This window comes from Cupressus sempervirens, chromosome 3 (assembly GCF_028749045.1).
Source record: "Cupressus sempervirens isolate cs-2001-9-10 chromosome 3, ASM2874904v1, whole genome shotgun sequence".
NCBI lineage: Eukaryota > Viridiplantae > Streptophyta > Pinopsida > Cupressales > Cupressaceae > Cupressus > Cupressus sempervirens.
Window position 1 is genome coordinate 79,140,136 of NC_143120.1, and position 72,089 is coordinate 79,212,224.

The window sequence follows — 72,089 nt, forward strand, 5'->3', positions numbered from 1 at the left end:
TATCACCATGCTTGTGGCTGATTTGGAGTTTCTTATTTCTGCTATCATCCTTTGCATCATTCTTCTGATATTTCAATGATTTGCTCTAGTTGATGCAGGACAACTTCTTTGTTGCTTTAAACTGTAGGGGCATTACCCCCAGCTTGCCTCTTAGATATTCATAAGCATCTTTGGGCAATGGTTTGGTGAAGATATCTGCAATTTGTTTCTTTGTGTGAATGTACTCCATCTTCACTTATTTGTCTTCTACCAGTTCTCTGACATAGTGATACTTGACTGCAATGTGCTTGGTTTTTGCATGCATTACTGGATTATTGGATATGTTTATAGCACTTTTATTATCACAATACAATATCATAGGTTGTGTTACCTCTTCTTTCATTCCTTTCAATAGATGTGTGAGCCACATAATGTTTGTGCAATTGACTACTACTACCACATATTCTGATTTTGCAATGGACTGAGATGTGCATGTTTGCTTCTTGCTAGTCCAAGTAACTAGTATTTTTCCTAAAAATGTTGCTCCTCCACTTGTGCTCTTTCTATCATCAATTTTACCTCCCCAATCTGCATCTGTGTATGCATTGAGCTCAAACTTTTCATTCTTTTTATAATATAGGCCAAAGTCATCAGTTCTTTTAAGATATCTTGTTATTCTTTTTACTGCTATGAGATGGTTCTCTTTAGGATTAGCAAAGAATATAGTCACTATTCCAACTACTAATGCTATGTTTGGTCTACTATGTACAACATATTGTAGCTTTTCAATCATAGATCTATACATTTTTTGATTAACTTCAGCTAATACATCATTTTTGGATAGCTTATGTCATGTTACCATTGGTGTGCTAACTGGTTTGGAGTCTTCTAATCCAAACATTTTAAGTATCTCTTTGATATACTTAGATTGTGTCATAAATATACCATGTTTTAGTTGATGTACTTGTAAGCCAACAAAAAATTTGATTTCTCCAAACATAGACATCTCAAATTCATGTTTCATTTTGTCAGCAAAACTTTACTATGTCATCCACAAAGATTTTAGATACAATAATATCCTTACCTTCTTCTAATTTGATGTACATGTTGCTGTTATCATCAGTTCTTTCAAATCCTATTTGCACTAGATACTTGTGAAGTCTCTCATACCATGCTCTAGGTTCTTTTTTCAGACCATAGAGTGCTTTATGTAGTTTACAAACCATATCCTTGTTGTCTTCATCAAAAAATCCATTTGGTTGTTCAATATAGACTTCCTCTTCCAATATTCCATTCAGAAAAGTAGACTTTGCATCCATCTGATAGACTTTAAAACCTTTATATGCAACATATACAAGTAAAGTTCTTACCCCTTCCATTCTTGCAACAGGGGTAAATGTTTCCTGATAGTCTAAACCTTCTTCTTGAGAATAACCCTTACATACAAGTATGGCTTTATTTCTAGTAATATCACCATTCTCATCAAGCTTGTTTCTGAATACCCATTTGGTGCCAATAACATTTTTGTCAACTGGTCTGGGAACTAAACTCCAAGTTTTGTTCTTCTTTATTTGATCAATCTCTTCTTCCATAGCTTTATACTAGTCACCATCTTGTAATGCATCATACACTATCTTAGGTTCAAATTTTCTTAATAGACATGATTCATTTCTTAGTCTATTCCTTGTCATTGTTCTTGCATCTTTGTCACCAATTATCTTTTCAACAGGGTGTTGCCTCTTCACATATTTGGACAATCTTGGTTCTGTCCTTGTTTCCATATTTGATCTTTCGAATTCAGAATCACTATGTATTTCATTGTCTGGTAGTTCTACATCTCTATCATGTGTACTAAATTTAGAGTTGGAATGAGCATTTCCTTCATTCTATAACTTAGCTTCTGAATGTAGCTCGACATTCACTAGTTGTGAGTTGGCTGAAATTGAAACTTATTGTTGAATCCTAGTTTGATTAATAGTATCTTCACCAATAGACATTCCTTCATAAGAGTACAAAAAGGTTCTATAGTCATCCATTTTCTTTGGTTTTTCAATTTGGATATCTGCATGCTCATCAAAATTTACATTTTCACTTTCTACAATTTTGTCAATGTTAGTATTTAAACACTTGTACACTTTACTTCTAGTGGAGTAACCAAGGAATATTCCTTCATCACTTTTTGCATCAAATTTTCCATTTCTAGCATCTTTAAGGATAAAGAATTTGCAACCAAATACTTTGAAATGCTTTACATTGGGTGAGTGACCATACCATAATTCAAAAGGTGTTGCATTTGTACCTTTCTTGACATGTACTCAGATTAGTGTATGAATAGCCAAGCTTACAGCTTCTCTCCAATATTTTAGAGCAATAGTCTTTTCCATCATTAATGTTCTAGCACATTCAATCACAGATCTATTTCTTCTCTCAATAATTTCATTTTGTGGAGGAGTTCTAGGGGTTGACATTTGTCTTTTGATTCCTTTGTCATTGCAAAATATCTCAAATTCATTTGATGTGAATTCACCACCTCTATCTGATCTCAGGCATTTCAAACTTTTTCCTATTTCCTTTTCAACTCTAGCCACATACCACTTAAACATTTGAAAAGCATCAAATTTTTGTTTTAAGAACATAACAGTCATCATCTTGGAATAATAATCAACAAAAAACATTATAAATTTATCTCCTTTGTGGCTTTACACTTCTATTGGACCACATAAGTCAGTATGGACTAACTCAAGTACTTCCTTAGATGTATAGTTTTTATTCTTGAAACTTGACTTGGTCATCTTTCCTAGCTAACATTGTTTGCACATGATATTGACAGGTTTCTTTAGTTCAGGTAAACCTCTAACTTTCTTCATTTTATTGATATTGACTAGATTATCAAAGTTGAAATGACATAGCCTTCTATGCCATAACCACACATCATCAAATTTTGCAACAAGATAAGAGGTATTTCCCAGATAAAGATAAAACATATTACTTCTTGTTTGATCTCCTTTTCCTATCAATCTACCATCAGTATCATAGATTTTTGCAGTTTTATTTCCAAATTCTACTTTGCAACCTATATTGCCTAACTATGAGACACTTAGCAAATTGCAGTTTAGTCCTTCAACATAGTATGCATTATCACATCAGATTTGCTCTGTAAGTTTAATGTAATCTTTTCCTTTGACTTGAATTGGAGCATCATTACCAAATCTAACACTATTTCCATCATACTGAGTAAAGTTAACAAACTTACTTTTGTCTCATGTCATGTGATGTGAGCATCCACTATCTATGATTCATCTATCATTCTTTTTCATGCATGCTATCAGTGTTGTAGGATCTTCTTCATTAGATTGGTCCTTCATGGCCACATAAACAACTTCATCATCATTATCATTAGAATCCTCTTTAGCAATATAGCACTTCTTGCCTTTGTTTTTGTAATCTCTTTTATCATCTTCTCTTCTATTTTTGTACTTGTTTCCTTCCTTGTATTTCTTTTTCTATGTACTCCTTACATCAATATGTCCTACTTCATTTCAATTAAAACAAATGATAGGCAACTTACCTTTGAACTTTCCTTTGCCTCTGTGAAATCTTCGAGCTAGTAATGCTTCCAATTGTTCCACATCTTCCTCATCAGTGCTACTGTCACTAGATACATATTTCATCTTTCTTCCCTTCTTTGATTTCACCTTATCAACATCTTTTCATGATATCTTTTATTTGAAAGAAAATTCAACATTCTCAAGTCTGTAGTTGTCAAAGTTAGATAACTCAAATGTAGTGAGTCTACCCACTATACCTTCAAAACTTAGATTGTTTCCTGGCACACATCTTAGCTCTTGTATAGTTGATAGTCTAATAGCATAGATAGGGAGAAAGGTTCTTAAAAACTTACTATTAACAGTATCATCATCTAATTGACCATTCAAGTATCTTATTGCACTTACCACTTTCTTTATTCTAGCAACATATTGAACAACATTCTCACCTTCTTCCATTTTCATATCATTGAACTTTCCTCTGAGACTTTCTATTTTTGCTTTTTGGACATTCTGATCTCATCCATAAATGTCTAATAGGGATTTCCACATTTTAAATGTTGTGTCACATCCTTTGATATCATCAAATTCAACATAGTTGAGTGCAGAAGTAATTTCTAGCATTGTCTGATTGTGTTCCTGTTTGCTTTTCAAATTTTTGCAGTAAGAGTACCTATTGGATCAACATGTTTAGTAATGATTGAATTTTAGGCATAATCTCCTATGGATCCAAGATGTAGCTTCATCAAGCTTTTCCATGCAACAAAGTTGTCTTTATTGAGCTTGGGAACTTCTCTCTTAGGCATTTTGACCTTTTCTACTTCTAGTCCCTTTAAACTAAATCCACAACTATGCTCTGATACCAATTGTTAGAATTCTTTAGAATAACTGAGAGGGGTGTGAATCAGTTACCCAAGGTCCAAATGCCATAATAATACTTTTTCTACAAATCCTTAATGGTGCATATCTGAACTTATCATGAATGCAATTTTAATATTGAAACAACTATGGAAAGTAAACATGCATCACACCATAACACTAAGAATTTGATAACCTAGAAACCCTCCAAGAATAAGAAGGTAAAACTAGAGTGGGGATGATACCCACAAAATAACTGTGCAATTTATTTTAACCACTTTTGATTGTCTACCCTATGAAAAGCCTACCTTGTTAAAGGCTGCAACACATTGTTAAATGTGACCTTGTTAGAGGATTTCACCAAACTGTTAGGAATGGGCCTGATTAAAGGACTTTAGAACATTCACTTGGAATGTCATCCTGTTAAAGTATTTAGAACATGGCTATTAAACCAACCTAAGTCCATAGGGTTTATCTTAACTGTTACAATTGCTAGAGAGCAATAATAATGGCTTTTGATCTGATACAACTTACAACATATTTTGCAGATTACAGATCACACTTCAATTCAATCCTTTGCTTGGCTTTCAATCACTTTAGTTCCGATATCTTGTCTTCTTCTCAAGTTTCATCTTCTTGAGTCTTCTTACTCATCATATCATTGCAATCATATATGTGGTCACCTAGTGAAAAAAAGTATCTGTGCTCTCTTTCTCCTGAGCACCTTCTTCATCATTTCATGCTTTCATGCTTTTTCACCACCACACTTCTACTCTGTGACCTTATGACTTCTTAAATAGAAATCTAAAATATCTTTCCTACTCAATTCACCCTCTCAAACTTTAGGGTTTCAATAGATTAGGTAGGATACAATGTATCTACCCCATATCTCTTCTTCATCTAGAAACTTTGTCTGGAGTCCAATTGTATTTGCTAAAAATGTTTTACATGGTGTTCTGTGCCACCAGCTCATCAATCATATCTTCTATCTGGTTTACAAAATTCTAGGTAACAACCTTGTTGATTAAAATATGGTGGATCTTTGATTTTCAAAATAATGTAGCAACTTGGCATTATTGGTTTACTATACAAAAAGTGGGCTAGTCCCTTTAGTACGTCTTTCACTATCATCAAATCAACATGGATCAATGGTCCTTGTTAACTCGCTATGGGAAGATGCACATTGTTTAGGTATAGCGAGTTAATGACCTAGCGACACATGGATTGTGGGTCCTATTTCACTTGGCAGGATACAAAAGAAAGAACTTACTAAAAAAGTTGGAAAAAGGCTAGGTTTCTATTGGTCAGCGCACTGACAGATTGGGTGTATCTTATGGTTGTCAGATGGTGGTAGATCAATGGTCCTCATTAAATCACCATGGGAAGATTTTCATTTTTTAGGTATAGCAAGTTAACGACCTGGCGACACATGGATTGTGAACCCTATTTTCTTATGAGCTGAAAAGCATAAGGCTACTGATAGATTGGGTGTATCTTCTGGCCATCAGATGGTGGAAGATCGATGTTTCTCGCTATGTCATTATGAAAAAATTCTTGACCTTTAGCTTTAGCTACATAGCAAGGATATGCCATGTATCCTTAGAGTTTTGTGGGTCTAGTTGAGGTAGTAATAGTTAGATGCAGCTAGCAGTTATTGTGATCATCACGATCAAGGTTTTCAAGGTTGGCACAGTTAGTGAAGGAAGAATTGGTCAACCGCATGGAAACTCTACCGAGTGGCAAAATGAAATGAATTGATTGGCCCACATGGCTCACCCCAGTGCCAAGGTAGATTGACTAAGTTAACTTGTTGACTCACGAACTAGGAACAAAGAAAATCAAGGTTTTTTGTGAATTCGATCTTCATGATCAATCCCAACCACTAGGAAATGAATGTGAAATATAGGAGAACAGTCCACTGCCTCTAGTAATCCATCTACCTAGTCAGAGCACATTTATGGCACCACTTCTATCTTCTTGAGACATTATTTAACATAGAATATCAAATATCTTTGCCCTAGATCTATATCCATGATCAGATTTTCCCCATGATTGTTCTCTATAGGACCTCAATGCAGTGGTTGAGGAGTAACTTCGGTTGGAGGACATCCCAGTTATTTTTGAACTATAAAGGCAATTTTTGTGAATTTTGAAAGGGTCAAAACATTCTCTGTTGTTCTCTACTATTGCTCTGCAGCTCCAGTGTAAAATTCCCCTTGCCTCTGAACTGCATGAATTCTACCTTATCTCTTTTAGCCATTGGTGTGAAAGTGTGAGAATCCTTGTCTCTCATTGATGCTTTGTGGAAATCTATAATCTACATGACTGTATCTCCTTGGATCCATGAATGATAATATAAGTGAATATCCCTTTCCTTGTTTTATTCATCTTGGTCTTCTAATGTACATGTGATTATTTGATTAAAGCAAGTATGAATGTGTATATCCTTAGTTTCATTCTGGTTCAATAGTGCATATATGGGCAGAGTTTGGTCTAAACACTCTATTTTGGTGCATCACCTCTTTAGATTAGATTAGGTAGATTTTCTTTTGTGTTCTCTTTCTCCCTTTTCCTCTCCAAGAGTAGTTAGGTGCATCCTGATAGTAAGAGGAAGCTGGCCTTCTCTTGAGACTCAACCTCACAATCCAAATCCCATATCTTGGAGGTTGTTTCCATGTTTCACTAGGTTTTCCTCACGCATATGCTTTGGAAAAGGGTGCAAACCTAAGTGACAACAGCTTGATGTGATAATAACTAACAAATCCATTTATAGATTATGGATCTTTGTTTTAGTCCTCCATTTTGATTGGCTTTCACACACTTTAGCTCTGATAGCTTGTTCACCCTTCAAGAATTCATACCCTTAAGCCTTCTTGCTTAACTCTCCAATGCAAACTCTTCACTTAGGCCATTGAAAGTAGAAATACCCTAGACTTCTTGTCTTCCTTATGTTCTCGCACATGACAACTTTTTCTTCTGACCAACCATCTCTATTAATAGAGAATTAAGATATTTTGTCATTCATTCTCCATCATCCAATTTAGGGTTAGGAAATATTAGGTAGGATTCAATGAATCTACCCCTTATTTCATTCATTCCCTTCAATCATCTTTTAATTTGCCTCAAAATAGTTTACCATGAATTTTGTGCCACCGGCTCATCAATATTATCTTCCACATGGTTTGTACATTCCAAGAAAACAAACTTCTCAACTTAGATCCATCAAATCCAAAATCTTTCTAATAATTTTGACACTTGACATTAACTAACTTAGGATGCTTGAAACATAGTACATTGCTTGACATCCACTATAAAATCACTTGGCATGAACTAAAGTTTACATGTGCCCAACATCAACTAAACTTTACTTGACATCAATTGTTTTACTTGGCTTACAATAAACTAGACTTTTCTTAGTTCCAACTAATTTTTTTCTTGGCTTGCACTAATTTTTTTTGACACCTACTGTCCACTAGGTCAAGCTTGGTAGACAAAATTTATTTAACTTGTTCTTCTAAATGTACTCAGTATAATCAACCTTTGCAACCTTAAGTAGATTATAAATGCACTATGATATCACTATGTTAGCTGATTCTTATACTCCTTTTTCATATCATAACTCAACCTTTCTTCTAGGTGTTATTCTTGCATCATTTAATCAAATCCTCTTCATCAATCTAACAAGTGATAGTACTTGAATCATATAAGTAGTTATCTTACCAACAAATAGCAGGTTTGACATTAGTGAAAAAATAATGATTGAAACACATGTATCATACTTGTATCAATCTATTTTCAATAATCTCCCTCTTTGACATTGATGGAAAACCAAACTAACTAGGTTTAAATAGTAAGACCAAAAAAATACCAAAAGGAAAATAATTCCTTGTATTGAAATCCCTCCCATTATCAACAATTTTCATCTTCTAAATAGGTTACAAAATTATGTTTTGTTCTGGTCAATAGACAATCAACTCATCCCTATGACTCCCTTTGAATTACTTCTTATATCTCCCTCTACATTATCTTCCTCTTACTAGGTAGATGTAATAAGAAAATATGCTTTCTTTCTTAGCATTCTAATTTTCTCCTTTATACTATGTGTTAGGATTTCTCCCTCTTTGTTCAATATCTCTTCTGATCTATTTCATTACTATCTCCCTTTTGGACAATAATGCCAAAGACTTATCATCTTAAATATGTAAATATGAACTATTTCAATTTCTCCCTCTATCACCTTGTTTATGAATGATTTGTAAATCAAACTCTTTTATTACCTTAGGTAGCTCCTCTAGTAAGATCCACTACATCAATGTGTAACATATGTCAATTAACTTGTTTGATGTAGGATACTCCTCTTGATCCTTAGATAACCTTTGATAGGGGTGTCACCCCTAGTTTACCTCTTAGATATTCATGAGCATCCTTGAGTAATAATATTGTGAATATATCAAAAAATTTCTCTTTTTTAATAACATATTTCATATTCACCTCTTTATCTTGAACTAATTCTCTCAAGTAATGATACTTGATTGCAATGTGCTTAGTCTTTATAGGCACCACAAGATTCTTTGGCATATTTATAGCACTTGTATTATCACAATAAAGTATCATTGGTTTAGTTATCTCTTCCTTAATATCTTTGAGTAGCTAGTTGATCTATACGATTTTTTTACAATTTACTCTAGGGTATGTGCAAGATCATGGTGTGCCAAAAAGTGGCGATCTTAAAAATTTGTAGTTCTAAAATATCTCAAACCATTTCAGAATCTATTCCAACATTTTTTCCACCCACCCTTAAACTAAATGAAAACAATTAATATCTTTATAATGTCTACTATATTTTTTGATACCAAACCTATATGGTCAACTTTTAAAACATCCAAAAAAATGTGCTTTTGGCCTATTTTTATGTGATTTTTACTTCAAACATGTAGCTGATGACTTTTTTTTCAACAAAATTTGATGAAAAGAAAATGTTTTCTTAAGAATGTTCTCATCTTTCCATAAATATAAGGCTTGTCAAATTATGAGTTTAGTAAGTAATTAGTACTTATTTTCTAATGGAGTTATATATAAAGTGATGACTGACACACTACTTTAAAAACAACTATAACTTTCAAATGGTACAACATTTTTTAAATCCAAAAGATGCATCACATTCTATGCTTCTTCTACTATAATGGAAAAAAATGAAAAGTTGAATTTTACAGAGTTTTGAATCAGTTAAGGTGGTCAGACACAAGATTTTTTTTATTCCAAAAATACTAAAGTAAAAAATTAACTAATTATTATTTATTTAGAATAAAAATACCCAAAAATATGTGTCACATCCAGGCATGAGTCTACTACTTATATCTAGAATATTATTAAAAAATATTATCATTTGATTTTGATTAAGGTGGTCAGACATACATCTACTTCTTACTTTTGTTCTAATTTTTTTTATAATATTACATTAAAATTCAAAATTTTGACCAATCATTTTTTTATATTTTTGAGATAAGTCGTAGTAGTTTAGAAACTAGATTCAAATTGCTAGAGATTATTTTCTCTCAACTTTTTGATATGAAGTTAATAACAAGTAGAAAATTGCACGTCAAGTTGACATAACCCTATTTTTTTGATTTTTTATAGCCACTTAAGGGTATAGTTTGGCTAACTGTGATTTTGCACATACCCTATAGCAAAAATATATTCAACTTCAATAGTAGATTGAGAAGTACAATTTTATTTCTTGCTAGTCCATGTAACCAACCTCTTTCCTAAGAATACGCTCCTCCATTGGTTAGTTTTCTATCATTAATATTTCCAACCCACTTAGCATCAGTATAGGCTCTTAATTCAAATTTCTCATTTTTCTTGTTGTATAGACCATATTTTTCTATTCCTTTCAGATATCTCATTATTCTCTTTACAACCATAAAATGATTCTACCCAGGATTAGCAGAGAATTTTGCAAACTATCCTTTCAGATAATGTAATATCAGGTCTTCCATGTACTACATATTGTAATTTCCCAATCATACACATGTATAATGTTTGATTCACCTTAGCTAAATCATCATTCTTTGACAATGTATATCTTATCACCATAGTGTACTTATTGGCTTCGAATCTTTAAATCCAAAAGTTTTCAATATCTCCTTAACATACTTTGATTGAGTGATGTATATACCATATTTGATCTGGTGTACTTACAAACCCATGAAGAACACAATCTCTGCATACATAGACATCTCAAATTCTTGCTTCATTTCATTTGCAAAAGTCTTATATAAAGTATCTTGACCTACTAATATGGTATCATCAACAAAAAATTTAGATAACAAAAGATCTTTTCCTTTCTCTATCTTCAAGTATAGATTGTTGTTATCATTAGTCCTTTCAAATCCAATCTTTATAAGATAATTATTAAGTCTATCATACCATGCTCTTGGTGCTTGCTTCAAACCATATAAAGCTTTTTTTAATCTACATACCATTTTTTTATTGTTAACATCAAAAAATTCTTTTGGTTGTTTTATATAAAATTCTTCCTCTAATATAACATTTAGAAATGTAGTCTTAACATCCATTTGATAAACTTTAAAACCTTTTTATGCAAAATAAGCAAGTAGAGTTATTACTCCTTCCAATCTAGCAATAGAGGAAAATATTTCTCCATAGTTAGTTCCTTCTTCTTGTGCATATCCTTTATAAACTAGTCGTGCCTTATTCCTTGTGAATTCACCATTTTAATCTAACTTCTTTCTATATGCCCACTTGGTACCTATCACATTTTTGTCTTCTAGTTGAGGAACTAGAGTGTATGTTTTATTTTTCTCAATTTGTTCAATCTCTTCAACCATGGCTTTAGTCTATTCCACATCTTCTAAGGCATCATTCATTGTTTTTTGTTATTTCATCCTTAACAAGCATCTATTATTTCTCAACTTGTTCCTTGTCATTGGTTTAGCATCTTTATCTCCAATTATTTGTGTAGTAGGTGTTGGAAATGATTGAAAAGATAATGAATGAAGGATAATGGAACTGGTAAAAAATGTTTTCAATCATTGTTTTTTCATTAATGTCAAACTTGCTACTTGTAGGAATGACAATTTCTTTAGTGATCCAAATACTATTAATTGGTTGATTGATAAGGAGGTGGCATAGAACACTATGTAATGAAGTACAAGGATCAAGCTAATCTATTGATGAAATACAAGGATAACCTAAGAGAAAGGTTGAAGTTATGATGATGTAATGAAGTACAAGGATCAGCTAAGCCATTGATCAAATAGTGTATTGATGACATACTCTAAGACAGAGAAGATGGACACACTGAGACACATGATGGAAGGACTAACTAAGTGCCAAATAGATTCTCAGTTGAAACCAATCAAGTTCAACTTAGTATATCCTGAGTGATCTTTAGGTGCCGAGTGAATATCAAGTGTCGAGTAGTCTTCAAGTGTCGAGTGATCTTTAGGTGCCAAGTAGCCTTCAGGTGCAAAGTGAAGATCAGGTGCTAAGCAAGATACAAGTGCTGAGCACTAGTAAAATAACTTTAAGAAGCTGAGTAACACACAAGGTGCCAAGCATCAATAAATCAATGATGCCAAGTTGTTGCATTATTTTGAAAATTTGAAGATTCACCAAATCTAAGCCGACATGGTAGTTATCTAAAATTTTTTGAACTAGATAAAAGATGAGAATGATGAGCTGGTGACACAGAACACTATGTAAAACTTTTCTGGCGAATACTAATGGATTTATCATGAAGTTTCTAGATAGAAATAAGATATGGGACATATACACTATATCCTACCTAATCCATTGAAATCCTAAAGTTGGAGAGGGAGATTTGAGTGAGAAATGAAGAACAAAACTTCTTTATAAGGAGTTATGGGTTAGAGATCAAGTGCACGTGAAAGAGAGGGAATTGGTCATAAGTGTAATCATGCAAAAAAGTCAAGAAGAGTAAGAATAGAGCATCAAGAATCTAAGTTGATCAAGTGACCAAAGATTGCATTGGCATAATGAATGGAAGAACTCAAGGAGATAGATCTTGAAGCATGAATAACCTATCAGCACTACAAGGAAGAGAAGCCAAGCAAAGAAAGGAATTGAAGAGTGATCTAAAATCTGCATAGTTAGGGTTGCAATCTGTATCAAGTCAAAACCTTTCTAATACTTTCTTACCATTGTATTAGATATTGAAAACCCTACATTGCTAAGTTAGCTTAATAGCTAGGTGGATAAAGCCTCGAGAAAAGAATAGAATATCCCCAAGAGAAGGATAAAGAGATTCTTAAGAGGAGGATAGGAGATCCTTAGAGAGGGATGAAATATTCTTTTGAGAAGGTGACTGAAAATCCCATGGACTTGGGTGAGCCTAATAGCTCTATGTAAATCCTTTAATAGGGTGACATTCCAAGTTGAATGTTCTTAAATCCTTTAACAAGGTCACATTTAACAATGTGATGTAGCCTTTAATAGGGTAGACCATCAGAAGTGGTTGAAATCAATTGCGCGATTATTTTGTGGGTAACATCCCCACTCCAATTTTAACTTCTTATTCTTGGAGGGTTTCTGGGTTATCAAATATTTAGTGTTATGGTGTGATGCATGTTCACTTTTCATGGTTGTTTAATGTTTAATTGCATGCATGATAATTTTAGTTATGTGCCATTAAGGATTGGTAGAAATAGTTTTATTGGACATCATTGGACCTTGGATAACTAATTCACACCCCCTCTCAGTTATTCTAAATAATTCTAACAATTGGTATTAGAGCTCACTGCTGATTTGTTTCAGGGTACTAGTAGTAGGAAGACCAAGGTGTCCAAGAGAGAAGTTCCCAAGCTAAGCAAAGACAACTTTGTTACATGGAAAAGTCTGATGAAGCTAAATCTCAGATCAATAGGAAACTATGCATAGACCTCAATCATATTTGATCATGTAGACCTTGCAGGACCCCTCACTGTAGATGATATGAGCAAGAAAAAGGATCACAATCAAGCAATGTTGGATATTGCTTCAGCACTAAGCTATGCTGAGTATGATGACATCAAAGGATGTGATATATCACATCAGATGTGGAATACATTATCAAGAATCTATGGAGGAGATGACAATTTCAAGAGAGTCAAAAGAGAAAGCCTAAGAGGAAAATATGATGATATGAAAATGGAAGAAAGAGATATTGTTTCTCAATATAGTGCAAGGATGAAGGAAGTAGTCAATTCCATAAGAAGCCTAGGAGGATAGTTAGCAAAAGAAACAATATGTAGCAAATACTTGAGAACTTTACTTCCCATCTATGCTATAAAAGTGTTAGCCATCCAAGAGCTAATGTGTGTACTAGGAAACAAAGTGACATTTGAAGGAATAACTAGAAGACTCATTGCCTTTGAGTTATCCAACTTTGACAACTACAAGCCAGAAAACTTTGAATCTGCATTCAAAGCTAAGATGATGATTAAAGACAATGATGAGGTGCAAAAAAAGAAAAAGAATGGAAAAGAAAAGTATCTATCTAGTGACAACAACACTAATGAAGATGATGTAGACCAATTGGAGGCATTACTAGCAAGAAGATTTCACAGAGGAAGAGGCAAATTCAAAGGTAAGCTACCAATCATTTGTTTTAATTGTAATGAAGTTGGTCACATTGAAGCCAAATGCACACAAAAGAAAAATTACAAGGATGGAGGCAACTTCAAGAACAAGAAAGAGGAAAACAAGGAGTACAAAGGTAAAGGAAAAAGATGCTATATTTTTAAGAAAATTTGATAAAAATGATGATGAAGTAGTCTATGTAGCTATGAAGGATGAATCAGATGAAGAAGAAGCAATTTCCCTAGTAACTTGCATGAACAAGAATGATAGATGGATCATAGAAAGTGGATGCTCTCATCACATGACTAGAGACAAAAGTAAGTTCATTTCCTTTACTCAATATGAAGGAAATAGTGTTAGATTTGGTAACAATGCACCATGTTAGATCAAAGGGAAAGGTAGCATCAAGCTTATTGAAAAGATATCATGTGATAATGCATACTATGTTGAAGGACTAAATTATAACTTGTTAAGTGTCTCACAGTTAGGCAACATAGGATGTAAGGTTGAATTTGAAAAGGGAATTGCTAAGATTCATGATTCTCAAGGAAGTCTAATAGGAAAAGGTGATTAGACTAAGAGTAATTTGTTTTACCTTGACATGGAAGATGCTTCCTATCTTTTTATTCAAACTAATGATGTATGGTTATGGCATAAGAGGCTATGTCATGTAAATTTTGACAATCTGATAATCATTAGCAAAATGAATAAGGTTGGAAAACTACCAAAGTTGAAGAAACCTGATAACATCGTGTGCAAACAATGCCAACTAGGGAAGATGCCCAACTCAAATTTCAAAAGAAAGACTTATACTTCTAATGAAGTATTAGAGCTAGTTCATACTAACTTGTGTGGTCCTATAGAAGTGAAAAACTACAAAGGTGACATATACATAATGCTATTTGTAGATGACTATTCAAGGATGATGACAGTCATGTTCTTAAAACAAAAATTAGATGCATTCCAAATGTTCAAATGGTACTTGGCTAGAGTTGAGAAAGAAAATGGAAAGAGCCTAAAATGTCTTAGATCTGATAGAGGAGGTGAATTCACATCAAGAGAATTTGAAGAGTTTTGCAATAAAAGAGGAATCAAAAGGAAAACATCAGCACCTAGGACTCCACCTCAGAATTGTATAGCAGAGAGAAGGAATAGATTAGTTATTGATTGTGCCTGGACCTTAATGGTGGAGAAAAATGTTGCACTCAAGTACTAGAGAGAAGCTATAAGTACTATAGTCTACACACTTAATAGAGTTCAAGTCAAGAAAGGTACAAATGCAACACCTTTTGAATTATGGTATGGGTATTCTCCTAATGTAAAACATTTCAAAATATTTGGATGTAAATGCTATATATATAAAGAGTCTAGAAATGGAAATTTTGATGCAAAGAGTGAGGAAGGCACATTTCTTGGTTATTCTACTAGAATCAAAGCTTATAAGTGCTTGAATGTTAACACTAACAAAGTAGTAGAAAGCACACATGTGAAATTTGATGAGCTTGCAGAAGTTTAAAGTATTGAAAATACCAAGAAAGTAGAGGAATACAAGACCTTTGTATACTTTTATGAAGGTATACCTAATAATGGTGAAGTTGCAACCCAAAATGATAATCAGCAACAAAATCTAGTATCTACCGAGTCACAAAGAGTGAATGCTGAACAACAGACACATTCAGTAGCCGAGCTACAGAATACAAAAAATGTCCATTTAGACTTTGAGAATAGCCAACATGAAGAAAATGAACAAAGATTTGATGAAAATATGCATGAAGATTCAAATTCTAAAAGAGACAATATGCAAACAAGGAAAGAACTAGTATTGGAAAAGTATGTAAGAAGAAATCATCTTGCAAATCAAATTATTGGAAATAAAGAGGCAAGACCAATGACAAGGAATAGACTCAGAAATGAAACATGTTTGCTCAGAAAAATGGAACCAAAAACAGTAAGTGAAGCAATAATAGATCATGACTGGTGTGATGCTATGAAAGAAGAAATAGAACAAATTGAGAAGAATAAGACATGGATCTTAGTCTCAAGACTAGCTGACAAGAATGTAATTAGAACCAAGTGAATGTTCAGAAACAAGTTAGATGAGAATGGTGAAATCACAAGAAACAAGGAAAGATTAGTTTGCAAAGGATATGCACAAGAAGAAGGACTGGATTATGGAGAAACTTTTTCTCCAGTTGCCAGAATGGAAGGAGTAAGGACTTTACTAGCATATGAAGCCTTCAAAGGATTTAAGGTCTATTAGATGGATGTAAAGTCTACATTTCTGAATGGTATACTTGAAGAGGAAGTCTACATAGAGCAACTAGAAGGTTTTGTTGATGAAAAGAAAAAAAATAAGGTATGTGAACTACATAAGGCTCTATATGGATTGAAGCAATCCCCTAGAGCTTGGTATGAGAGACTTTATAAGTATTTGGTGCAAATAGGATTTGAAAAAACTGATGATAACAGCAACATGTACATCAAATTAAAAGAAGGTAAGGATATTCTTGTATCTAAAATATTTGTGGATGATATAGTTTTTGGAGGAAAGGAAGTACTATGCAAAAGTTTTGCTGACAAAATAAAACATGAGTTTGAAATGTCTATGTTTGGAGAAATCAAATTCTTTATAGGATTGCAAGTTCATCAACTAAAATATGGTATATTTGTGAAACAATCAAAATAAATCAAGGAGATACTCAAGAAGTTTGGATTTGAAGACTCCAAACCTATTAGCACACCAATGGAAATAGGACATAGGCTATCTAAAAATGGTGAATCAGCTAAAGTCAATTAGACAGTGTACAGATCCATGATTGGAAAACTACAATATATTGTACATAGCAGACCAAACATAGCACTAGCAGATGGAATAGTGGTTAGATTCTTTGCCAATCCTAGAGAAAATCATCTCATCGTAGTAAAGAGGATAATGAGGTATCTCAAAGGAACTCATGATTTTGGCCTATGTTACAAAAAGAATGAGAAGTTTGAGCTCAATGCATACACAGACACAAATTGGGAAGGAAACATTGATGATAGAAAAAGCACAAGTGGAGGAGGATTATTCTTAGGAAAAAGGAAAGTTACTTGGACTAGTAAGAAACAAACATGCACATCTCAGTCCACTGCAAAAGCAAAATACGTGGTGGTAGTAGTCAATTGCACAAACATTGTGTGGCTTAAACATCTATTGAAAGGAATGAAAGAAGAGGTAACTAAACCTATCACATTGTATTGTGATAATACAAGTGCTATAAATCCAAGAATCTAGTAATGCATGCAAAAACCAAGCATATTGCAATCAAGTATCACTATGTTAGAGAATTGGTGGAAGACAAACAAGTAAAGATGGAGTACATTCACACAAAGGAACAAATTGTAGATATCTTCACCAAACCATTACCCAATGATGCATATGAATATCTTAGAGGCAAGTTGGGGGTAATGCCCCTAACTCAGGCAAACTAAAGAAACATAGAAGCTGCCCTACATCAACAAGAGTAGATCATTGAAATATTAGAAGTGTGATGCAAAGGATGACAACAAGAGTAGAAATTCTAGATCAGTCACAAGCATGGTGATAGAGGAAGAAAAACATTAAGATGCAAAGTCTCTATCTAGCATGTTAAAGATGCTACATCTTTGGCATTTATGTAGAAGAGGGAGATATATGAGAAACTGATCAGATCAATACAAAGTAAGAGGGAGATATATATGGAGATATAAATGAAGGATTAGGAATATAGAGTAAGAATGCAATAGTATAGAAGGAGAAGCAGAACAAAGGATTTAGTTTATATTAGATATACACCAAGCAGGAAATGTATGTAATTTTGGTGGTAACTAAGTTGATCAGCATAATCATTCGATCAATTTAGTTTTCCATCAATTCCAAAGAGGGAGATTTTGGAAATGGTTGAAAAGATCATGAACGAAGGATAATGGAATTACTAAATAATATTTTCAATCATTGTTTTGTCATTGATGTCAAACTTGCTACTTGCAGGAATGACAATTGCTTTAGTGACCAAAATATTATTAATTGGTTGATTGACAAGGAGGTGGCAATCAATAAGATGTAACTAGAGTACCTAAGAGAAAGGTTGAAGTTATGATGATGCAATGACGTACAAGGATCAGCTAAGCCATTGATGAAATAGTGTATTGATGACATACTCTAAGACAGAGAAGATGGACACACTGAGACACATGATGTAAGGACTAACTAAGTGCCAAATAGATTCTCAGTTGAAGCCGAGCAAGATCAACTTAGTATATGTCGGGTGATCTTTAGGTGTCGAGTGAATATCAAGTGCCAAGCAGTCTTTAGGTGCCAAGTGATCTTCAGGTGCTGAGCAGCCTTTTGGTGCCGAGTGAAGATTAGGTGCCAAGAAAAATATAGGTGCTGAGACCCAGTAAAATAACATTAAGAAGTTGAGTAACATAGAAGGTGTCGTGCATCAATAAATCAATGATGCCAAGTTGCTGCATTATTTTGAAAAGTCAAATATTCACCAGATCTAAGCTGACATGGTAGTTATCTAGAATTTTGTGAACTAGATAAAAGATGAGAATGATGAGCTAGTGGCACAGAACACTATGTAAAACTTTTTTGGTGAATGCTAATGGATTTATCATAAAGTTTCTAGATAGAAACAAGATATGAGACAGATACATTGTATCCTACCTAATTCATTGAAACCCTAAAGTTGGAGAGGGAGATTTGAGCAGAAAATGAAGAACATAACTTCTTTATAAGGAGTTACAGGTCAAAGATCAAGTGCCTATGCAAGAGAGGGAATTGGTCATAAGTGTGATCATACAAACAAGTCAAGAAGAATAAGAATAGAGCATAAAGACTCTGAGTTGATCAAGTGACCAGAGATTGCATTGGCATAATGAGTGGAAGAACTCAAGGAGACAGATCTTGAAGGGTGAACAAGCTATCAACACTACAAGGAAGAGAAGCCAAGTAAAGAAAGGAATTGAATAGTGATATGAAATCTACACTGTTAGGGTTGTAATTTGTATCAGGTCAAAACCCTTCTAATACTTTCTTACCATTGTATTAGATATTAAAAACCCTACATTGTTAGGTTAGCTTAATAGCTAGGTGGATAAAGCCTCAAGAAAAAAATAGAAGATCCCCAGGAGAAGGATAAAGAGATCCTTAGGAGGAGAATAGGAGATCCTTAGAGAGGGATGAAAGATTCTTCTGAGAAGGTGACTGAAAATCCCATGGACTTGGGTGAGCCTAATAGCTCTAAGTAAATCTTTTAACAGGGTGACATTCCAAGTTGAATGTTCTTAAATCCTTTAACAAGGTCACATTTAACAATGTGTTGTAGCCTTTAACAGGGTAGACCATCAGAAGTGGTTGAAATCAATTGCACAGTTATTTTGTAGGTAACATCTCCACTCCAATTTTATCTTCTCATTCTTGGAGGGTTTCTGGGTTATCAAATCCTTAGTGTTATGGTGTGATGCGTGTTTACTTTTCATGGTTGTTTAATGTTTAATTGCATGCATGATAATTTCAGTTATGTGCCATTAAGGATTTGTATAAAAAGTTTTATTGGACATCATTGGACCTTGGATAACTAATTCACCCCCCCTCTTAGTTATTCTAAATAAATCTAACAGTAGGATGATGTCTCTTGACATATTTAGACAATCTTGGTTCAACTATGGTTTTTTCATTTGGTCTTTCAACTTCTAAATCACTATGTACATCTCTATTAGGTATTTTAACATCTTTTTGATGTACACTAATCTTAGAATAAGAATGTGCATCAACTTCATTCTATAACTCAGAACTTGAATATAGCTCAATTCCTTAATGCAACTTAGCATCCATGGTATGTGACTTAGCAGTCACTGAAACTTTTTGGTTTGTAACTTGATTTGTAGCATCTCCTTCAATATGCATATTTTCATAAAAGTATACAAATGATTTTTATTCTTCTAGTTCCTTCATAGGTTTAGCCTAATATACTTCCATGTATTCATCAAATTTCACATTTGCACTTTCCACAACTTTTTTAGTGTTAGTATTTAAATGCTTATAAGATTTACTCTTTGTGGAATATCCTATAAATATATCTTCTTTAGTTTTTGCATCTAGTTTACCATTCCTAAAATCTTTGAGAATATAGCATTTCCTTCCAAATACTTTAAAATATTTTACATTATGTGACTATCCATACCATAGTTCAAAAGGTGTTGAATGATTACCCTTCTTGACTTGTACATGGTTCAAGTTATAGACAACTATACTTACAACTTCTCTCTAGTATTTTAAAGAACCATTTTTCTCCATGACAAGTGCCCTAGTACAGTCCATTATAAACCTATTCTTCCTTTCATGAATTCCATTTTGTGGAGGGGTTCTAGGAATGGATGTATGTCTTTCGATTCCTTTCTCATTATAGAAAATCTCAAACTCATTTGATGTAAATTCTCTACCTCTGTCAGATCTCAAACATTTTAGACTTTTATTTATTTCCTTTTCAACTCTTGATAAGTATCACTTAAATATTTAGAAAGCATCAGACTTCTATTTTAGAAACATAACTATCATCGTTCTAGAGTAATCTTCAACAACCAAAATAATGTACTTATCTCCTTTGTAGCATTGCACTTCAGTTGGTCCACACAAGTTAGTATGAATAGCCTCTAGTATTCCTTTAAAGGTATGAGTTTTACTTTTAAAACTTGAGATGTCATTTTGCCTTATTGACATTGTTTGCACATTATATTATTAGGGTTCTTCAACTTAGGCAAATCTTTGACTTTTCTCATGTTACTGATACTAACCAAGTTATGAAAATTAACATGACATAACCTCTTGTGCCATATCCAAACATCATCAAATTCTACAACTAAACAAGTAGCATCCTCTATATCAAGATAGAATAGATTACTTCTAGTTTGATCACCCTTTCCAATCAGTTTTTCATCAATATCATATATCTTAGCAATCTTGTTTTTAAACTTAACCTTACATCTCTAATTATTCAGTTGTAACACACTCGTTAGATTATGGTTAAGTCCTTCAACATAGTAAGCAGTGTCACATAAAATCTTTTGTGTGAGCTTAATAAAACCTTTTCCTTTTATCAAACATGGTGCATCATTACCAAATCTTACACCATTTCCATCATAGCAATTCAAGGTAATGAACTTGCTTTTAGCTCTAGTCATGTGATGTGAAAACCCATTGTCAGTGATCCATCTATCATTCTTGTTCAAACAAGACACAAGTGTAGTTGCCTCATCTTCATTAAATTCATCATTAATTGTAACATACACCACTTCATCATCATGATCATTAGATTCATCTCTTGTTTTATCTTCAACAATGTAGCAAGACTTCTTGCCTTTATCTTTGTAATCTTTGTTGTCTTCATCTCTTCTACTTTTGTACTTGTCACCACCTCTGTAATTCTTCTTCTCTTGAAATGTAGCATCAATATAACCAACCTCATTGCAATTGAAACAAATTATAGGTATTTTACCTTTAAACTTTCCTTTACCTCTGTGTAATCTTCTTGCAAGTAGTGCTTCAAGTTTATCTACATCTTCCTCATCTCTCTCACTATCACTGGACACATTTTTTTTCATTTTCTTCTTCTTCACATTTTGTTCCTTCAATGGAAACTTAGCTTTGAAAGTAGATTCAATATTTTTAGGTTTGTAATTATCAAAGTTAGATAGCGCAAAGTAGTGAGCCTACCTACCAAACCTTCAAGAATTAAAGTTTTCCCTGGTACACATCTTAGTTCTTGTATTCTAGAAACTCTAATAGAATATTTAGGCAAAAATTATCTCTAAAATTTTCTTAGTATTGTATCATCATCTATTGTACTAGTAGCTCCTCTTATTATATTAACATCTTTTATCCTCGAGTAATATTGAGTAACATTCTCACCTTCTTGCATTCTCATATCATTGAACTTACCTCTAAGAGTTTTAGCTTTAGCTCTTAGAACATTTTGCTCACCTCAATAGATGGTGTGGAGAGCATCCCACAATTTCTTTGCACTATCAAAAATTTTGATATAATCAAACTCAGCATAGCTTAGGGCTCCAGTGTGGTCAGTATGCTCAATAATAATGGTAGACTGTAAATGATTTCCAAGACCTTCAAGTTCTAGCTTAATAAGACTTTTCCATACAGGAGAGTTATATCTATTGAGCTTGGGTACTTCTCTTTTTGACATCTTGATCTTCGTGCTTCTAGTACCTTCTAACTAGTCCTCTTAAGTAGATGGTTGTGCTACCAATTATTGAAAGTTTTTAGAATAATATAGAGTGAATCAGTTATTGAAGGTCCAAATATATAAATAATTTTTTTTTATAGCTTAGTGAACCAATAAAAAATTTATCATCATGCATGCATCCATAAGATTATGCAATCACTTAAAACATGACTACTGTCAAATCAATTTGCAAAAATGAAAACATGAAACATAACAAATTCCATAACACACTTGACATAGTGATTTACTTGTAAACCCACTTTGAAAAAAACCACTAGCAACATGCTACTCTTTCTCACTCTTCTAAAGTGATGTCCTATGAAAGGCCAACCTTGTTAAAGGTTACAATAGACATTGTTCAATGTGACATGGTTAAAGGATTTCAATCAGCCTAATAGAAGTGAGCCTTGTGAGAGGACTTTAGACCATTCACTTGGAATGTCACCCAGTTAAAGGATTTGCAAATGACTGTTAGGTCAACCTTAATCCAAAGGACTTATAATAGACTGATACAATTATTAGAGAGTAATAGTAAGCCTTGATATAATAACAACTTACAACTCCATTTGTATATTACAATCTCTATTTTTGTCCTCCATTCTACTTGGCTTTCACACACTTCAACTCTAATAGCTTGTACACCCTTAAAGAATTCATACCCTTAAGCCTACTTGCATAACTTTCCATTTTAGACTCTTCACTTAGATCACTGAATGAAGCAATACCCTAGACTTCATGACTTCCTTAGGTTCTCACACATGAAAAAATTTTCTTCTGACCAACTATCTCTATAAATAGAGAATTAAGATATTTTGTCATTCATTCTCCATCGTCCAATTTGGGGTTAGGATAGATTATGTAGAATTCAATGGATCTACCACTTATTTAATTTCATTCCCTTCTAGAAACTTCCCATTCAATCCTCTTTAAAGTCACCTCAAAATGGTTTACCCTAAATTCTATGCCACCAACTCATCAATCTTATCTTCCACATGGTTCACACAATCCACGAACACAAACTTGTCAGCTTAGATTCATTGAATTCATGATATTTCTAATAATGTCAACACTCAACATTAACTAATTTTTGATGGTTGGCACATACTAGGTTGCTTGACATCCACTGTAAAATCTCTCAACGTGAACTAAAGTTTACACATGCTCAACATCAACTAAACTTTACTTAGCATCAAGTGTTTTACTCAACTTACACTAATATAGACTTTTCTTGACTCTAGCTGATTTTCTACTTGGCTTGCACTATATTTTCTTGGCACCTACTATCCACTTAGTTGAGTTTGGCAAACAAAGTTTGTTTAACTTATTCTTCTAAACATGCTTAGTGTAACCAACCTTTGCAACCTGATGGTTTGCTTTTCCACAATGCAAAAATTTCCCACAAAATAGGCTTTGAAAATTCATATAGATTGGTATGAATCTTTCAAGCGAGGGTTTGACCATTTAAAAAGTTTTTAGAACTCTTCTAAAATAAATTTTTTGTACCCTAAAAAGACTTGTTAGGTCATGTTCTTCTATTTTGAAAAGCTTAGCGGGCAAATCAATTTTGAAAATGGTATATTCTTTTGGGAGACCATTTAAGTTCTTTCTTTCCATTTTTTTTCTCTTGAAGTCATTTCTACCATTAGATCTATTCTAGATCTATGGTGGTCATCATGTCATGTAAAGAAACTATGAGGATTTTAGCCTATGCGACATGGTGACCATCACAAAATAGAAAGGTGATGATGTGAAGTAGAAAGTGGGTGTCAATTTTTAATTATTTTGAAATATTTGGCATTATCATTGATGTCTCAAATTTTAGGTATCAGAAAGAGGACTAATTGGAATATGCTATATCTTCCATTACTAGTTTTTATAATATCTGTATGATTTCTATGTCACGACCAAAAAATGCAATAATCCTACTGGTAGTTACATAGGGGCTTGCCGAGAATGTGAAAAACCTAAGATTAACAAATGGGATGGGCATCATAAATTTTTCTGTTATCAATGTGGTCATGTGATTATGTTACATTATCAAAGGCATTAAATACAATGATGATGGAGAAACCATGTGATTTTCTTGGTACCAAAATTTCTTAAGCTTCAAGGAGGTCATGACCAAAAAACCTATGTTTTATGCCAGTAGTAACATAACACCTTACCGAAAAAGACAACACATAGCAAAGCTTGCTTTTGTTGAATGTTGCTAAAGGATTAAAATATTATACATGATTTTCTAGCATGTCAAAGCATTGTTGAGTAACATATGATGTGGAATCCCATTCAGAATGAATATACATGTAAAAGGGGACAATTAGATCAAACTGCATCTATGGTAGGCATTGAGTCATTATGAGAAATTGCTTTCTTGTTAATGGTAGCGACATGGTGACCAAAGGGAGAAATGGAGGGACCCACTAAAGTCACATTGAAGAACTAATCAAATGTACATCGTAAAATTATAATGAATCAATATGGTCATTACGTTGCATAAAGAAATCACTTCCTATTTATGCATGGAGACATAGTGAGAAGATGACACGTGTCCACAAGTGCTAGTGGGTCTAGATCAATTTTCTAGCAGTAAAATAAATGCTTACATGGATAAATCTTATTGGGTTGAATTCCAATTTGGCAAGTAGAAAATGAGTCATCTTTTATTTTGTTCTTGTATCATCAAATTTTTTGGGATCAACAATGTATTTTCAAAAATAGAATGTGGTGCCACTCTATTCTCCTTACAATTCATTTATGAAGATTGAAAGCTCCTCGTGCAAACTAGGAAAAGAGTATATTCTAAATATCTTTCCATTTCCTTCATACATGAACAAATTTTTAGACTTCCAAAGAGTTCAGAGCTATTAAGAAATTGTGCTTGGTGTGATCAAAACACAAAAGAATTTCCATTGGTCCATAGTATATTGCAAAATTGTAGAGAAAAGGTAGTAGAGAATCAAGTGAGTTCTTGAATTCACCATATATATCAAAGTGTTCTAGTTTTCTATGATTTTTATTCACCATGCCTCCAAAGAAAGTTTTCTCAGGTCAAGAAAATGATTTATCTAGAAATATGCATGATGACCTCCTTGAATTATTGCGTAAGTCCACAAACAAGTCTGCTAAAGTGAAAAAATTAACTTCTCTAAACCTTAGACTCAAAATTTCCAATGGATTGTATGATAAGGGAAATTGGGTAAGATATGATAATACTTCTAGAATAGGTCTCTACCTTTTCAAAAAATGGTTCTCAAAAAGGAAATTATTTTCCCCTCTTGCGAACATCTATAACTTTGACTTAAGCAAACTAGTGGTCCCTAGTACTTTCATGGATTCTGACCTATTAATGGCTATTGAAAAAAGTTATGATCCAGCAATTAGAATAGTGAGAAGAATGGATGCTAAATATCTCATCACAGTAAGTCATGAGGAAATTTGAGAATTTTTTGGTCTAGAGCCACTATCAGATTATCATATACCTATTGACCTACTAGATTTGGAGAAGGAATATTTATCTAAGATGGATAAAATTAGGTAGGGTGCACTAAGGGCACACATAGGCACAATTGGGAACTTGTTAGTAATCACAATTTATCTACTAGGGAAAATTCCTAGGTTGTGGAGATATATATGACTCTGTGTAGGGTTTTTGGTGAGTATGAGTAGAATGTCATGCCTATAAATTTTATGTATATGATGGCTCAAATTTCTTTTTTTGATGTTGATATTATTTTTTATTTTGCCTCCTATTTAGCAGAAAAAATCCATATAGGCCTAGTTGGAATTACCAAGGACGAGGTAGGAAAAACTTTTGGTCACCACTCACTATTGATGCATATGTTCTTGTTTAAAGGTGTAACATATTTTGGGAAAGAAATGGTTTTGAATAGAGAATAGGAGGGAGAAGCTATGCCAGTTTAGTTATGGAGAGAAGATATGACTCAGGATGTAGAAAAGGCTAGTTTCATTAGGTTTGTTAGGTACTTTGCCTCAAGGCTAAGGTGCCTCTTATTAAGGTACAATCCTAGAGTTCCTAGGGCACTAATAAATATTATTAGGCCCATGGAAAACCCCTCTAGTTTGAAATTATCACACAATTGGGGAGATATTATACCATACTCTATTTCAACTATTTTTAGAATTTATGATTTCCAAGGGACCCCTCACGTATTGCCCTATCAAGTTCCTCTAAAAGTAGGAATAGCTAAGATACTATGGTAGTTGAGAGGTTTGGAGGAAACCTATTTGCTAAGAAGACATAAAGGCTCATTTTTCCCAACTTGTATTGTACCCCACCATTTTTTAATTACAAAAGGTGGTTGGTTGTTTTTATACAAATTATTAGACTAGTATAAGATGGCTATGTCTCATCCCCATTTTTGGAACACTCAAGGATTTTATGTTTTGGCTTTTAGATTCAGAGCTAAGCTTGGTTTGATAAAACATGAGCCTTATTCCCTTGAGAATATAATAAGGAATGAGTTCTCTTTTTAGGAGCAAGAGATGAAAAAGGAGAAGTGGAGGGTTTTTACTAGAGCTTTGGAAGTTATTCATTGTTTTGACAGAGATTATGAGCCTCTTGATAATACAAAAATAGAGGCAGATAAAATAAATAAGCTCATGTTTACCTTTCTTGTAATAATGGAAACAATGAATGAGAAGAAATAATTTTTTATTAATACTCATTCAAACAAAGCAAAAGAGGTCATGAGGAGATTGGCATCCACTCCTAATATTGGAACAAGGTAGTTAATTGTCCAAAAGAGACTAGGCTATAGTGTGATCCAAAATAAGAAAGCCACTATGGACAAAGGCAAGAAAATAATAGGATCAACTAGTGTTAATAATAAAAGAATAAGGTCCTCACATTGAGAAATATTCACCTACCCAATCCCCTTTATAGATTGGAGAGGAGCAGCTCACTACAGAGAAAGTTGGAATAACTGGGGTCCCAAGGGGGAGTATTATTACCCAAGCAAAGCTAGAAGAGGGAAATCCTCAAGAACCCCCAATGCCAAGCTTTGATTTGATAGTGGCAGATTAGAAAGGAAGAGAATTGGACCCTATATTAGAACAAGCTAGCCATGAATTTTTGTTAGATGATGATTTTGTTAAGTCAAGAGCCTTATATTAGTTTTCTTGTAGAACAAATATAGGAGTTTTTGAAGAAAGGTGCAATAAATTAAGAGCAAGAGATCTAGAGATAAAGGAAGCAGATGCACAAAACCAAATAAAGGAGGAGATGGCACAAGAATTTGAGATCTTGACCCCTGAAGAAGGGAGACAAATAGTAAGAGCATCCTGTGTTTTGCTGCTTTCCAATTGGGATATAGTAGATGCTCTAGTTTTTAATTCTATTTCTAATAAACTAAATGTATAGGATTAGAATAAGGAATAAATAAAAGGTGCCACATTTAGTGCAAACCATGCTGCCTTAGTCATTTGGTTAGTAAGAGAAGGATCCAAGACTTTTTCCTAACAGTTAGATGATATTGGATTAATTAGCAATATAATTGTGAAGAGGGTAGAAGATACAACCAATGTGGAGGCTGCACATTTGAATGATGGTACATCTGACCTAGCTTTGGCCACTATAGAGAGAGATGAGTAGGAAAGGTTAGCATTACATGATAAGTATGAGAAAATTTTTGAGGTCTATAGAAAATTTTCAAGGTCTATAATAAAGAAGTTCAAAAAAGAATTGAACTTGAAAATAAAATGAGGGGACAATCTTCTAGGCCAAGGATCACATACCATCACCCACTAGTAGAAAATTTTAAATCCACACCCCTTATTGAGATTCTTGATACACCATAGAGACCACAATATTATATAGTTGAAGATTTTGAAGAAGAGAAGAGAAAATTGTGGGCCTTACATGTAGAGTTAAATGTGTCATATGAGGATAAATTGAGAAAGTCTCTCATGTATTTGGTTAATAAAATTGAATGGTCATTGTTTTATGATTAGTTAGAAAAGGCAATAAACATATGAGAGGAAATAAAAGCAAGTGATAAAAGAAATTTTTTGAGAATACATTCTGTCTTGTAGGATACTATGATTTCATCTCAATTCATCTTGAGTTTCATGCCAATTGTTCCTATTTTTTAGAAGATATTAATACAAAGTGGGCTATCTTGACAAATGGTTTTGTTGAATCTTATCTTCATTCTCTTACCTAGTTATTTTGAAGTTTTATAAGCAAATACTTGTCTAATTGAATGCAATTAAATCAAATTGTATGCCAATTCATTATTGCTATCAATTCAATTAATTAAATAAATGCTTTAGTGATATTGATAGGATCTCCATGATAATAGGAAGGATGTTTGTAAGTGTGATTTTTAGTAAAAACTATTGATAATATTGATTGTAAAGAAATTGATCAGATCTAGGAATTGAGTGAACTTTGAATCCTAATGGATGAGGCACTGATCTGTCAAATTTAGTTTGTATATGAAAAAATCATAGGCAAGCATCAAGCTCAAATTCAAAATCAATTTTCACTTTACTATTTGAAATATATCAATGTTGGTCAACACTTGTTTGCATTTGATCTCCAAGCCTTAATTAGCTACTATTGCTAGAAATACTTGTCAATATGAGAATTGTGACCAAGTCTTCTTATAAGGGATGTGTATTATCTTAAAGTATCATGGAATGAGCAAGCTATGTATATGATGTTGTATAAAAAATATCTTCCATCCCCTAGGTATACCCACCTTGGTTATGCAGAGCCTAAAGATTAGGAAATCTATCTTGATTTCATTGCAGTTGGGTCCAGATAAGAAACACATTCAATTGTTTATGGGACATAGTAGATACTTAGATTATTTGTTCTTTTATTATCTTTGTATTGAGTATTTTCTTACAACACCAACACAACCTTAAGTAGATTATTAATGCACTATGATATCATTGTCTTAGCTAATTCTTATACTCCTTTTTCATATCATAGCTCAACCTTTCTTCTAGCTGCTATTGTTACATCATTTGATCAAATCCTCTTTATCAAAACAAGCAATAGTACTTAAATCATATAAGCAATTTTCTTACCAACAAATAACAGGTTTGAAATTAGTGAAAAAACTGTGATTGAAACACATGTATCATACTTGCATCAATCTACTTTCAACAATTACATGTAGAATTTGACTATTTGAGCATTAATGATGTTTTGAGGAAACCTCATGGAAATAAATTTGGGATATAGTTTTTAGTTCATTCCATGATCTGGTACAATGCAAAATAGAATTGAAGTAGAGTCAACAGAGCCTAGATTTCTTAGCCTTCATATTATGAATTGTTGTAAAAAAGCTTTCTTTTTGTGATCAAAGGTTCATGAGTAAGTGCCTAGATGTTTTCTAGAAAGAATTTTTCATTTTGAATGATCTAAATTGATAAAATTCCTCCATAAAGGGACTTTTCTAGAAAAGTGGACTATCAATATAGGAATGTGCATAATGATTTCCTTGAACGATTGTGTGCTTCCACAAATAAAACTAAGAAGCGAAAATAATTGGAATTGAAAATACTTGGTCCCAAAGAGCCCTAGACTTAAAATAAGTGAGACTTTCTATGACAAAGGAAATTGGCTAAGAGATGCAAAAACATCAATGGGGGGGTTTGGACTTGTTCAAGAAATAGTTCTTGCAATGAAACCATGATACACCACTAAGAAATATTTGGGAATTCAAGATTGAAAAGATGGTTGTGTGACATGTCTTCATGGATGATGATCTATTGAGAATGTTGGCAATATGGACAATCAATCAAGTAAGATAAGATATGTGGTTGTCATTTATGGTAACATATGCTTTACAGTTCAATTATGATTATTTGTGATGGAAAATTATCTAAGTATTGGATAATGACACAACAGCATGATGAGTTCTATTAATAGCAGAATATTCTCTTGTGCAATTGACTAGTGATGCATGACATTATCTTGATGATTTATACCAGCCTATATGCATGTATGGATAACCAAGTTCAAATTATAAAGGAAATATCAATGTAGATACTTCACAGTATAGAATAAAGCATGTCAAAAAATTAAGTTGTATGACTTAAAGAATTATTCTAATTATTAAATCTTGATGAGCCATCTCTAAGGATGATATGAGAGCTAACTGAGGAAGGATTTATCAATATGTTTGATACAAATAAAAAACTTTGTTTGTGAAGTTAGAAGAGATATATGTGATGTGATATGATAATGTGAGATATGATGCAAGTTGATATATGCATAGTTACTCCTTGTTTATGATATTGAGCAAACTAGAGGGAAGATTATCTATAGGCTACTAAAGGCTTGAATGAAGAAAAATTTGATATATCTAATTAGAAGAACTATGAAGCACAATAAGTGATCTAGTATTGTATGTATATCTATTCTTTTGAAGAAATTAATTGTATAGTTGCATGTTAGGGTAGTGGGCTCTTCTTGCACACATTTGTATATGCTCTACCAACTCCTAACAGGGTTGAAGACACTCCTAATAGGGTTGAGGCTTCTAACAAGGCCTAGTCTCCTAATAGGGACTCAAGACACTATAAATTCTTCATAGACTCCTACTAGGGTCAATATCCTTAATCAAATTCTTTATATAGTGAATCATCTTGTGGGTTCTATCCCCACTAGGGATTTCCCTTGGGTAGGGTTTCCCTAGTTAATAAATATGGTGTTATGAGCTCTCTTTGTGTATGGTTATTTATACTATTCAATTTTTTTGATTTACTTTCTTATGCATGTGACAAATTAATTAATAATATCTTAGTTGTGGCCAAAAGTTTTGAAAATACTAATTCACACCCCTTGGTACCCCCTCAGTATTATCTATTTCTAAGAATTGGTATCAAAGTATAGTTATTCAAAAGAGGTTTAATAGCTTGAATAAGATTCCTATGAATATGTAATAGTTGAAAAAAATCTTGATGAAGCTCTTGAACAAATTGATCTCCTTACTGATGAAAGAGATATCCTAAAGGATATATATGAAGATGCAAATGCTTATATTGGAAAACTAAAAGACAAGCTAGATGATCTAAAACAAAAAGGACCCAATGAGAAGACTAGTGATGATGATATTAAAGATCTAAAGAAAGAAAATGAGATTTTGAAACATGACTTGAAAACAGTAGAACTCATGCTAAGTCTTAAGAAAAATGGAGGTAAGAATGATTCTGAAATAAAAGCTAAAAATGCAGATCTAAGATCCCAATTAAGTTAAGTAACATCTAAGTTAGAATCTATCAAGTTGGAACATGCCAAATTAGAAAAATACAACACTTTTTTGAAAAGTGAATTGGTGCAAACTAAATAGCAACTTGATAAGTTGTATACTAGCAGTGAAAAGATTGAAGAACAAATATCTGTACAAAGACCTAGTTATGATAAGACTGGACTTGTATTCTTTCTTGGACAATCTACTAAGAAACCTATTGAGAGAAAAGAACCTAATCCTCTTGAAGCCAAGAAAGATCTAAACATGAGTAAATTTGATGATACATCTAAGGAAAATGTTATTCATTTTGAGAAATCTAAAGAATCTAATCAAAATAAGAAAAATAGAGAAATGAGAAAGGAATCTCATGTTAGATGTCTTACTTGTGATGACCCTAAACATATTGAAGATGATTGCAAAGGTAAGTCTTTTAAAACTATTTCAAATTTTTATTATCATAATTATCATGGATATGGACATAATGCAGTAGATTGTAAAAAACCTAAATTTGATAATGATAATGAAAATAGTAGAATGTTTAGGAATACTAACCCTATAGGAAATGGAAGATCTCATAGGAATGAAAGTGGAGAAAGAAGACAAATTGTTTCTTACAAATGTAATAATCTTGGACACATTGCAAGGAATTGTAGAGCACCTAATAAATAGAATAGTGAACAAAGAAGGAATGTATCTATATGTCAGTTATGTAATAACTTTGGAGACACAACAAGATTCTACAGAATGGATAGAAGGAACTTGAATAGGAATTAGAATTATAGGAGGAACAGTAGAAGAAATGATGATAGTTTGAAGAAAGAAATGAAGGAATAGATGGAAGATTCCAAGGAAAATTTTTTTAACACAAAAGAACCTGGAAGTTCTCATAGAATTCTGGAAGAAGCACATCTTAATGCACCTAATAAGATAGTAAAGTCACTTATTGTCTGTGACTCATTCTGCCTGAATTAAGCATTCTCAGTGAGATAGCGCATTAGTTAAATGAAAGCTAATGTTGGAAAAGAATACTAGAAGTTGCAAAGTTAGAAGTATATACTAGACACAGAGAGAACTCTATAGTAAATTGAGGATTGCTTGATATGATCTTAGCATGAGGTTATGCAAAAAATGACCTCTCTATTACATAGACATAGTATTTTGAATTTATGGTAGATACGCATTCAATGTGAATTACGTATTGTAAAAGATTTAAAGGATGAAATTTAATTTATGAGCATCATTCACTTGTGCAAAATTTTAAGTGCAATATTGAAGAGTGATTTGAAAGCTATTTGGAGTGATGAAGAAGTTTATAGATACACGTAACTGCTAAAATCCCTAAATGCAAAATTGAGGTATTTCTCCAACAAAATTGAGCATATTTTAGTAGAACCAGCTATGGAAACACAAGAAGTGTTCAATATCAATGATAGACGTAGATATACTTTTAAGAAACATCCATTTGTTTCTCTACTTGATGATCCCATTGGAGCATTTTTGCAAGTGCCAAAAAATGTTCTTCATCTCGAGGAAATAAGAAGTTACATTCACTATAAGATAGAAAGCCTAGGAGATAGTGAGATCTATTAAGAATTAGAGAAAATATGCAATAATGATTTACTCATTGAAACTAGAATATGCAAACCTAGAACCACTTAACCTAGTTAAGTACATGTTCTATACAGACTTTGAGAACCATGAGTGGACAAGAATTATTTTGAGAAGAGTTCATGATGATCTTATATGGTTAGGAGATTCATTTATATGCATTAATAATGACCTAATTCACAAGGTCACTAGTCATATTTCTTCATGTGGCTTATGTAATGGTAGTAAAGGGTGAAAAAGTTAACCTATGTGATATTATCTGAACTCAGTTGTTGGATAACATATCAAGTATCAATAAGTTTAATAGGGCCTATCTTCATTGTGTTCATGATCCATCTCCTTGGGAGCTACTAGTATGGCTTGAATCTCCACTTGTTGCTGATGTAGAACATGCTCTTCATATACAAGAGATGATGATTCAACATCTATGGAAGAGAAGATAGCATAAAAATCATCTAAGATATCATCCTCATCATCAATATCCTCCATTATAGTTGTAATAACATGCATAGGTTGAGGGACAACCTCAGGCATGTCAGCATGTTCCTCCTCAAGGATGGAACTATCCTTGGGATCTTCACTTTCATCCTTCATATCATGAAGGATAGTCTATAATGATAAAATATCTTCCTTCTCATCTTGTAGCATATCCCCATCCTCTTGTAAAGGCTCAAAAGCCATGATTTTCTCCTTAGGGAGATGAATGACCTTTTCTTCTTCTTCCTATTTCCTCCTTTCCAGTAACTAGGGATGAGCCTCTTGAACCTTGCTAAATATATTATAAGTCTACTATACCAACCTACAAATATGAGTATCATCGTTCCACATCTCTAAGTCACTATGCATTGCCTCCAACCAAGACATCATGAGGATCTTTACATAAGAAAAATCCCCCATGACTGAAATCTCATGACTATAAAATTCATCAAAAGTCCTTCCCATGTTAGAAAAAAACATGGCTCAAACCAAGAATACAATCACAAAGCTCCACAAACTTTGACCTAGGGTCACAATGGCATTGTAAGAAAAAATGGGCAGGTTGTTCATCTGATATTGTAGGGGAGATAGAACCTAAGGAAGACTCAACATATGGTCTTGAATTGTTTTTCCTCTCTTTCTCGTCATGGAATTGTTGGAAATAATAGGTTGGAGTAAAATTAGCCTCCTAGTGATCTAGATAATCATGTTATTCATGACTAGGCTATGGCTAATATAGGTGATGGGAGGGCTAAGGAATAGCCTCCTCATGATATGGGGGAAAGTGGGAGGGATGTCTATGAAAGGAATCCATGGGCCTTCAATTAAATGAGGTCATAAAAAACCTTGAAAGAAAAATAAATTAGAGATGATCTTTATACATACCAAAAATTTCACATCTTGAAACTAGTAGATGTGCACTAGAGCCACCATGGTGCTTGATTGAATGCCTCAAAAGGTTGATGACAGTAAGAATAACACCCAAATCCTTAGTGAATGAGATTGTAATGGCTACCAATGGACTTGTGCAAGTAAATATTCTTTTCCTACCTAGTGTGCCAAAAATAATTCACACAAAAGTCCACACCCTTGCTTAAGGTATGACCCTCAAACAACCTTGTGTAACATGGGGGAAAAAAAATGGAGACTCATGCCATACTAGTAGCTCCCAAGTAGATGGCTCATGAACAAAGCGAAGATAGGGTTGAGATTTTTTCTTCACAAGAAGAGGACCCACTCCCAAATTAGTGAAATATTACTATTGCAGAGCACCTCAATGTGGTCAAGGGTGTTTTCCTAGACACAACACCATCAAGAGGATGCCTCATCAAGTATCTAGCTCTACAAAACTATGAGTTTCCCCTAGTCATGCTAACTCATGAGTGTGAGGATGAAGATAATAGAGAAGATAAATCATTTTTTTTCTCAGGTTGACAATGTCCCAATGTTGGAAAGCTTCATTTCTTTTAGCATTGGGAAGGTGCTTCAAGTTACACAAGCATGTTTGTCATGCTTGCTGCCATTTTTAGTTGCCCACATACATGGGAGAAGAAATCAATTTGTGAGGAAGGGAAATTACTTCAATAAACTAGTCCATGGGTTTATTTAAACCTTCTATCTATAAATTTATGTACATAGTATAGTAGGTTTTTTTCATATTTTCAAGAAGTGCATGAGCACAGGTTCTTTCTCTATGTGATAACAAAGTTTTGGATTTTTTTTTGTTGTAGAGGTTGTATTTTTCTTGTTATTTGTAAAGAAGGTTTCATTTTTTGTGACTAAATATCCTAATGGATTACTTAAGGCCACTATTCCATGCTTAGTAGGAAAGCATCCCCCTTGAGTTGCTAGAAATGTTGACCATTTTTCCACCCCGTCCACACCCCCCCCCCCCCCCCCCAGCACCCCACCCCTTTTTTAATATTGACCAATTCCATGAAAAACAAAGGTTGTAGCCTTGATCCATGTCCTTTAGTCTATTCATTTATTGCCATGTAAACTTTATACGGATACATAAAAGCTTGGTTGAAATGATTTTTCTTTATATCCTTAAGTCTAAACTTCTTCATATTGCATGTTATGTTTTATGAATATTCCAAGTCACAACCATTTGAGTTCCTTTCATTTCCCTATCAGACTCATGCCATACTAGTAGCTCCCAAGTAGATGGCTCATGAACAAAGCGAAGATAGGGTTGAGATTTTTTCTTCACAAGAAGAGGACCCACTCCCAAATTAGTGAAATATTACTATTGCAGAGCACCTCAATGTGGTCAAGGGTGTTTTCCTAGACACAACACCATCAAGAGGATGCCTCATCAAGTATCTAGCTCTACAAAACTATGAGTTTCCCCTAGTCATGCTAACTCATGAGTGTGAGGATGAAGATAATAGAGAAGATAAATCATTTTTTTTCTCAGGTTGACAATGTCCCAATGTTGGAAAGCTTCATTTCTTTTAGCATTGGGAAGGTGCTTCAAGTTACACAAGCATGTTTGTCATGCTTGCTGCCATTTTTAGTTGCCCACATACATGGGAGAAGAAATCAATTTGTGAGGAAGGGAAATTACTTCAATAAACTAGTCCATGGGTTTATTTAAACCTTCTATCTATAAATTTATGTACATAGTATAGTAGGTTTTTTTCATATTTTCAAGAAGTGCATGAGCACAGGTTCTTTCTCTATGTGATAACAAAGTTTTGGATTTTTTTTTGTTGTAGAGGTTGTATTTTTCTTGTTATTTGTAAAGAAGGTTTCATTTTTTGTGACTAAATATCCTAATGGATTACTTAAGGCCACTATTCCATGCTTAGTAGGAAAGCATCCCCCTTGAGTTGCTAGAAATGTTGACCATTTTTCCACCCCGTCCACACCCCCCCCCCCCCCCAGCACCCCACCCCTTTTTTAATATTGACCAATTCCATGAAAAACAAAGGTTGTAGCCTTGATCCATGTCCTTTAGTCTATTCATTTATTGCCATGTAAACTTTATACGGATACATAAAAGCTTGGTTGAAATGATTTTTCTTTATATCCTTAAGTCTAAACTTCTTCATATTGCATGTTATGTTTTATGAATATTCCAAGTCACAACCATTTGAGTTCCTTTCATTTCCCTATCAGACTCATGCCATACTAGTAGCTCCCAAGTAGATGGCTCATGAACAAAGCGAAGATAGGGTTGAGATTTTTTCTTCACAAGAAGAGGACCCACTCCCAAATTAGTGAAATATTACTATTGCAGAGCACCTCAATGTGGTCAAGGGTGTTTTCCTAGACACAACACCATCAAGAGGATGCCTCATCAAGTATCTAGCTCTACAAAACTATGAGTTTCCCCTAGTCATGCTAACTCATGAGTGTGAGGATGAAGATAATAGAGAAGATAAATCATTTTTTTTCTCAGGTTGACAATGTCCCAATGTTGGAAAGCTTCATTTCTTTTAGCATTGGGAAGGTGCTTCAAGTTACACAAGCATGTTTGTCATGCTTGCTGCCATTTTTAGTTGCCCACATACATGGGAGAAGAAATCAATTTGTGAGGAAGGGAAATTACTTCAATAAACTAGTCCATGGGTTTATTTAAACCTTCTATCTATAAATTTATGTACATAGTATAGTAGGTTTTTTTCATATTTTCAAGAAGTGCATGAGCACAGGTTCTTTCTCTATGTGATAACAAAGTTTTGGATTTTTTTTTGTTGTAGAGGTTGTATTTTTCTTGTTATTTGTAAAGAAGGTTTCATTTTTTGTGACTAAATATCCTAATGGATTACTTAAGGCCACTATTCCATGCTTAGTAGGAAAGCATCCCCCTTGAGTTGCTAGAAATGTTGACCATTTTTCCACCCCGTCCACACCCCCCCCCCCCCCCCCAGCACCCCACCCCTTTTTTAATATTGACCAATTCCATGAAAAACAAAGGTTGTAGCCTTGATCCATGTCCTTTAGTCTATTCATTTATTGCCATGTAAACTTTATACGGATACATAAAAGCTTGGTTGAAATGATTTTTCTTTATATCCTTAAGTCTAAACTTCTTCATATTGCATGTTATGTTTTATGAATATTCCAAGTCACAACCATTTGAGTTCCTTTCATTTCCCTATCAGACTCATGCCATACTAGTAGCTCCCAAGTAGATGGCTCATGAACAAAGCGAAGATAGGGTTGAGATTTTTTCTTCACAAGAAGAGGACCCACTCCCAAATTAGTGAAATATTACTATTGCAGAGCACCTCAATGTGGTCAAGGGTGTTTTCCTAGACACAACACCATCAAGAGGATGCCTCATCAAGTATCTAGCTCTACAAAACTATGAGTTTCCCCTAGTCATGCTAACTCATGAGTGTGAGGATGAAGATAATAGAGAAGATAAATCATTTTTTTTCTCAGGTTGACAATGTCCCAATGTTGGAAAGCTTCATTTCTTTTAGCATTGGGAAGGTGCTTCAAGTTACACAAGCATGTTTGTCATGCTTGCTGCCATTTTTAGTTGCCCACATACATGGGAGAAGAAATCAATTTGTGAGGAAGGGAAATTACTTCAATAAACTAGTCCATGGGTTTATTTAAACCTTCTATCTATAAATTTATGTACATAGTATAGTAGGTTTTTTTCATATTTTCAAGAAGTGCATGAGCACAGGTTCTTTCTCTATGTGATAACAAAGTTTTGGATTTTTTTTTGTTGTAGAGGTTGTATTTTTCTTGTTATTTGTAAAGAAGGTTTCATTTTTTGTGACTAAATATCCTAATGGATTACTTAAGGCCACTATTCCATGCTTAGTAGGAAAGCATCCCCCTTGAGTTGCTAGAAATGTTGACCATTTTTCCACCCCGTCCACACCCCCCCCCCCCCCCCCCCAGCACCCCACCCCTTTTTTAATATTGACCAATTCCATGAAAAACAAAGGTTGTAGCCTTGATCCATGTCCTTTAGTCTATTCATTTATTGCCATGTAAACTTTATACGGATACATAAAAGCTTGGTTGAAATGATTTTTCTTTATATCCTTAAGTCTAAACTTCTTCATATTGCATGTTATGTTTTATGAATATTCCAAGTCACAACCATTTGAGTTCCTTTCATTTCCCTATCATTGTGTTTTATACCTTAACTATCAGTTAGATGGAAATGGTGAAAAATGGTTAGGTTTATGGTTTACGTAACTTCATTGTGGTTTAAACTAACATTCAAATATAGGAGGTGAAGTCATGATTAATCTTGTTCACACAATTGTAGATCAAGTTATTACTTAAGAATACCTCAAGGGGCCCATGATTCTTATGACTGTCAAATCTAGTTAGATCAATGGCTAGTGTATTTGCACTTTTTGAAGTTTCTCAAGCATTAGCTATAGTAGCAAAGTGATAGGCTACCAGATTGACTTGTGGAATGAGACCCATTATGTGGGCTATAGAATGGGGAGGTGTTAGTGTCTAATTAATCAAGGATGTTGACTTTTCCAATGGAATTTTAGTTATATTATTTTTGTCAGATCTCAATAGATTGACATCTAGCATATCCCTACATTTTCAAAGTGCTTGATGGTTAGCCATTGTAGGAATATGAGCATTCATCACATGTCACAGTGTGCTTGGTGCTTTTGAAATCCTTTATTGCATCCTTGTAGGGGTCATTTTCAAAGAAGTGACTCATTGAGTGAAAGAAGATCAAATAGATTGACATCAATCATCTTTGCATGCAATTAGGGATTAACTATCAGGAGGATTACAAGGCTATGCTAGCAGTCAGGTTCTTAGCATCACAAGGTCACATGCATTTCATGTTACACTCAGCTTCAAGTTACAATGCCAAAAAAAAATGTAGTTAAAGTCAAAGGGCCTTTGCATCCTCATGGAGGGTAAAGGTTAACTTGAGGTCAGGATGGCGATGGTGTGAATAATTTGGTCAATCAGTTGTAGGGTTGGAGGAAGAGTTAATTCAAACATTTGTGAGGTTGTGATCAACATCAAATAGTTATGTTCTTAGGAATTCATAACATCATAAAGATTTTAAACCCCAAATTGCAGTGATGGTGTGAAGGGATAATCTCATGTTGAGCACAAGGTTGCAATAACTAAGGGGATAAAGTGATGGCAGGCTACAAAGTAGTGATAAATAGTTAATATGGGGGGGTCACAGTTTTGAAAGAACAAACAATTGATGAAGTAAATGAGTTTCAAAGCCACAAATAGATATGTAGGTGCAAGTCAACATAAATAGAAAAGAGCATTGGGCCATGTGGTGAGCCTAAGGATTGACCCCAGTTGACTTTCTTATTTTGTTAATTTGGTATGGTCATGAGCACAATCTAATGTAGTTCAATGATGAATAGGTCCTTGATTTCTTGTAAACACTATTTTGTGTGTTCCCTATGCCAGATAAATCCAAAGTTTATCCTCTTGCCACTTGGTTATCCATTTACTAGCCAAAGCAATAATGGTCATTGCTTCTGACTTGTCCAAACCAGATTTGCACATAAATTATTGGATTTTTGTATGGGAATGTGTATCTAATCATGATTTTCTTTGATCAACAATTATTGCTCTCCTATACAATCTAACTTAGTAGTTGAGTTTTGAGTCTCAATTAAACATCATAGTTATGCTTGAACTCTATAAAAGGCAATTTTAAATAGGTTTTAGGGGTTCCTTTCTATTATATCATGTTTAATTACAATAGCCTTAGGCATATAACTATATTCTTTGACTTCCATTAATGAAATAGCTCCCTTCTTTAACTCTTCTTTCCATTCACTATTTGAGAATGTATTTTTCCTTATTCTGAATGTTTCTTTCCCTTCAACATTTGATCAGTCCAAATCTTACATGTGAATTCTTAGAGAGTAGGATAGAGCCAAGACTAGTGTATCTAGACTTTTCGTTGATGTGTTGCATGCACACTCGGGTAGAGCTATAACCATTTCAATTAGGTGCATTGCCCACATTAGATTAGATGAGGTAGCTTTATTTCATGCATCTCCTTCTCCTTTATCCTTCAAATAGTAGTTAGGTGCACCTTGATTATATGGAAGTCAACCTTCTCTAGAAATTAGACCTCAAAGTGTAAATTCCACACTTGCAAGTCATTTCTATGTTACACAAGCTCTCACGAGGTTCATACTTCAAGAAAGGGTGTAAACTTCTAGGTCAACACCAACCATTACATTTTTCAATATACTCTCATTTATTGCAAGAATTTACTAAAAGAAAAACCTATCTAATGGAAACAAGGCTAGAACTATATAAAAGGAAGAGGATTGAAGCTAGATATATTATTAGGAAACATTCTTATAAAAATGTTTGATAAATGTGGTATCTTGATGGATGCTTGCGAATTTTTTGATCAAATGCTCATGCAAAATGTGATTTAATTAACAACAATCATTAGAACATATAAAATGCATGCATATGGTGAGAAGGCTATGATATTATTTCCTCAAATGAAAGGGAGTGATATTCAACCCAATCAATTCACATTTGCAATTATTCTCTCCTTGTGTGTTGATATGGAAAATTTGAAGAAAGGCAAGGAGATTCATGAAGGAATAAATCATTAGAAATGATTATCAATCTAATGCATATGTGGGGAATGCCCTTGTTGACATGTGTGCAAAATGTGGTAACATTGATAGTGCACTTAATGTCTTTGAAAACATATTGCAAGAAGATGTGCTCTCGTAGACAACAATGATCATAGGTTATGCACATAATTGGTACATCGATGAGGTATTTCATGTCTTCCATAAAATGATATCAAAGCATAACATTGTCTCATGGAATGCAATTATTGTAGGATATGTACATAATGGTTATGATGAAGATTCCTTGAAGTTTTTGCAAGAAATACAAACAATAGATCTAAAGTTGAACACTAAAACCTTTATAATTGTTCTTTCATCTTGTGCTAACATAGATGGTCTATAGGAAGGAATGAAAATTATGAATTCATAAATAGTAATGCATTTCAGTCTACTATCTCTATTGTGAATTCCCTTGTAAGAATGTATGCCAAATGTGGGAGTATAGAGGATTCATTCAAGGTATTTGATAAGATGCATGAAAGAGATCTGGTTTCATGAGATACAATTATTGCAGGATATGTTATACATGGCTTGGTAAGAAATCCCTTGAACCTTTTGAAAAAATGTAGAAATATAGTAGATAATCAAATAATGTAACCTTTATTAGTGTTTTGATTGCATGTTCCCATGTAGGCGTAGTTGATTAATGTTATTTGTATTTTTACCTCACGAATCAATATTATTACATCACACCTACTATGGAGCATTATGGTTGTATGGCCAATGTTCTTGGGTATGATAGCTAACTAAATGAACTTGAAACCTTTACCAATAGCATGCCAATTGAACTTGATACAACTATTTGGCCTTTTTTTCTTGGGTCTTGTTGAGTGCATATAAATACAGAGCTATATGAAAAGTCAACAATACAAATTTTTAATTTGAATCCTAAAAACACTACCCTTTATATGCTTCTCCCAAACATTTATGCCTCATTTGGTAGATGGGAGAACTTAAAAATGTGTAGAAAATGATGGTGGATAAAAGGGTTTTGTTGGTGTTTAAAACTACTAAAAAAAAATGCTGAATACCAAATTGATATTACTAATGCAACCTAAGGATTAGCCAATTCCTATTAACAATCACATATGCAAACCATTTGGACCTAACTTCAACAAAACCAAGGATGGTTTTCTACTCTCTAGGATTTGCAAAATTAAGGTGGGTATACCAAGGGGATGATTTAGACTAGATGCTACTATATGAAAATTATATTAGTTTCATTCTGATTCTCATCTTATATCCTCAGACACATACATGATTTTGACATTTTAGATAAAATACATCCCATTTAGAAAATTTTGGTCATAATTCTTCTATGGATTTGCAAGTATTCCCAAGAATAGTGGCTAACTAAGGCAAAAACATTAAGTGCAAACAAGTACTAATGATCTTTGAAAATCTTCAAGAAAAGTAAAATAAAGTTGATTGTGATTTTAGATTTGATGCTTATTCATGATATACCTATCTATAGAATAAATTAATTTGATCAGTGCATATTCCATTGGGATTCAAAGTCTACTGCAATTTATAGATCTAATTTGTTGTATAACAACAAATATTGTCAGTAATTCTTACTGGAATTCATCCTTACAAACATCCTTTCTATTACCATAGCAATCCCATCAAATTCATCAAATCCTTTACTTAATTCATTGAATTAATAGCAGTAATGAGTTGACATACAACCTAAATAAATTTCATTCAATTGAACAAACTTTATTCGCACAATCTCAAAATAACTAGGTAACATCAAAGGAGATAAAATTAAAAAAGAATTGACATGGGGATAGCTCAAATTTGTATTAATTTTCCTTGAAAATTGTATACAATTGTAATAAACTCAGAATGACTCTAGAAAGAAACACAAATATCACTCAACATTAATGTATTATCAAAAAATCTACAGAGAAGATACATCATAAAGTTCACTCAAAGACTAGACGAAAAATATCTTAAGTATAAAAGTAAAAATGCATTAGAAATTAGACCCTTCTCTAGCCCTAGAATCTCACTTATATAATGTGAGATGCAACAAGCTTTAAGTGTAGAGAACTGATAGGTGTCCTTTTATAAAAAATATTTACGGTTTGCTTAATAGGAAAAGAAAAAACTTTATGTAATAGAAAGGTAACATCATATCATTCTCTTGCTAGGAACCATTTTCTATTGCATCTTTGCATGCTACAAATCCCATGATTGGTATTTATTTACACTGAGTCCTTGCCATATGTAGCTATCAAAATTGCCAGTGATGTGTTGTAATCTAATTCATGCAACTTCACCTCTACTCTGGCATGTATTACCAAGGTGACAGTTACACTTGGTTCCATTTCTATTACCTCATCCAACTAATCCAATTTATCATTCACATGAGATGACTACCCTTCTTTGTCTTCTTCTTTCCCTAATGCTAATAGAAGTGAATTGATGATTTTTAATTCATCTTCATGTATTTCTTCATCATCACTTTTAGCTTCATCTAATTATTCACCAGAAGTAATATCTGCCATCCACTTGTCATAAAGTGTATCATCTGGCCAAACAAAATGCAAAATGTCTTGTTGCTTTTTGATAACATATTTAGCTTCTTTGTCAATATCAACAAATTCTTGTTTTAAAGAATCAAAGAATATCTAGGCTTTCACCATTTCTTTTGTTGTGGTAGCCCATCATGCATGCCACTTTTCATTGATGATATTATTAATTCTTTTTAAAAAAATCATCTAATTCCTTACCCCATTCTTCTTCTTTTTTTAACTTACTTTTTCTATATAGGGCATGAGGGAATAAATCAAATTTTTGACTCTTATATTTACTCAAGTAGCCTACTATTCTTCTCTATAGGTGAATTCTCTTATTATCAAATTTTGGAAGATCAGTAACAATATCATAATTCTTTTCAACTTGATCATGTGAAAATTTTATGATTGAAGAACACAAAATTGTCATTTCTTTCCTTCCTTCTACCCATTTATTCACAATAGGCTTTAGAGCCTCATCATGGACTTTCAATTCATCCCATATTTTTATTGTCTTTTTTAGTTGATCATACAATAGTGGCCATTCAATTTTATCTCCCAAATATGTGAGAGCTTTTATCAATTTATCTTCATACTATACATTTAGTTCTTTTATCCTTGTCCTTTATCCTCATACATGTGGAGTTTTATCTCCCAAATTAGCTCTTTTATTTGATAGGAGTGGATTTAAAAGGTTTCATTGGAGGATGGGGGTATGTTATTCTTGGCCTTGTAGACTTCCCCATTACTTTATTTTCAAGTTCAATCCTCAATTGAACTTCTTTATTGTAGTCTTCCAAAACACTCTCATATTTGCTTTGCAGTTCAAACATTGTTTTTCCTTCCTTTTTTGTAGTGGCCACAACAAACTAAGAGGTTCCTACACCCATATGAGCTGCCTATACATGGGATGTCTTTGCTACTCTTCTCACAATGATATTCCCCATTAATCCTGAGTCATCTGGCTATGATGAAACAACCCTAGATCCATTTCTTAATGACCATATAACCAGAGCAACTTCATCTTCACTAAATGTAGTCGCTATAAATTCCTTCTTGTTTGGGTCTTGCAAATCCAATTTATTTGAAATAGAATTAAAAATCAAGGCATTAGCTATATCCCAATTGGGTAATAATAAAATATTTGAGGCCTTTACCATTTGTCTCCCCTCTTCGAGGGTTATGTTTTGAAATTCTTGCATCATTTCTTCTTTTATTTGATTTTTCAAGGACACCTCCTCCAACTTAAGATGCTTTGTTCTTAGTTTATTACATATTTCCTCAAATTTTTCTATATTGGTTCTCCATGCAAACTAGCAAAAGGCTCTAGATTTAACAAAATTTCCATCTGACAAAAACTATTGACTTGCTTGCTCTAAAATAGAGTCTAATTCCATTCATTTATAATCTAAAACTATCAACTCAAAACTTGGCACAAGAGGCTCATGGGGGTTTCCTTCATCTATTTTATATTGGGTGACAAAAAATCTCCCTTGGGATCGTAGTTGTTCAATTTGCTCCCCAGTGAGTTGTTCTTCCTCAATCCTTAGAGGGTTTGTGAAGGTGAATATTCCTCAACATAAGGATCTTCCTCCCTTATTATTTTCAACCTCTTAGGGGAGGGCTCAAGAGGTCTCTCTTCCTAGACCACACTAGTGGAATTATTTGTTTACCATTGTCCACAGTGGTTCTTTTATTCTAAATTATAGTATAACCTAGCCTCTTTTGGACAGTCAATTGACTTGCCCCTATGTTGGGAGTAAATCCCATTTTCCTCATTACTTCCCTAACCTTATCTGGGAAGGAATCAATAAGAATTTTCTTCTTCAAATCCATGGTTTCCATTGTTTCAAAAAAAGTGAGCATGAGCTTATTTATTCTATTTGTTGTTGTAACAACATTACCAAGAGGACTATAATCTACATCAAAACACTGAATGAAGTTCAATTTTTTTGAGAAAACTCTCCATCTTTCATTTTTAGTCTCCTACTCTTACAAGGAGTATTCATTTCTTATTATATCTTTAAGAAAATAGAATTTGTGATCAATTTTATGGAGCTTAATTCTATGTCTAAAAGCCAAATGATAAAATCCCTCAGTGTCACAAAAATGAGGGTGAGAAACAACCATCTTATATGGATCAAAAATCTTGTGTAGAGAAAGTGGAGAAGATTGACCCTCTTGATCTTTTCAACAAATAAGTTTCCTCTAAACATCCCAGCTACCACAAAAATTTGGCCACTCCTACCTTTAAAGGCACTTGGTAAGGAAATACATGGGGTGTACCTCTAAAACCATAAATTATAATGATAGTTGAAACTGAATATGTGATAATGTCTCCCCAATTGTGCAAAACCTTCAAACCAATAGGATTTTCTAGGGGCCTAATAAGACCTACCAATGCCTTAGGTATTCTAGGATTGTCACTCAATAATAAGAATCTCAATTTTGAGGAAAAATATCTATCAAATTTGATAAAACTAGAGTTGTCTACTTCCCAGGTCATATATGCACTCCATAATTGGACTGGCAATGCTTTCCCATCCTGTTTCTTATTCAATTTCATCTCTTTTCCAAAAAATGTTACTCCTTTGAATAGAAACATGTGCATTATCAAAGAATAGTGACCAAAAATGTTTTCCACCTTTCTCTTGACAATCCCAACCAGGTCGTTATGAATTTCTTTAGCTAAATAAGAAGCAAAGTCAAAAATTATGTCCACACCAAAAGAGGAAATCTGAGTGATCATGTACATAAAACTCACAAGCATAAACTCCTCTTCATCTTCTCCAAAAACTTTGCATAGAGTCTTGTATGCTTCCATAGTCCTAGTATTGAAATATGCCCTTTTGAAGGGTTCCTTGGAGGGTATTGTTATTGGTGGTAGAGTTCCAATTTTACCTATATGTGCCCTTAGTACACCTTTCCTAACTACATCCTTCTTTGACATGTATTCTTTTTCTAATCCTTTTAAATCAATTGGCACATGGTAGCCAGTGAGAGGCCCTAAACCAAATACTTGCCTAATTTCCTTTAGGCTGATTGTGATTAGAATTTCACCATAGAATCTCTTCAATACTACAATTTCTTGGTCATAGTTTTTTTTCCATAGCCTCAAGGAGGTCATAACCCATAAAGACACTTGGGACCACCAATTTTCCTAAATCAAAATTCCAAATATTGGCATGTAGGGCAAACAAGTTCCTCTTTGAAATCCATTTCTTAAATAAATCTAGACCATTCTGAGAAGTGTTAGCATCTTGAACCCAATTTCCCTTATCATATAACCCATCTCCAACTCTTAGCCTAGGGTTTAATGAAGTTAGCTTTTTAACTTGTATAGTCTCAATGGTGGATTTAGGAAGCAATTCAAGTAGGTCATCGTGGATGTTTCTATCCAAATAATTGTCTTTCCCAAAAAACACATTCTTTGGAGGCATCTTGGCTATAATTCATAGAAACTAAAATGCTATAGAGGTTATAGTGTATAAGTACTTACTTTTTTGTCTTCTTATTCTTCTTTATAATTTTACAATGGGTTGCAAACAATGGGAAACTGCTTCATGCTCTTGTTAAGCTCAAGAAAATATTCTTAGTAATATATTGGCTCAGAAAACTTGAAATCTTTGTTTTCATGAGATGGAAATGGTGAGATCCTCATAAATGAACTGTAAGGGAAAAAGAATGGCACCACCTCCTACCTTCAAATTTACACCATTAATATTTGAAAAATTCTATGATCCAGGGAAGCAAGTAGGGATGACTCACATTCTTCTTGACATGTTGGTAGTCAATCCAATGAGATTTTTCTATGTGCACCTTTCCTTCGTTTTTGTCACTTCAAACTAGACCTACTAACTTTTGAGGACACATGTCATTGAGTCACTTTCTCACTATACATAAAGAGTGAGCATGTTGCCATAGTGAGGAAGCAACAACCCTTGATTTGATCTTAATATGAATGCAGGCATTTTACTATATTTTCATTACTAAAGTGGTGGGTCCCTCCTTGTTCACTATGTCACTATACATAAAATTTGAGCAACTTATCATAGCGATAAAGTGACACTCATAGATTTGGGCTTGATTTGAGGGCAAGGATATGCATATACTGTGGTGGGTCCCTAGTACTATGTCATATTGGGTAAATAGTGGACAACTTTTCATAGTGACAAAGTGACTATCATTGATCTCATCTTCATCTAACGATCACAATTCTTCATCTAGTCTCTAACTAGAGTGTGGGTTCAAGTTACTACTAACATGAGAACATACTATCTAGCTGGCTCATAAATTAATACTTTAATCCTTGCTATATCACCTCATGGCTTAGGTCCCACCACATGCCCACTTTTTTGCTCAGCACTATGTCACTAATGGCGAGACACAAAAATTTTCCAATTGTGACATAGCGACCTCAAGTGTTCTCAATTTTTTTTGGTCCATGACATGTATCCAACTAGATACCACCATGTCCCAAAGGTTGTGTGACTCATATCTAATGAAGCAAATGTCTAGGATCTACCTTTTGAAAATGTTGCTATGCTATCACTTTCCATCAAGGTGCTATGTCGCTAACGGTGAAGATCATTTATTTTTTGATCACAACATAGTGACCTCTAGTGTCTTCTTAAAATCTAGTGCCGAAGAGATAGATACTTGTCAAATCATGATTATACTAATTAGTTCTTTTGAAAGAATAATAAAATTGCATGTCTAGCATGCCACTTTGGAGTGTTTGTGGTCATCGAGAAATTTAAAAGCTACCATCATTTGTACTTTCCATCTGGGTGCTATGTCACTAATGGCAAGGTACAAACTTTTTCTGATAGTGACATGGCAACCCATAGAAAAAATTGGATTCTATTGATGCCTTAACACATTTTATTATTCTTGGTTCCTTTTCTGGTTTTGACAGCTTTGACATGAAAAATGTGACTAAACACTTCTAACACAGTGCACTTTCTGATCACCACACCTCCATTTCACAACACTACCTTCTCAATTTTGCAACAGTCATTGTGTCGTGTAGGGTAAAACACTTGCATCTTTCAATAGCAATGATGTGACTATCATAGATCTTACAAGGATCGGATGGCATGAAACAAAAGGGAAAAAGGTCACTTGGGGGTGCAAAAGATTTGAACTGGACACAGAATATTCATATTTAAAAGGTTTTGCACCTGAATAAGTTCAAAAGAAATGAGATCTAGGGTTTAACAAAGGTTTTAAAAGTTTATCAAATTTGCAGGAACATAGACGATAAACCCTAGTCTCAATAATGGACTCAATTTTGATTTTTTGTGCCTAGGTTGGGAAAAATTTATCCTACAAAAATAAGACCAACAAGTTCAATAATCACCTAGATGTAGTTGGGTTGTAGTGAGGAGCCAATTGTATACTTTCCCATCTAAATATATAGAAATTTAATGATAAGCTACATATATTGTAAAGCTTTTTAAAAGTGGCAAGATTTGTCTTCTGGGAAAAAATTTCTATTAATGATTAAAGAAGAAGGAAAATTAAGATTGTCTACCATTATATCAAGAAACTAGTAATCACTTGTGGGCTATGAATATGTCTCTAAAAAAGAACTATCAATATCATAGAAAACCTTTAAAGTTCCCTTCCAAGATTGTTGAGCTAGTATTTAATTCTTGAGATATGCCAATTTACACTAGCATTTGAGAGGGGGAATTTTCAAGCACACAATAAGCTTAGTAGGAGATTAGAGAATTTACATCGAAAAAAAGATCTAACATGCATTTAAAGCCAATGCAAGAAAATTTGAGTTGTATTTCAAAGAGTGATCTTATTTGTGAATGTCAAATTGAATGAAATAATCAAACAAAATATGAGGTTCCTAGAAAATTATTCATGGTGATATTTTTTCTCTTCAAAAGGTTTTTAATCTGACCATGGCCCATTCTATGTGAGTTAAAAAAAAAGGCTATACTATTGAAATGTTTAGTTCTCAGGTTAACCCCATGAGCCTTCTACACCTCTCTACCATGTCTAATAGTCAGCTACAATGGTCAGAAATAGTTACTCTAGTAGGTGAGTTTCAAATTTGAAAATGAGAGGGAGATTCAAGTTAACAACAAGAAACAAAAATGATGGAATTTTATTTCATTTTATATGTCAGATCTAGACATTCTGAGCATCAAATAGAGAGAAGAAGAGTTTGGTAAAACAATAGACCCATAAAATTCTTTCAGATCTAGCAACAATAGCTTGTGTAGAATTTTTTTTGGGTATTTTATGAAAGTAACATCTTGATGTAGCGCAAGGTAGGATAATTCCAAAAGGATATGTCCTAGCACCCAAAAAATAACCATACAATAAAAACACAATAAAAATTCAAGATCAAATATTAAATCACAACTCCTTATTCATAAAATAACTAATTACATGCAATGTGTCAGGTTGAAATGCCTTCCTAGTTATGGCCAAATATAAAGCAAGTAAAAGTTCTGCAAGATCCCTCAAGATCCAATCCAAACCCTATCTAGTATATATCTACACTCAGGTAGAAACCTCTAAGGAAAATCAAATATGTGCTCACAAGCCCATGAAGCAATCTTCTTGTTTCCCAAACCTTAGCTGCTAGCCCTCCTCAAAATTTTCTCCTCTACCACCCCGTCTTCTCCAAGATGTATGAATAATAACTAAAAACTTCACAATACCCCCTACTTATACCTAACTAAGCCAAAAATATGCCTAGTAAGCTAAAAAAATTAAGTATCCCTTACACTAACTACTTGAAAAGAGACAAGTCCCAAATAGGTCCACTCATCTCCACTAAAATCCATTAATCATGCAAGATAGCCAACTATGTAAGGAAACTAGCAACAAATAATATAATTTTTTCCACATAACCCATAATAGATCTAAAATAAATATGTAATTGAAATCCACATGCAAGAGAATAGACAACATACCCACAAAATTGTGACACAAGATATACCCTAGGAAAGCCTCATTGAGAAAAAAACCCAGCCTCTAAAAGCATCGATCACTATGTATTATTCAACAAAAATACTATTGCAATGCAACCATGGAAGCCCTCAAAGCCATGGCCACAACCAAGCAATCCATGTGAACAAGAATGAATCCACACATCCCATGTCATGCTTCCAACCTTCACAAATGCTCCCTTTGATAACCTATAAAGCCTTGCCTTGCTTGACTCTTTCACTTTTTTTCCTTCTTCTTCTCACTAAAACAACTACCCTTGTGGCTTATTATATAGTAGGAAGTGTTGGTGCTCAAATTGTGTTCTCATTTTGAGCATCTATTTCAAATTTTGAGTCAAATCAAGTCCTTTGAATGCCCATAAATGCCTATGTACCTGACTATACCTTTGAGGCCCCTAAGGTGTTTAATGTCTCTAACACCCTGAATTTACCCTGTCTAAACATTCCATGAAGAAAAATTGTCATTCCGAGTCATTTCGTGAAGTCTTGTTTTGAGCAAATGTCAAATTTGCATTTTTCACCAAAGTGTCAAATAGCGATAGGAGGACATGTTTGCAACTGAATATTTGGCACCTAGAAATTTTTTGTTACTTGCCACTTTGGGAGTGTTTAGTGTCCATACAAGAGAACCTATGTTTCAGATTTTAAGTAATTTCAAGTCCGTTTGCCTAGGTTTTGAATCCCTCAAAGTTGGCAATTTAATATTTTCATGCTGATGCACATTGCACATAATTTTGGGAAGCCCTATTTGACATGTTATAACTGTTGACTACTTGACCAAAATGATGAAATTCCTTTTGTGTTGCATTTTAGACATTAGAGACTTGTTATGTTTCAAGTTTCAGCTTATGACAAATCTATTTGATTAGTTTTCAAATGCAATTCCAAACACAATTTCTATCTTTTACTGGTGTCAGCATTTGTAGATTTTTTAGGAGCCCTGTTTGTGATGTTATATCTTGAAATATGTGTTTGCCTAGATTGAATGTATTGTACCCCTATGTTATCCTCTGAAAATACTCCAAGTGTGCCAATTTTCAAGTCTTGACGAATCCATACACACACTTTCCTAGGTCATTTCCATTTGCAAAAATCGTTATCTTGTCATTGTTTCTAGTCAAAAAATCCAAGTAGCCCACTTTGACAACTTGCCAAAAATTTCCAGTTACTTATCGTGAGACCAAATTGTAGATCCATACTCTCCTTGTGATAGAGAACCAACGCCCCAGGTTTTATACCCTCAAGTGTCAATTTACCCAGTTTTCAAAGCCAAATCCGAACCTAATTCATTGTTTTCTGACATGTTTTATTCTAGGCAGTTCTAAGATGTCAACTTTGATTGCAAATATATTTTGACCTGTAATTCGTCATGAGACGAGATTCAATAGGGTAGGAGTCTATAGAAAAGAGAATCAATATTCTTGATTTTATAGCTTGGTCAGAGATTCAAATCAGTTTTTAAGGCTAGTCAAAGGACCTTCTAGCATCAAAATGATAGTTGGATAGAAAAGGGGTAAACTGATTTTCAAAAGTTTAATTAATGAAAAAGTTTGATTCCAATTATAATCAAGCATTCAATGGATCAATTTTTGTATTAATTGTCTGAAAACAAAAAAAAAATTAGTCAGGCCCACTTTTGGTGTTCGACTAAAATCTCACCTGGTTGATAAAAAATATGGGTTTGACAAAGTGTCAATGGTGGTGACTTTGATTTCATGGAACTAATTTAGAAGTGATATTTGAAATATGTAGAGAGGGCTGGGCATGATAAACATAAGTTGCTGTTGTATACCATTGTCTCTAGGAGCCGCCAAGAAATTGACCAATTGCTTTGAGACCTTCAAATGTTATTTGACACCATTGAGATTTTTTTGTAGTTCAAGTTAGTTATTGTTTGAGACATTGGGGGTGCTAGTTCATCCTTAGCATTTGTTCCAGAAGGTCTAGCACCATATAGTTTCAAAGGTCTTTAGAACTACCTAAACAAATTTGAGCCATCATATTGCATAAAGAATGGAAAAGACCCATTGGTTTATCCATATGTGATACTTTTAAGCATTTAGTTGCAGTTGGTAGTTCAATATCTCACAAAAGAAGCTTGCAATGAAAGCCATAACATTGATGCTATACATATTTCTATTATATAGGTTGATCATGGAGACTTATTAAAGGGAGTTGGACAAAAGCTTGGGATAATGGATGTTGTTACTGAACTTGCTAGCATGATACAACTATATGGTTTGTTGTATGTAAGGCTAGGTAACTTGCCACTTGTATAGTTGTGAAAACTTGAGAACAGTAATGTTTAGTTGTAAAAATATTGTAAACTTGACCATATGTTAGTATCAGGATCTTAATAAGCTAGCAAATTTAAAAAGGTCCAAGTTTCTTGAAGAGGATTATAATCAATGAATGTGGCAATTTGAAATATCTTAGATTGCATGGTATTGGAAATCTTGAGAGTTTTTCAAGTAACATGGAACTTAGATAGCTGAAAATTGATCAGTGCCCCACACTGGAGGAGTTGCCAAGTCTTGCCTAAATGAACTTTTCGGGAGAAAATTCATATTAAGTCCTATGAAAAGCTGTAGAGCATTATACTGCCATCAATGCTACCAAACAGAATGCCTCACAGATTTAAGTAGATAAAAGCAAAGTATTTGATGGAGATTGAGCAACTTTTCCTGCAAGGATCAAAATTAGCAACCATCCACAAAAGGGAAACCAATGTAATAAAGGAGAAGCGACCAGCATATGCAAGAACCAACTCACATTTAGGGGTACTTAAAAAGAGTTGCGGCTACTAAGGAAGCATGTGCTAATCATAGGGAAGCTCATGCATGCATCAGAACAAGAAGAATACTCCACTCCAGGAGCCAAAGTTGTGAGCTAACTTGGAGGGAGCACAAGCTTCAAAGGAGCCACTTGGCAAGCCGTGTCTAGTGAGAACCCACACTTAGACAACAGACAAAGGGGAACACAATGGAAAGAACAGAAATCCATGTAGGGGGAGCACATAAAATTAGAAAGCTACAGGCTAAAAAAAGGGGGTAAAGTCATCCCACACTAAGGTCCCCTGCAATATGCACATCCCATGCTGAAGGAGGCAACATATTGAAGATGTGAGCCCACACATTCAAAAACAAATGATTATAGAGCCAATCTAAGAAGGATTATGTTGGAAGAAAAGGGGCAAAACCAAAGGAAAAAGTAGTGCCAAGAAACTATGTAACAAGAAGTCACAGCCTTAGAAAAGGGAATGCTCATGTTAAGCAAGTGTCACTGTTTGAAAGCCATGAGTATGGAAGCAAAAAAGGCCAAACCAGAGATGCTGAAAAAAGAGGGAAGAATCCATGTTAGATAGAGGGATTCATGGCATCCAATGGCAAGGCAGAGCATCCAACATTGGAAAAGGATGTTAGACTATTGCCCACAACAAGCAAATTACGTGAGCTGCAAATAGTGTTATTGTAGAGCATTATTTTGAATAAAGGCCGCAAGGTCTAAAAGAAGAAAGAGAGTGTTGAAAATGAAGAGTGAAGGAAGGAGATTGATGAAACAATATCCCACATTTCCTTTGTAGGGGAGGTTTTTTTTTTTAAATACAATTGCACGCACAATGTAAAATATCTTAAGGCAGGCACTTTTGAAGTGCCAACCCTCACATGTGGACCCCTATGGTTGGTCAAAAATAAACTAAATTTTGAATGAACTTGCACATAAAATAGAGATGATGTCAGCAACAACTTAGTCACTGAAAAGTGTTGAAAATTTGATGATTCACTATCTTGCCATCTAAAAAAGGTGAGGTTTTTCGATAGCGACATAGCAAGTCACCAAAAAACCTTACAAATTCGACAAAGGTTGAATGAACCCATTGGTCCCATTTCAAATGCAATTAGTGAACCAAATGGTGACACATGGCACATCTGATGATTGTCACTATCTCACTAAAGGAGAGATGCATGAGAATTAACATGGTGAGATAGCGAGCTTTGATGTGGTGATGACATGTGGCACTGACATAGGGGGAGAGTCAAGATGAGAAGTGGGTCCCACCTGAATGCGTCAGCATGTACAAAAGAATGAAAAGTGGTAACTGGGAGGTGATGTGGTGAGCAAGTTTCAATGTTGCACCAGATTGTGCCACATGGTAGATCTAACAGTGATTGTTATGTCACTAAGGTGAAGATGCTAGAATGTTAACATGGTGACATAGCAAACCATACTAGGAAGATGACACATGTCACTGACATTGTGGCAATGTGGAAAAATATCATGCTAACACGTGGCACTAAATTAGAGGTGGATGACTAAGAATAGGAATGAACCGATCGTGTCTTGACACATGTCATCAAGATAGTCAAACTAGGTTTGACCTAGATTGAAAAGGTAGGAGAAATTCATAGGTCTCAAATAAAAGTTTATTTTATTCTTCTAAAGGGTTCACGTGCAGGGGAAGAATAATATTTTAAATAAAATTTGACTTATCATATAGCTCAAACTATATGAAAATGTTAAATTTTTACAATAATGCATTGCAAGCCATGGATGGAGACATGATCTTCAGAGAGCCATATTTGGGGCTTTTTTTGTCAAAAATGGGCAATTAATTATACCACCAGAACCAAAATGAGACAAACTTTCCAAATTTGAGGTTAATTTTTGCATAGGTGCTCACCAGTTTGAGCTATAAGCCAATTTGTGAATTTTGGGGCATTCTCTACGAAATGAGTAGATTTCAACATTGGTCATCAGAATTGGTTAGAGGGTAGTTATGAAGACTATTTGAAGCCAGAATGTGGAAAAAATGACTTTGAGAAGATTGTATTGCATTTTGGAGGCCTTTTAATTGATTTTTGGGTTAACCATGATTTAGAATCCAATATCAAAAGCGGTTATGATGATGAACAAATATCTAAGATTATTTATGCCTTGTAGAGCTAGAATAATGGGATTTGATTTTCAGTTACAAAGAGAAGGTAGAGAGAGGCTTTTTCTTCTTCTTGGGAAGGAATTATGAAGGGACACTTGTCATCTCCTGATCAAATGTAGGATTTTCTTCTTCCTATATCTATCTTTTTCTTTCTCTTTATGCAGGTTCTAGTCTTGGAGAAAAACCAGTCACTATTGTGATACCATGTTTTGGATCTAGTTTTGATGTGTTCCCATACTATGATACTACATATTTTTCAGAAATTTCTGTTATGTGAATAGCTGTAGGAAAGATAATATAGCTAGTTCTAAGATGGTAGGTGTTTTCATGTCTTGATTTCATGTATTTAAATGTATTATTTCAAGGAAATTAATACAAAGGAGGAATAATTTCATTAGTTTCATTATGATTCTCGTCTCCTTTATTAGTGATCTTCAATGTTTTACAATCTGTGAACAAAGATCTTAGGTTGTAGTTGCAGTCACTTAAGGTTGTATGTTGTTTCATTGTTGCCTATAACTCAAGGGGTTGTGTAAATGCTTCAAGGAAATCAACAGGGTTGCAAGTTTACTAATGGGGATACCATGTAAGAATGAGGTTCAGATTGAACATAGATGTCTATTTACAAGGTGAATTGATAGATCGTATACCTGAATATATAAATAAGTATCAGGTATATATATGTATGTGATTAATTCATGGAATTGCCCAATAAATAAGGCACTAATCATTTTTAGGATCACTTGTTGATGCAACTGCATATTAGGGGTTTTGCTAAATTCAACATTATTAATCAAATGTTCTTCCCTTTCATGCTGAAGGACCTAAATGTAATGCCCACACTCAACTTCTGAGATTCATAGATTTGCATTTAGCTATTGTAGATCTATGTCATTTCATAAACCATTAGGAGACATAAGGGTTTTCATCTACTTAATAGATTTAGGGATATGTTTTTGCAACTGGTACCATATCAATTGAATCTGAGGTCTACCCACCTAGGTTTAGCAGAGCCTGAAGTAGAAGAAGGGTCATGCCTTATAGTTGGCCCTATGCCTGAAATGATATGTTGTGAATGGGAGTTAGTTTCCCCTAGATATGTCATCTTCTCATAGGGATAATTGAAAACCCTCCAACATTTTCAAACACCAACAAAATGGTGACTCTGTTGGGGGCTGTATTGAATCAAATTTAAGACAAACCTTAAGAATTTGAAAAGAAGAGATTCAATATAGTAGGAGAAGTGAATTAAATAGTTTTAGTAGTAAGTTCTCTAATGTTCTTTCTAGTTTTCTTACTCCAAATCATGCATCCCAGTGAAGTTTTATCCATTTGCAGTAGTAGCTTTGAGGTTGAATCTAGATTGTGTTGTTCTTAAGTTTCATTTTCAATCAGTTCAACTAGATCTTGTTTTCAAAGTTTTTTTGTAATTTTAGAGTTAGAATTGTTTAAAAATGGTTTCTCTCTTCTAAGTGTCTAAAAGTTTTGCAAAATTCTACAAAGTGAAATTCTAGTTCAGATCTCTCATGTATGATTTATGTTAAATCCTTCTCACAATAATGAGTGATGACTCTCTCTAAAAGGATCTCTGAACTAGTGTAGATTGGTTACATAAAATTTCTTTCAAAAGTTTTCAATTAAATTAGATAGATCTGAAAGTTGAATCAAATTTTAAACATTAAAAGAGAGTATATGATATATTGACCAATAAGTTTCAGAGTGTTGTTGATTTTCTATCATAAGAATTTTTAAAGATAAATATGAATCACTGTTGTGATTTCATTTTTCTCCTCAAGGAGATGGTGACTCTACAAAGCATATGATTAGTGGTGTAAGGAATTGAGATCAACACCAGGCCAATCAGTAGATCAATGGTTTCATGTAGCAACACTTGAGGTATTTTATATTTTCATGAGATTCCTGTTTCATGAAAGTAAGTTATACATATGCATTCTCTGTCAAGTGAAGTTTTAGCACTATGAAGAGGAAAATAGTTTTAAGGTTTTATACATTTCACTAGTTCTGTTTCAACTGGTTGTATTTAAGTTTGTGAAGTGTATTTGAAGAAATTTTATTTGGTAGAAAGTTGCATAGATCTGCTACAAATTACAAATAAGAATTAGTGTGAATGAGTTTCAAAGCTTTGAAGAATTTCAAGATTCATTTCACCTAATATGTATTTGGTTAATGAAGTTCCTTTATCTATTTCTACCAAGTGATATATTCCATTATGCTTTGATGGTATTCATGGTTTCCCAAATGTCATTTCTAATGATGTTAGAAAAAGTTTGCATGAGTTTAATGGAAACCATCTTGTTTTAGCTAGTCATCATGTTGAGTTGTTCATTGATTTGATGGGTGACTATGAGATTGCTCATGAGGACGTTCACATGAAGCTATTTGTTCAGACCTTAGAAGGTGATACTAGAGACTGGTTTTTTTTTCTACCAGCGTTTTCCATTTCATCTTGGGGTAAGTTGCATTCCACCTTCATGGAGCAATTCAGAGAACAGGTAAGCATATCTAATTCTTATGACAAGTTCTTGAAGATTCATATTCAGAGTGATGAACTTGTCCCTCAATTCAATATTAGATTTGTGAGAATTTTGAATGAGATCCCTGAGAGTTATAGAGTTTAGCTGTATATTTTGATGTATTTGACAAGAAAATGAATTATCTACTAAGGGATAGAGAACCATAGATATTATATTAGGCTTTTATGACCGCTAGGGATATTGAGAATAATATGAAGTATGGATTGACTACAGGACATTTTTCTATGAATGATTGTTAATATAATGGTCATGAAAGAAAATTAGAACATGGTTTTGATTCTTCAATTTCAAATAAGCTTATCAATACCCCTACTCTAATGAATAATCAGATCAAAATTTCAAATCAGAATGTGTGTGTAGAGAAGAATGAGTTTATTGCAAATAAAGACACATGTGTTCATGATGTTACAACAATAAAACAAATTTTAGACTTTGATATGGTTCAAAACTGTGTTGATTTTACAAATCAAGGTTTAGTTACAATAGTAAGTTCTTCTCAAGATGCTTATATGTATGATGATGTAACTAACACTTCAAAGTTTGAGGTTGTTGCACCTAAATCTCAGTCTTTTGTAAGTGACAAGGCTGGAAGTTATCTCTCTGATCGTGAACTTGATGCTGCTGATCCGATATGTCATGGAGAGATAATACAAGATGGAGAATATGAATCACACTTATCTCAGTCACAATTAGAGGAACAGAGTGCATATATTTCTAATGCTTCAGCAATAGATGGTAATATGGATCAATCAAATATGCAAGAAATGAATTCTCTTATTTAAAGATTGTATTATGTCGAGAATGTTATTAAATCTGAATTTGAAAGATAGTCATATCAATGTGAGTATGATGAAGCTGAAAGTCATCTTTCAAGTGATAATGAAGTTGTTGATCCAATGTATAGTGAAGAAGAATCATGTAAAGATAATGACAAAAGTTGTTACTCAAGTCAAGAAGATGATAGTGGTAGCACATGTTTGTCTTCATGTGAATCAGATGCAAATTAGGAAGAAGAAAGTAATGACGAAAGTGAGTACTCTTTTTCTAGTAAAGGTATGAGTAGAATTTCTAAATCAGAAAGTGAATTTCCATTTCAAAATTGTGTAAATCAGTTTGAGATTGAAAGTTATGAAGAAGATGTGTCTACACAATATGAAGAGGTTATCCATAAGGATGGATTACCTAATTGTGTAGAAGAATGTCTTAAGGATGTGTTCAGTGATGATGAATATATGAGTGATCCTAAGATTAATTCATTAGCACCTATTGGTAAGATAAATAGTGATAGGTTTGCAAGACATTTGAATCACTTACATGAAGACAATGAAAGTAACTTTGATTTGTATTCCACATGCTTCATTGATGAAGTAGAAAGTGAGTTTGCATGTAGTCCTGATTTTTCTTCATATGATGAAAATATCCATGAAAAAAAAATCGTTAATGGTTTTGAAGTGTATATTAACACTTTATATGATGAGAATCTTGATGATGATCAACCCATTTTTTGTCAAAATGTTCAAAGAGGGTCATTGCACGGAGTTATCAATCCTCTTTTTGAAGAGCACATGGACTGTTCAGATTTAGTTGAGAATGAGTTTGATGATAATACCTTGTCTTACTACTGTAACAGATCAGAATTTTCTTCTTTCTAGTTTGATAGTGAAACTGATGATTATGTTGCATCTGATGAGATAGGTGACAAGGTGTTTGATGAAGTTGTTTTTGAAAATTAGTATGCAACTTGCAATGAGTTTTATAATTAACTCTCTGATGTGAAGACTAATCTATTTGCTAATTGTGAAGAACCATTTGAAGATTTTGGATTAGCTTTAGATTCTGACATTCACTACATGTGTGAATACAAGTCAGAGTGTTCATTTGAGTATCATACGCTCATACATAAGGATTCACATTTTGAAGCTATGAGCGATCCTTTTCTCCATGTTGAATATGATACATTCATATTCAAAGTTGATAGCATGGACAATTTATTAAATGAAGAGGATTTTCAATTTTAGTCTGATATGTTTGAGCATACTAATCAGTATTTTCATAATGAGCAAATGGTTGAGAATGAAGCAAGTTTTTATATGCATTATGGAAGTAAGAACAAAGATTCAGTTTTACTAAGTATTGAGTTTCAAGATGCTGATTTAATTGGTGAAATTGATATGAATAGTGTTCCTTGCTTACCTCATGAATACTCATATGAGAATCAAGTTTTTGATAGAGGTAAAGGTTGTAAGAAAGTTCCTTGGCCCAGTGGCATTCTTTGTATATAGTAGTTTTAGTTGATTCCACGCTTTCAATAAAGTTGTTTGAGAGGAACTTTTTGAAGTTTAGGTGTGTGGTCTACTTCTCCCAGAGATCTAAAATCTTACCATGCCTATAAGGGGCATGCATCCCTAGACAAAGCCACTGTTGGTGCTCAAAATTGTGTTCTCATTTTGAGCATCTATTTCAAATTTTGAGTCAAATCAAGTCCTTTGAATGCCTATAAATGCATGTGTACTTGATTGTACCTTTGAGGCCCCTAAGGTTTTTAATGTCTCTAACACCCTACATTTAGCCTATCTAAGCATTCCAAGAAGAAAAATTGTCATTCTGAGTGATTTCGTGAAGTCCTATTTTGAGCAAATGTCCAATTTGCAATTTTCACCAAAGTGTCAAACAACAATAGGTGGACATGTTGGCAATTGAATATTTTGCACCCAGAATTGTTTTGTGACTCGCCACTTAGGGAGTGTTTAGTGTCCATACAAGAGAACCTAGGTTTTAGATTTTGAGTCATTTTGAGTCTGTTTGCCTAAGTTTTGAATCCCTTAAAGTTGGAAGTTTACTGTTTTCATGCTAATGCACATTGCACATAATTTTGGGAAGCCCTATTTGACATGTTATAACTTTTAACCAATTGAATGAAATGATGAAATTATTTTTGTGTTGCATTTCAAATGCCAGAGACTTTTTATATTTCAAGTTTCATCTTATGACAAATCTATTTGATCAGTTTTCAAATGCAATTCCAAATGCCATTTCTATCTTTTACTGGTGTTAGCATTTGCAGATCTGTCAGGGCCCTTGTTTGTGATGTTATATCTTGAAATCTGTGATTTTGTAGATTGAATGGATTTTACCCCTATGTTGTCCTCTAAAAATACTCTAAGTGTGCCAATTTTCAAGTCTTGACGAATCCATATGCAGACTTTTCTAGGTCGATTCCATTTGCAAAAATTATTATCTTGTCATTGTTTCTAGTCAAAAAATCCAAGTAGCCCACTTTGAACACTCGCCAAACACATCCAATTATTCATCATGAGCCCAAATCATAGATCCATACTCTCCTCATGACAGAGAACCAACACCCCAGGTTTCGTACCCTCAAGTGTCAGTTTACCCAATTTTCAAAGCCAAATCCAAACCCAATTTATTATTTTCTGACATGTTTTATTGTAGGTAGTTCTAAGATGTAAACTTTCACTCCAAATATATTTTGACCTTGAATTCTTCATGAGACAAGATTTTATAGGGTAGGGGTCTGTAGAAAAGAGAATCAATATTCTTGATTTCATAGCCTAGTTAGAGGTTTAGATTAGTTTTTAAGGCCAGTCAAAGGACCTTCTGGCACTCAAATGAAAGTTGGATAAAAAAGGGGTAAAGTGATTTTCAAAAGTTTAATTAATGACAAAGTTTGATTCCAATTATAATCAAGCATTCAGTGGATCAATTTGTGTATTAGTTGTCTGAAAACAAAAAAATTTTAGTCGGGCCCACTTTTGGGGCTTGACCAAAATCTCACCTGGTTGATAAAAATGATGGGTTTGACAAATTGTCAGTGGTGGTGACTTTGATTTCATGGAACCAATTTACAAGTGATATTTGAAATATGTAGAGAGGGTTGGGCATGATAAACATAAGTTGCTACTGTATACCATTGTCTCTGGGAGTCACCAACAAATTGACCAGTTGCTTTGAGACCTTCAAATGTTATTTGACACCATTGAGGATTTTTTGTGGTTCAAGTTATTTGTTGTTTGAGACACTAGGGGTGCTAGTTCATCCTTAGCATTTTTTCTAGAAGGTCTAGCACCATATAGTTTCAAAGGTCTTCAGAACTATCTAAACAAATTTGAGCCATCATACTACATCAAGAATGGGGAAGACCCATTATTTTATCCATATGTGATATTTTTAAGCATATAGCTATAGTCGGCAGTTCAATATCTCACAAAAGAAGCTGGCAGTGAAAGCTATAATAGTGATGCTATACATATTTCCATTATACAAGTTGATCATGGAGTCTTATTAGAGGGAGTTGGACAAAAGCTTGGGATAATGGATGTTGTTACTAAATTTGCTAGCATGATACAATAATATGGTTCATTGTATGTAATGCTAGGTAACTTTCCACTTGCATAGTTGTGAAAACTTGAGAACAATAATGTTTAGTTGTAAAAATATTGTAAACTTAACCATATGTTACTGTTAGGATCTTCATAAGCTAACAAATTTTAAAAGGTCCAACTTGCTTGAAGAGGATAATAATTGATGGATGTGGCAATTTCAAATATCTTAGATTGGATGGTCTTGGAAATCTTGAGAGTTTGTCAAGTAATAGGAAACTTAGACAACTGAAAATTTAACAAGAAGCCACAACATTAGAAAAGGGAATGCTCACGTTAAGCAAGTGTTGCTATTGGAAAGCCATGAGTATGGAAGCAACAAAAGCCAAACCAAAGACACCAAACAAAGAGGGAAGAATCAATGTCAAACATAGGGAGTCCTTACGTCTAGTGGAAAGTCAGAGCATCCAATGTTGGAAAAGGATGTTAGACTATTGCCCACAACAAGAAAAATACATGAGCTACAAATAGTGTTATTGCAGAGCTTTACTTTGAATGAAGGCTGCAAGCTGTAAAAGAAGAAAGAGAGTGTTGAAAACATAGAGAGAATGAAGGGGATTGATGAAACAATATCCCACATTGCCTCTGTAGGAGAGCTTTTTGTTTTTTATATACAACTGCACACACAATGTAAAATGTCTTTAGGTTGGTGCTTTTGAAGTGCCAACCCTTGCATGTGGGGCCCTGTGGTTGATTGAAAATAAACTAAATTTTAAATGAACTTGCACATAAAATAGTGATGACATTAGCAACAGCTCAGTCACCAGAAAAAGTCCAAAATCTAGCAATTCACTATCTCGTCATTGGGAAATGGTGAGGTTTTTTGATAGCAACATAGCGAGTCACTGAAAAACTTTAGAAATCTAGCAAAGGTTGAATGAGCCTATGGGTCCCATTTCAAATGAAATTATTGAACCAAATGGTGACACATGGCACATCTGATGATCATCGCTATCTCACTAAAGGTGAGATGCACAAGAATTAACATGGTGAGATAGTGAGCTTGGATGTGGTGATGACACATGGCGCTGATGTGGGAGGAGATTTAAGATGAGAGGTGGGTCCTACCTGAATGCATCAACATGAACCAAAGAATGACAAGTGGAAACTAAGAGGTGATGTGGTGAGCAATTTTCAATGTTGCAACAGATTGTGCCACATGGTAGATCTAACGGTGATCATTATGTCACTAAGGCAAAGATGCTCGAACATTAACATGGCAACATAGCGAATTGCTCTAGGAAGATGACATGTGTCGCTTACACTATGGAAATGTGGAAAAATATCATGCTATCATGTGGTGCTAAATTAGAGTTGAATGACTAAGAACAGGAATGAACCAATCATGTCTTGACACGTGTCATCAAGCTAGTCAAACTAGGTTTGATCCAGATTGAAAAGGTAGGAGAAATTCAGAGGTCTCAAATAAAAGTTTATTTTATTCTTCTTAAGGTTTCACGTGCACGGGAAGAATAATATTTTAAATAAAATTTGATTTATCATATAGTTCATACTATATGAAAATGTTAAATTTTTACAATAATGTATTGGAAGGCATGGATGGAGACTTGATCTTCAAAGGCCCATATCTAGGGCAATTTTTGTCGAAAATGGGCACTTCAATATACCACCAGAACTAGAAGGAGAGAAAATTTCCAAATTTGAGGTCAATTTTTGCACAAGTACTCACTAGTTCAAGTTGTAAGACAATTTGTAAACTTTGGGTCATTCTCAACAAAATGAGCAGATTTCAACATTGGTCATCAGGATTGGTTAGAGGGTAGTTATGAAGACTATTTGAAGCCAGAATGTAGAAAAAAAAACTTTGAGAAGATTGTATTGCATTTTGGAGGCCTTTTAATTAATTTTTGGCTTAACCATGATTTAAAATCTATCATAAAAAGTGATTATGATGATGAACCAAATATTTGAGATTCTTTATGCCTTGTAGAGCCAGAATAATGGGATTTGATTTTCAGTTACAAAGAGAAGGTAGAGAGAGGATTTTTCTGCTTTTTGGGAAGGAATTCTAAAGGGAAACTTGTCATCTCCTAATTAGATTCGTGATTTTCTTCTTCCTATATCTATCTTTTTCTTTCTCTTTGTGCAGGTTCTAGTCTTTTGAGAAAAACAAGTCACTGTGGTGATACCATGTTTTGGATCTAGTTTTGATGTGTTTCCATACTATGATACCACATATTTTTCAGCAATTTATCTAATGTGAATAGCAGTAGGAAAGATAATACATATAGTTGTAACATGTTAGGTGTTTTCATATTTTGATTTCATGCATTTAAATGTATTATTTCAAGGAAATTAATACAAAGGAGCAATAATTTCATTAGTTTCATTCTGATTCTCGTCTTCTTTATCAATGATCTTCAATGTTTTACAATTTTTGAACAAAGAGCTTAGGTTGTAGTTGAAGTCCCTTAAAGCTGTATGTTGCTTCATTATTGCCTATAACTCAAGGGGTTATGTAAATGATTCAAGGAAGTCAATAGGGTTACAAGTTTACTAACGGGGATACCATGTAAGAATGAGGTTCAGATTGAACATGTATGTCTATTTACAAGGTGAATTGATAGATCGTATATCTGAATATATAAATAAGTATCAGGTATATACATGTATGTGATTAATTCATGGAATTTCCCAATAGATAATGCACTAATCATTTTTAGGATCACTTGTTGATGCTACTACATATTAGGGGTTTTGCTGAATTCAACGTTATTAATCAAATGTTCTTCCCTTTCATGTTGAAGGACCTAAATGTAATGCCCACACTCAACTTCTAAGATTCATAGATTTGCATTTAGCTATTGTAAATCTGTGTCATTTCATAAGCCATTAGCAGATATAAGGGTTTTCATTTGTTTAATAGATTCGGGGATATGTTATTTTATTGGTACCATATCAATTGAATCTGAGGTCTACCCGCCTAGGTTTAGCAGAGCCTGAAGTAGAAAAGGGTCATGCCTTATAGTTGGCCCTATGTCTGAAATGATATGTTGTGAATGGGAGTTAGCTACCCCTAGATATGTCATCTTCTAATGGGGATAATTGAAAACCCTCCATCATTTTCAAACACCAACAGGAATTTCCACAAAATCACCAAGTGGTATTACATAAACCATTTGCTACCTAACCCATTGACCTCAGATTTAATATTGGAAATTTAATTCTTTTCGCCAATATTAAATAATTACATGAAATATTATCACAATGTTACAATACAACTCATCAATTATATCTCATTGGAATATCTACATGTTGCATGTCCATCTAGGTGCTAAATTACATAATAAAATAAAATAATACAATATAACAATATTATGCAATGTGGGAAATGCCAATCATCTCAACAATCTCAAAATTTTTGTATACAATACATAAGGTCAAATCTATAGTCACATAAGTGAAAAATGGAACAATCCCTCCTAGCACATCCACCATCATGGATCAAAGTAACCATGTGCTCAATCCTGGTACCTATGAAAAAGTCAAAGTATCCAACATCTCAAACATGAATTGATCTCACCTCCTCTTGTGCCACTGCCATTGAACATATATAGAAGTCATCCAAAGAGAAAGCGACCCAACCTATCACATTAGAAGATCATAAAATCATGTACCAACTAAAATGCCATGTACAAAAACCTAATCTAAAGGTAATCACATGTATCTTTAGTTGTCAAAATATCCATAGCTAAAATTGCATCCACATCAAGTGCCAAACCCATTCAATTATCCATACCTCCAAAGGTGTAGCAAGTGAATCTAACATCATCAACATATCCATTCTATAACCTAAAATCACAAGCTTCAAGAGCAATACCTACCAAATATATACAAAGAAGCTCCTACTACAAAAGATAATGTCAAATCTATAACCAATCCACTCACAACATCTCAAATAAGTGAATCTATGTAGTCTTAAGGAAATCCACAATACATAAACTAATATCCTACAAGAACAACTCTCATAACAAATCTCAATAGTCTCCCAAGTTCTCCATAACCAACAAAGGAAAGAGATAAAGGAATAACCATGTCATCTCTCACAAGACATGCATGAGCACAAAATAGTGATCATTATTGCCAACCAATCTCGAATCTAATGTAAGTGAAATCAAACATCCAAGAAGATAACCAAGACCAAACAAAAACCATGCAAATCATAACTTGTATCATGTCCTTTTACACATAGCTCCATATGTAAATTGGGCAAGTATGATCTCCTCCATGAAACCCCAACAAGAAGCCACAATAACACCCAAACCATACCATATAACTTATCATGGATGTAAGCCTCTCACAAGAAGATCAAACTCATAAGCCATTGCTAAACTAAGGAATATGCCCAATATAAAACCATCTCCCAAACTCAATCAGTATAAAAACATATGCAAATGGAGATAATCAATGCTAAACCATCTCTCAAATGAACACTCCAAAACTAACTCATGTATCATAGCTCAAGATCTATATCCATGAAAGATAAGCATAAACATAATGTACCTAATAGAAATAATAGGCTATAACTCTCAAGTAGAAAAAATACCAAGTAGACCACGAGTGGACAATGAGAATGCTCATCAAGATATCCAAGTCTCTAAACAAGACTCAACTAAGAAAAATTTCCTCTCAAGTCTGTATAAGGTGACTGCCCCTCAGACTTCCTGTTGAAAAAATCAACCATTCTAGCAAATACTTCTTTAATCCAAGAGAAATCAGCATCACCACCATCTCTAAGTATCCATGAGAACTTGTAAACAATCAATCCATACCAACTCCAAATGTAGCATAGCAATATCATGAAGTGTCCAACTTTTGATCAATGTAATCAATCAAGAAACTAAACCAAGATCAATGTCAAAGTTCCAACCATGGCCTTAGGAACATGAACATGAACATGACAACATGATCTAAATAATCTCAACCAAAGAGATAACATGATCTATATGAACATACTATAATATGTCAAAAACTCTAAATGCATATCAAGAGTATACCATGACATAATAATGAAACCATCCATACACTGAGGATAACATATCAGATGAAAGCATAAACCACACATTTACCAAGAACCACATTAGTCCTCAAGATGCAACCATCTCCACATACCATGAAGAACCATCTCCACACACCATGAAGATATCAAAGAACCCCATGAGTCCTTGATATCTAACCATCTTCACACACCATGAAGATAACAAGTGGACAATGCAAATGTCAAAGATGCTTCTATAGCAATAGGATCTAAGATAAATTTTCAACATCTAGAAACACTTAATAAATATATCAATGGCAAAAAACCCCCACTCAACTATGGTTTCTATTAATCCATGATATCATAAAAGCCATCTCCTACATTAATATCCTCCAAGTCTACACTTACACAACCAAGTGTCAGTACCAAGTGAAACCAAGATCTCCAAATCAAGAAGATACAAACCAAACCATGAACTAATCTTGCACTATAACCTCATCACTATCACAAGCTCCAACTAAATTATGTATCCAAGCTATCTATGAAATCATGATGGAAAGACCATCTTCCAACCATGAGAATCAACCTAGGCATCAAACCATCAAAGAACTCAAAGTGCACATCATGAGCTCCTCAAAAGAAACCAAATAACTATGATTCTCAGCCAAGAAGATATACCACCATAAGAAAATAAGGAAATCTAGAGAATTGAATAGAAAGGATGTAACTGTATATAAAATCATGTCATGCCAAAATCCATGGCAGCATGATCACATCCATGAACTGAGCAACTAACTCTCTATGTCTCTGGAACTTTTCAGTATAAAATAGTCAACTTGAATCCTCCACCATGACTATACTAGGTAACAACATGTCATCCCTTCTACATGAAGAAAAATTAGCAAATCATGTGACTTAGGGCATAGACAACCCAAATACAAGCCATCAATCTGAATATACATCAATAATGAAAGATCAATGGGCAAATAAAACTTGTAACCAAGCTATTAATACAACCCTATAAGTATAGATTGCTTACAACACTACACAACTTGCAGATCCAACAAGTCATCATACATATCCAAACCAATTACTAATAAGCTTATCATCATGAGACCAATCTAAAATATGAACTAAGTATACAATGACATCAAACTCAAATCTCCCAAATATGCAATGTCATAAACTCACAATGTTAACATAGACAATATATATCATAAACTATTCATATTAATATATCATGAAATAAACCATACCAAATCTACACCAAATCTAAACAATTGTGTAGAGCTCTCTAAGAGGTTTTCATTGACTACTTAAAGTCCAAAATTTGACTCTATATGCCTAAGTTATGCCCTAATTTGTGCTCAAAATAAATAACATTTCAAAATCTTAAAACATGAGAAAAAAATCAAAATAATAGAACCAAACCTACACCAAGTTGTAGTGCTTTGAATTAGCTTTCCAACACCTGTAAGAACTCTAAAATCCAATATCTTAAGAGAAAGTTATGGTCATTTTACTAAGACAGTCTTTTTACCATTTTCACTACAATTTTTTTACTTTTACTTTTGTGATGAAAATTCTAATGGGATTAAATTTAATGGCCATCATGGGCTGAAAGTAAAAAATACTTTCATTTCCTCTAAACATTGCAAAACTATGGCATATTATATATCAAAATTTATAAAAATGTCGACCCAGATCCAAAGGTGAGGTCTATTTTTACTTAGGAGGTCATTTCTACAAGCTCCCCCTAAAAACATTTATTTAAATGAAACATCCAAAATATCCTTTTGACCAACAATTTCAAATGCCCAAAATATTTTAACATCCCATCATAACAACAAACCCAAAATTGTCAGATCTACAATAAACAATTCATATATCTTGCCCTTTCTTTTATCTTCACATACATTCCTATGGACACAATCTAGGGTTACAATAATAAAACTTGGCTCTACTACCACTTTAAGGAAACTAGCAACAAATAATGTAATTGTTTCCACAAAACCCAAAATAGATCTGAAACAAATATGCAATGGAAATTGACATGCAAGAGAATAGACAAAACACCCACAAAATTGTGACATAGATGTACCCTAGGAAACCCTCATTGAGGGAAAAACCTAACCTCCAAAAGCATCTAGAACCATATATTATTTAGCAAAAATACCATTACAATATAATGATGGAAGCCTTCAAAGCCATAGCCATAACCAAGAAATCCTTGTGAACAAGCATGAATCGACACATCCCATGCCATGCTTCCAACCTTCACAAATGCTCCCTTAGATAACCTATCAAGCCTTGCCCTGCTCAACTCTCACTTTTTGCCTTCTTCTCACTACAAAAACTACCATTGTGGCTACTTATATAGTAGTAAGTCCCACAAAACCACCAAGTGGTATTACATAAACTATTTTCTACCTAACCCATTGAACCTACATTTAATATTGGCAATTTAATTCTTTTCCCCAATATTAAATAATTACATGAAAAATTATCAAAATGTTGCAATATAACTCATCAAGTATATCCAATGGGAATCTCTACATGTTGCACATCCATCTAGGTGCTACATTACATAATAAAATAAAATAATCGAATATAACAATATTATGCAATATGTGCAACACCCATTATCTCAAAAAACTACCCTAGGATGTTCCCACATCACACTCCCCAAATGTGAAAAGATGTTCTCAACAGTTGGAAGAACATCTTCCAAGATCCAAAACATAAATCCCAAGCTGGTTCTTTACATACATGTCCCTCAAGTCCTTAACTTGTACACTTTTTCCCTTGCCCTTATTCTGCTTCTTCAAATCCATCCTCAGTGTTCGACAAGTTTTCTTTCAACACTAGTTGCTAACCCTTTTAGAATCTATCAACTCAACTCGGTTGCCACTACCCACGTTCCTCCTACTAAGAACTTCATTCTAAAAAGGAATCAATTAAAACTTTCTATCACCTTTCTCAACAATAAACACATTCTTGACACAATCATGCACAACCTTGCAATGATACTACCAAAGTCTACCAAGCAACATGTGAGATTTGTTTATGTCTTGAATATCACACAATACTTGATCCTTATACTAGCCAATATGGAAATCAACAAGGAACTACTCCCTCACATCCAAAGCATGCTCACCTCTCAACTAGCCAATCCTATAAGGATAAGGATGTCTCAAGAGGGTAAAACTAGAGTGGGGCTGACACCCACAAATCTCCACTACTACAATAATAAAGTATATCCAATAAAGGCTATAATCTTTGATCACAAACTATGATCTACCCTATGAAAGGTTTGCCCTGTTAAAGGCTTACAAGATCATTAGATTCTACCCTATTAAAGGATTTCAACAACATGTTAGAAGTCTACCTAATTTAAAGGACTTTAACTTACAATGAAGTAAGAACCATATTAAAGGATTTACAACACCTTGTTAAGACTACTTTGTTAAGAGATTTAAGTTCTTCAACTACTAGAATGTATCAGTGATGATTTTGCAATTAGCACTCTACTACTAGATAATAGATTACCTCATTCCTAATGTGTACTTGATCCTCACTTGATCAGATGTATCACTTTTTTCTTCTATTTCCTTTAATCTATTTTCCTCTAATTGATTATGCAATGTATCTCAATTGACAACTCCTTGGCCAACATGAATGCTCTGTTTGCACATGTAAACTTCTCTCTTTGCTCCTTCCACACACATATAATATTTAAGGATTTTCCTCCTTAAGAAGGCCTAGGTGACTTAGGGTTAGGTATGAATCAATGATTGTGGTTCACCTATTTTTCCCTCTTAAAACATCCCTTCAACTGATTGGATGAATGTACTGCATAGGTATTCTCAATTTTAGATTTTTCCTTAACATCTTAAAATAGCAAAAAATTATTAAGTTTGCAAAAAATGGTTTACATAGAAGTTTGTGCTATTACAAAAAACTATGTCCAAAGCTATTTAGTTGACACTTGAAGTTTTTGATGCTTTCCATTCACTATCTCTTCAATGTTGTAACTTAGCCTTTGAATGGATCAATGTCTATTGATCACTCGGTACTTGAATGACTTGGCATCTACTATCTACTCAACACTTGAGTGACTTGGCACTTACTAGTTACTGGATACATATTGTATATCTCTCACTCAATATTTACTATTTGGCAACTTATGCTTGACATACCTTACTTATTTGGCATGAACTAAGCAAATAGCTTAAGTATATTGGCACTCATATGTCAAAACCAATTCGAGATTAGCATTCTCCCCCTTTGACATGAGTGGAAAAAATACCTGGTTATGCATGAATATCCTTGTCTCTTGATAGCTCAGATAATATCCATTTAGTATGCATCCAAAATTTGCAAAACTTCAAAATTTTGCAAACCTTATGATTCATCAATCATACCTCAAAATTTTATAACTCCTTCTAAGTTTATTAATCTATTCTATTTCTAAAACTAAAACCTCCTGCTAAGTAGATCTATTGTGCTGGCTCTATTTCTATTTGGTCTCCCCCAAAACTTATCTCTCC